This window comes from Macrotis lagotis, chromosome 1, assembly GCF_037893015.1.
Source record: "Macrotis lagotis isolate mMagLag1 chromosome 1, bilby.v1.9.chrom.fasta, whole genome shotgun sequence".
In the NCBI taxonomy this organism is placed as follows: domain Eukaryota; kingdom Metazoa; phylum Chordata; class Mammalia; order Peramelemorphia; family Peramelidae; genus Macrotis; species Macrotis lagotis.
In genome coordinates this window covers 473572063-473644151 of record NC_133658.1, presented here as the reverse complement: position 1 = coordinate 473644151, position 72089 = coordinate 473572063, and the positions used below count along the sequence as shown (strand labels likewise).

General features: G+C 33.5%; 1 long non-coding RNA gene across 2 annotated transcripts; it reads left to right on the top strand.

Annotated features, from left to right (window-relative positions):
- The first annotated feature begins 19662 nt into the window (after positions 1 to 19662).
- LOC141519910 (uncharacterized) lies at positions 19663 to 57482 on the top strand. 2 transcript variants are annotated; one of them, XR_012477474.1, is made up of 5 exons: positions 19663 to 19750; positions 30705 to 30837; positions 36485 to 36614; positions 37003 to 37072; positions 57397 to 57482. It is a non-coding gene; the product is annotated as an uncharacterized LOC141519910 (long non-coding RNA). The 2 variants fall into 2 exon arrangements; XR_012477475.1 differs by lacking the exon at positions 30705 to 30837 and having other exon boundaries at positions 19666 to 19750.
- The last annotated feature ends 14607 nt before the right edge of the window (positions 57483 to 72089 follow it).

Here is a 72089-nt window from a genome sequence, read left to right as displayed (position 1 = left end):
TACATCCATTAAGGTTGACCAATTCACAATGTTGTTATTAAGGTGTATAATGTTCTCTTGGTTCTGCTCCCTTTGTTCAGCATAGGATCCTGAAATTCATTTCATGCTTCTTTAGAGTTTGATCATTCATGGTTTCTTAGAGAACAATATTTCATAGTATTCATGTTTAGCCAGTCCCCAATTGATGAGCATCCCTTCAATTTCCAATTCTTTGCTACTACAAAAAAGATCTGCTATGAATATTTTGGAATACAAGGCACCTTTCCTATCCTATTTTTATAAATTTATCTAGGTGTAGACCTAGTATTGGAATTTTGAGATCAAGAGTATGATGGATTTTATTGTTCTTTGGGCATAGTTCCATATTGCTCTCCAGAATGGTTGGATTACTTTACAACTCCACCAGCAATGCAATAATGTCCTGATCCTCCCACAACCTCTCCAACATTGGTCTTTTCCTCTTTTTGTAAACTTAGCCAATCTGATAGGTGTGAGGTGGAACCTCATATTTATTTTAATTTTCATTTCTCTAAGCAATAATGATATGGGGCATTTTTTCATATGATTATGCATGACTTTCATTTATTGATTTGAAAACTGTTCATATCCTTTGGCAATTTATCAATTGGAGAATGACTTATAACCTTATAAATTTGATGCAATTGCCTATATATTTTAGAAATTAGAACCCCTATTAGAACCTAGCTGTGAACATTTTTCTCAAATTTCTGTTTCTCTTCTAATTTTTGCAACATTGGTTTATTAGTATAAAAGCTTTTTAGTTTAATATAATCAAAATCATTCATTTTAAAATTAATAATATGTTTCTTGTTTCTCCCCTTTCCATAGATCAGGCAGAGAGAGTTTTTCTTGATCTATTAACTGGCCTATGATGTTAAAATTTATGTCTAAATCTTGTACCCATTTTGACTTTATTTTGGTATAGTGTATGATATGTGAGTCTCTACATAATTTTTGCTATATTTTTTTAGTTTTCTCAACAATTTTTATTAAATAATGAGTTCTTTTCCCAGAGACTAAGTCAAGTTACTACTGCTTCTTTTGAACCTATACCAAGCCACTGATCCATTGCTCTATTTCTAAACCAATACCAGCCAGGTATGATAACTGTTGCTTTATAGTATAGTTTTAAAGTGGTAGAGATAGGTCACCTTCCTTATCATATTTTTCCATCAGTTTCCTTGATATTCCTGACCTTTATTTGCTCCAGATGAATTTAATTACTATTTTTTAGCTCTTTAAAATAATTATTTGGTGTTTTCATTGGTATGGCAATGAATATGTAATTTAATTTGGGTAAAATTGTCATTTTTATTATATTAGCTAGACCTAATCATGAACAATTGACATTTTCCCAATTATTTAAATATGATGTTATTTGTGTGAGATATACTTTGTAATCGTGTTCATACAGCCTCTGGACCTGCCTTAGGAGTTAGATTCCTAAGTATTTAATGTTGCCTGTTGATACTTTTAAATGGAATTCCTAGTTCTATCTCTTGCTCTTGGGCTTTGTTGTTCATATATAGAAACACCAGTGATTTATGTGAATGAATGTGCCAATTGCTTCAATAAGTTTTTTTAGATATTTTCTTGGGGGTCCCTATGTATGTCATCATATCATCTGCAAAGACTGAAAGTTTTGCTTCCTCATTGCCAATTCTGATTCCATCAATTTCTTTTTTTCCTTTATTGCAAAAGCTAGCATTTCTCATACTACATTGAATACTAATGTGATAATGGACATCTTTGTTTCAAAGTGATCTTATTGGAAATGCTCCTAGTTTATCTGCATTTAATATTTGTTGATGGTTTTAAATAGATACTGCTTATTATTTTACAGAAAATTCCATTTATTCCTGTATTTTCTAGTGTTTAAATAGGAATGGATTTTTTTTATCAAATGCTTTTTCAGTATCTATTGAGATAATCATATGATTTCTATTGGTTTTTGTTATTGATAAGTTCGTTTTCCTAATATTGCACCATTCTTGCCTATTTGGTATAAATTCTACCCCATCATGGTGTATTATTCTAGAAATAACTTGATGTAATCTCTTTGCTAAAATTTTATTCAAGATTTTTGGTTCGATGTTCATTAGCAGGATTGGTCTATAAATTTCCTTGTCTGTTTTGGTTCTTCCTAGTTTAGGTATCAGTATCATAGTGGTGTCATGAAAGAATTTGGCAGAACTCATTCTTTTCCAAATTTTTTAAATAGTTTATATGGAATAGGAATTTTTTTTTCCTTAAATGTTTGACAGAACTCACTTGTAAATCAATCAGGACCTGGAGACTTTTTCTTAGGGAGTTTAGTGATGTTTTCTTCAATTTCTTTTTCCTGAAATGGGGTTATTGAAATACGTTATTTCTTCTGTTAATCTGGGCAGTTTGTATTTTTGTAAATATTCATCCATTTCACTCAGGTTATCAAATTTATTGGCATATGGTTTGGCAAAATAGCTCTGAATTATCTTTTTTAATATCCTCCTCATTGGGAGATAAAAGCAATTCATAGCCATATGAAAAAATTCTCTAAATCATTAATTATTAGAGAAACACAAATTAAAGCTTCTCTGAGGTACCACCTTACACCTCTCAGATGGGCCAATATGACCAGTAAGGATAATGATCATTGTTGGAAGGGTTGTGGGAAATCTGGGACACTATTACACTGTTGGTGGAGCTGTGAACTCATCCAAACCTCCTGGAGAGCTATTTGGAACTGTGCCCAAAGGGCAACAAAAATGTGTATGCCCTTTGAGCCAGCAATACCACTACTGGGTATATATCCTGAAGAGATGATGAAAAAGGGCAAAAGCATTACTCGTACAAAAATATTTATAGCAGCCCTGTTTGTGGTGGCAAAGAATTGGAAATCAAATAAATGTCCTTCAATTGGGGAATGGCTTAGCAAACTGTGGTATGTGAATGTCATGGAACACTATTGTTCTATTATAAACCAGGAGGGATGGGATTTCAGGGAAGCCTGGAGGGATTTGCATGAACTGATGCTGAGTAAGATGAGCAGAACCAGAAAAACACTGTATACCCTAACAGCAACATGGGAGTCATGATCAACCTTGAAGGACTCACTCATTCCATCAGTGCTACAATCGGGAACAATTTTGGGCTGTCTACAAAGGAGAGTTCCATCTGTATCCAGATTAGGAGATGTGGAGTTTGAACAAAGCTCAAGGACTATTCCCTTTAATTTAGAAAAAAACAGATATCTTATTGTCTGACCTCTTCAACTTCTTGACTCTTCTCTAAGGATATGATTTCCCTCTCATCACACCCAATTTGGATCAAGGTACAACATGGAAACAAAGTAAAGACTGACAGATTGCTTTCCGTGGGGGGAGGGCGGGAAGTAAGATTGGGGGGAAAATTGTAAAACTCAAGTAATATATTTAATAAAAATTAATTTAAAAATATCCTCCTCATTGATAATTCACCTTTTTTTTTTTAGGTTTTTGTAAGGCAAATGGGGTTAAGTAGCTTGCCCAAGGCCACACAGCTAGGTAATTATTAAGTGTGTAAGACCAGATTTGAACTTAGGTACTCCTGACTCAAGGGCTGGTGCTTTATCCACTACGCCACCTAACCTCCCCTTAATTCACCCTTTTCATTTCTGATACTGGTAATTTGGTTATCCACTTTCTTTGTTTAATCAGATTAACCAAAGATTTATCTGTTTTATTTTTAAAAAACTGGAATTGTTAGTTTTATTTATTAGGCCAATAGTTTTCTTGCTTTCAATTTTATTAATCTCTCCTTTGATTTTCAAAATGTCTAATTTGGTAATTAATTGGGCATCTTTAGTTTGTTCTTTTTCCAGATTTTCAGTTGCATGCCCAATCCATTGATCTCCTCAAATATTTGGAGATATAAAATTTCCCCTAAAACCTACCTTGATTGCATTCCATTAATTTTTGTATCGTGTCTCATAGTTATCATTCTCAGATTTATATATTAATCATTTCTATGATTTGTTGTTTGATCCACTCAATCTTTAATATTAAGACATTTAGTATCCAATTAATTTTTGATCTATCCTTCCATGACCCCTTATTTCATGTAATTTTTATTGCATCATGATCTGAGAAGTATGCATTTATTATTTCTGCCTTTCTGCATGTCCTAGTACATGGTCAGTTTTGGAATAGTTGCCATGTACTGCGGAGAACAAGATATATTCTTTTCTAGTTTTCTCCAGAGGTTTATCATATCTAAGTTTTTCAGACTGTATTCACCTTCTTAACTTCCTTCTTATTTATTTTGTGGTAAGATTTACCTAGTTCTTGAGAGAGGGAGATGGTGTTCCCCCATTATTACAGTTTATTTTCATGTTTTCAGTTGTTTTTTATTATTCTTGCTTTTTTTTGTTTTTTGTTTTTTCTTTATTTTTTTGTTTTGCTTGATTTTATTTTTTTAATTCTCATTTTGTACAAATGTTTTGTTTTTCACATTAATAAAATATTCTTGTTTAAGAGTAAACAAAATACCCGCCCCCCCATGAATATAGACTTGCTTGGGCGATAAAGTAAAGGGGAGAGAAAAAATTAAAATTAAAAAAAATAATAGTAATAATTGTAGATATGGCCAGGTGGCACAATGGACAAAGCACCAGCCCTGGAGCCACGAGCACCTGAGCCCACATCCAGCCCCGTAGACCCAACAATCACCCAGCCATGTGACATGCAAGCCACCTGATCCCCACTGCCCTGCAAAAACCAAAAAGAAGGAAAAAAAAGTCCCAAAATAAAATAAAATAGTAATCATAGTAGTGGTGGCTGGGTGGCAGACAGAGCATTGGCCCTTGAGTCAGGAGCACCCGGGTCCAAATATGGCCTCAGACACCCAAAGATCACCCTGCTATATGGCCCCAGGCAGGCCACCCAGCCCCATTTGCCCTGCACCCTCCCCCAAATAATAATAATAAAAAATGTGCTCCAGTCTTTGTTCCAACACCAACAACTCTGTCATGGGTGGATTGCATTCTTTATGATAAGTCCATCGCAAAAGTTGCTTCCATATTTTTCCAACATTGCCATTGCTGATCGCAGCACCCTCCTTTCTTATTTCTCCACTACCATGTACTATATTTTCTCTCTCCTTTCACTCTGACTCTGCTGTAGGGTCGCTGAGTGGTGCAGCAGACAGATCCCTGGGCCTGGGGTCAAGAAGCACTGAGCCCCCTACCACCTCTTAGGCCCAGAATCCACCTGGCCCTATGGTCCTGGACAGGCCTTCCAATCCCAGCCCCTTGCAAGAAGTAAAAAAGAAAATGTGTTATATCTGACCACTCTCCCCCCCGCCATGGTCCATCCTCTCCTCCTTTATTCACATCCTCACCCCTTCCCCCTGCACCCCCTCCTTCTTACTCCAAATGACTATACCCCATTGAGTACATATGCTGTTTCCTCTCCTAGCCACCTCTGATGAGAGCAAAGGTTTCCTCATTCCCCCTTGCCTTCTCCCCTTCCATATCATTGCAATAGCTCATTGTAATAAAGAAAAAATTTATTATATGAAATATCTCGTCCTATTGCCCCTCTCCTTTTTCTTTCTCCCATTACATTCCCCTTTTTTTCTATTGACTCCATTTTTACACCATATTTTATCTTCAAATTCAGCTTTCTCCTATGCTTCAACTATAAATGCTCCCTCTACCTGTTCTATTAACTGAGAAGTTTCATATGAGTATTATCAGTGTCATTTTTCTATGCAGGAATACATGCAGTTCATCATCATTAAGTCCCTCATATTTCCCCCCTCTCCTCCAATCTCCATGCTTCACCTGAGTCCTGTATCTGAAGATCAAACTTTCTGTTCATTCCAAAAGGAACATTTGAAATTCCCCTGGTTCATTGAAAGTCCATCTTTTTCCCTGGAAGAGGACATTCAGCCTTGCTTGGTAGTTCATTCTTGGCTGCATTCTAACTAAGCTCTTTTGCCTTCCAGTATATTATATTCCAAGCCCTACGAGCTTCCAATGTAGTTGCTGCTAACTCCTGTGTGATCCTGACTGCAGCTCCATGATATTTGAACTGTGTCCTTCTGGCTGCTTGTAATATTTTCTCTTTGACTTGGGAGTTCTGGAACTTGGCTATAATATTCCTAGGGGTTGGTTTTTTGGGATCTCTTTCTCAGGGGGATCGGTGGATTCTCTCCATTTCTATTTTGCCCTCTGCTTCTGGAATATCAGGTCAATTTTCCTGTAGTAATTCTTTGAAAATGATGTCAAGGCTCTTTTCCTGATCATGACTTTCAGGTATTCCAATAATTTTTAAATTATCTTTCCTAAGTCTGTTTTCCATATCAGTTGTTTTTTCAATGAGATATTTCACATTTTCTTCTAATTTTTCATTTTTTTGGTTTTGAAGTATTTATTCCTGATTTCTGGTAAATTCATCAGTCTCCCTGAATTCTATTCTTTGTCTGAAGGATTTGTTCTCCTCAGAGAGTTTTCTTATCTCTTTTTCCATCTGGCCAATTTTGCTTTTTAAAGCATTCTTCTCCTCAATAACTTTTTGAACTGTTTTATCCATTTGACCTAAGCTGTTTTTTAGCATGCTATTTTCTTCAGCATTTGTTTGGATTTCCTTGACTAAGCTGCTGACTTCATTTTCATGTTTTTCCTGCATCTCTCTCCTTTCTTTTCCCAGTTTTTCTTCCACCTCCCTCATTTGATTTTCAAAGTCTTTTTTGAGCTCTGTCATAGCCTGAGCCCAATTTCTGTTTTTCTTGGAGTCTTTAGATGCAGGAGCTTGTGCTTCCTCATCTTCAGACTGAGTATTTTGATCCTTCTTGGGCTTATATGCAAAATATTTCTCAATAGTCTTCCTCTTGTTCCTCTGCTTGCTCATTTTCCCAGCCTGGGCCTGGTTTTGGGGTGCTTCCTGAGCTTTTGGGACACTCCCACAAGGGTCTCAGTGTGTGAGGCTCTGTCCTCCCTCCTGGTCTGTGAATGACCATAAGCGCCCTCCTCTGCCATGGGGCTGAGGTGGAGGGGGCCCCTGCTGTTCTATGGGGGGGCCTAGACTGCAATCAGGATCTGAATGTGGTCAGAACCCCAGAGTCCTGTTCCAGAGGCAGAGGACAGAGCTCTGCAGTCTCTCTTCACTCCCCTTCCTCAGCTCAATAGACTCATGCCCTGGGGGCTCCTGCTTACTGGCTCCTCCTGCTTCTGTTTCTGGATCAGGGCTGAAGAAAGACCAAGGTGCTCTCTGTTTGCCCTGAGGGCTGGGCTCCAAATGCTCCCTCTGGCAGAGGTCCCCCACTATTCCCCCACTTTGTGCCTGGTGCTCCCTGGGGTGCAGCTCAGGAGACTCCGCTGCTGCTGTGAGCCGGGTCTCCCAGCGCCCTGCGGCTGTCTCCAGGAGGCTGAAGTTCTTTCGCTCTGGTGGGCCACCCCTCTGGGGGCCTGCCCCTCCGACCCCGGGGAGCAGAGCCTTTCTGCTCTTTTCCAGGTTACCTTGAGTAGGAGAACTGCCTCACTGGGTCCCTTTGTGGGTTCTATCTCTCGAAAGTTTTAGTTAGAGTCCTTAATTTCAAGCTTTATCAGAGAACACCTAAGACTTGATCCCTTCTTGTCACCATCTTGGCCCCGTTATTACAGTTTTGCTGTCTATGTCTCCTTGTAATTCACATAGTTTTTCCTCTAGGAATTTGGATGCCATACCATTGGGTGCATACATTTTTAATAATGATATAGCTTCATTACCTATGGTGTCTTTTAAGAAAATATAATCTCCTTATCCATTTTAATGAGGTTGATTTTTTGTTTTTGCTTTATCTGAGATCAGGATTGTTTACAGTGATTTTTTTTTACTTCAGTTGAAGCATGATATATTTTGCTCTAGCCTTTTACCTTTACCCTGTTTTTAGCTCTCTGCTTCAAATGTGTTTCTTGTGAACAATATATTGTAGGATTCTTATTTTTAATCCATTCTGCTATCTGCTTCTGTTTTATAGGAGGGTTCATCTCATTCGCATTTACAGTTAAGATGACTAATTCTTACTAAAAATTACTAATTACTAATTCTGTATTTCTTTCCATGCTATCTTTTCCCATTTATGTTTTTCTCTTTCCTTTCCTCTTATTCCTCTTCATCAAAGTTTTATTCCCTTTCCCCTTTAATTTTTGTTTTAAATTTTAACTTTGAGTTTATTTTCACTTATACATCACATTCCCTTTTATCATTCCCTTCTTCCCTTTCCTTTCCCTTCCTCCTCCCCACTTTCCTGTAGAGAAGGATAGATTTTTTTAAACCCAAGTGGGAATGTATCTTGTTCCCTCTCTGGACCAAATTTATTACCTAGAATTTACTCAGTAGTCCCACTCTCCCTTCTTTCCCTCTACTATAATAGCTCTTTGTGCTTCTTCACCTGGTGTTATTTATCAGTAGAATTACTATCAATCAAGTACTATCAATCAAAGTGTTATCAGTCAAAGGCCAGTTAATTAATTACTGGATTACTTGATGTTGAAAATTTTGTCAATCAACATGCAATCACAAGTTGATTGATTATTTGCTTGTTTGATACATAGCGTTGCCTCATAATCACTGAGTATCCTCCCCCTCTTCTGTCTCATTATAAATACACTTCTCAAGAGGCTTGAATTACATAAAATTATAATCATTTTATACCTTAAGCCCTTTTCAGTTATCCTCCAAGGACACACAATCCTCATGAGTCAAAGCATCAGGCAAAGCCAAATCACTTCATGAACCATTTGCAGCCCCCTCAGGTATGCTCACTCCCACACTCACCCCTTTAATTCTCCAACAATAGTGTTTGAATCCTTGTTAACTGAATTATAGATTAAGTCCCACTCTTCTGAGTAGGTTCTCACCTTCTACCCCTAAATTCACTTCTGATTTAATTAACTAGAATCTCTAAGTGCTCTAAGTACTGGAACACTTTGAAGTCTCTCTTAACAACTTTACACTTGCTTGTAAGGTATGGGAGACACTGACCCTGGAACAGCTGGCATAGGATTTCTTTATGAGAGAAAGTGTTAAGCTTTATGAGTAAGAGAAGATTAAATTAAGTCAAAGGAAACAGAGAGGTAAATTTAGAGTAAACACCCAAATTTTTCATCAGGGCTTTTTTCCTCAAACATAGTGATGTCTGCTTGTTCAATGGAAAAACAAGAAGCAACTACACCCATTTCCTCTAAATCTCTTCAACTATATTTAACCCTTTAACTATCCTAAGAGAAATAAAATTCTCAAGAATTATAAATGTTGTATTTTCCCTTATCAGGTTGTATACAATTTGATGTTCTTCTCGAACATTTGTTTTGTTTGGTTTAGTTTATTTTTTCCCCCTTCTTGTTTACCTTTTTAATGCATCTCTTGAGTCTTGAATTCTTTGTTCATTTCTAATCTTTTTATCAGGATACTTTGGAAGTCCTCTCTTTCACTGAACATCCCCCTTTTCCCCTGAAAGAATATACTGAATTTTGCAGGGTATTAATTCTTGGTTGCAATTCAAGGTCCTTTGCCCTTCATTACAAGGTGTCCCAGGTCCTTTGGTCCTTTAGTGTTGAAGATGATAAGTGCTGTGTAAGTCTGATTGTGTTTCCACTCTATTTAAATTGCATCTTTTTGCTACTTGCGATATTTTCTATTGTATTTGAGAATTCTGGAATTTTACTATGACAACTCTTGGATTTTTCACCTTGGAGTCTCTTTCTGGAGGAGTTCTATGAATTCATCCAATCATATTTTGTTTTCTTCCTCTAGCAGATTTGGACAATTTTGCCAGACAATTTCCTGAAAGGTGTTTTCCGGGTTCTTATTTTGTTCTAGGCCTTCTAGGAGTCCAATAATTCGTAAATTTTTCTCTCCTGGATCATTAAGTTTTTTAGCCTTTTTACTGTATTTGATGGAATCGTGAAGTCTCATAGATTTATTAGTTCCTATTTATCCCATTCTAATTTTTAGCATTTTAATTTCTTCACTTAGCTTTTTGATTCTTCCCTTGTTGGTTAATTTTGCTCTTTGCTGAGTTACATTCCTTTTCCAGTTGGTTATTTTTACTTTTAAAGGGGTTAATTTCTTTTGTCAATTTTTCATAATTTTCCTGTATGCTTCTCATTTCTTTTTTTCCATTTCTCTTTTTCTTCCCTTTCTTGGTTTTAAAATTCTTTTTAAAGCTCTTCTACAAGCTTTTCAATTTGAGTCCAATTCATAGACACTTTTCAGCTTCTCCCATAGTTAATTTTTTACTGCATTCTTCTTCTGAAGTGTCATTGTTATCATATTTATATCTCCATAGTACCTTTCTACAAAAAGCACTGTTTAAGCATTTTTGCTTATCTTTATTGTTTGAGCTCTGATCCTGATTTATAGGTTTGATTCCTCCTTTAATTTTAGGTTCTGCCTATGAAGTGGTTTGTTCCCAACTCAGTTCTTTCTTTTGTCCCAGTGTTCAGACTTTGTTTGGGGTTGGAACCATCTCTGTTGGTTTGCTATATAGATGCCAGGACCTATATTTTTGTCAAGCTTTTGGAACTGGGACCTGGTCTGCACTATGACTAAAAACCTCCTGTTGGTGGCGACTTCCAGGATGGAGCCAAGAAGGTGGCTTGAAGCTAATATGCTCCCAGAGGTTTTCCCTACCAAAGATAAATGAAGTCTCTTTTATGACATTCAAGCTTCAGATTCCACCAAGAAAAAGAGAAGATTCAAAGAAATTTTTAAAGGAAGACATTGTGGAGGATCTTCAGTAAAGGTCCATTTCTTTGGGGGGGGGAAAGGAGTAGTAAAAGTAAAGCCTAGTGAGATGGGAGAGTAAGGAAAGCCAGCAGGAGGCTTTTAGCCATGGTGCAATCCAGGTCCCAACACCTTGACCACAGCAGAGGTCCTGGCAATTAAATACAAGTCAGCTGGGAGGATCCCGTCCTCAAACAAAGTCTGAACCCTGGGACAGAGTCATGCAGGAAATCTATGAAAAATTGAACAAAGAAATCAATGCCATTAAAAGTAAAAATAGCCAACTGAAAAGGAAACACAGAAGTTAATTGAAGAAAATAAAACTCTAAAAATTAGAATTGAACAAATAGAAACCAGTGAATCTAAAAGACTACAAGAATACATCAAAAAAAATAAAAGATTTGGGTGGCTAGGTAGCGCAGTGGATAGAGCACTGGCCTTGTAGTCAGGAGTACCTGAGTTCAAATCGGGCCTCAGACACTTACCTAGCCGTGTGGCCTTGGGCAAGCCACTTAACCCCAATGCCTTGAAAAATCTAAAAAAAAAAAAAAAAATAAATGTTGCTGACACTACTCAAGTGGTGTCAAAAAAAGATTAAAAATTGAAGAAAATGTAAAGTATCTATAAAATAGATACAGAAGAGTCAGTCTGTGAATCAGCAGACTACCTGGAAAACCTCATGCAGGAAATTAAAAGGGAATATTTTCCAAATCTACTAGAAGAAGATAACAATATAACTATTGCAAGAATCCACAGAACCCCTCAAGAAAGAGAACCCCAGGATAAAAACTCCAAGGGCTGTTATGGCTACATTCCAGAACTCTCAAATAAAGGAGAGAATATTACAAGCAGCAAAAAGAAAGCAATTCAAACACAAAGTAAGCACAATAATACTCACACAGGACCTATCAACTTCAACAATGAAGTATCAGAAGATCTGGAATAGAATATTTTGGAGGGCAAAGGACCTGGGATTACAACTCAGAATGTACTACCCTGCAAGATTCAACATATATTAAGATGAACAGATGAATGTTCAAGGAAATAGAGAACTTCCAGAGTTTCCCATACAAAGATCAGAACTGAAGAGAGAATTCAATTGCCAAATGCACAACTCATGAGTTGTATAAAAAGGTAAATGAAAAGGGGAAGGAAAAAACAAAACAAAACAAATGTTGGTCAAGACTATCAAATTGTATACAACCATAAAAGGGAAGATATAACTCTTCTAATTCTTTAGGACTTTACTTCTCAAGATACTTAAAGGGCCAATATAATTGAAGAGAATGGGGTTAAAGGATATGGGTATAGTGGAGTCTTATCTCTCCAATGAAGAGGTCCAAGATGACATCACTATATCTGAGATAAAAAAGTCCTGAACAAAAGCAGGAGTGTAAGCTTTAAACTAAGTGGTTTATCCTTTGAGCCACTTTAATTCTACTGTGTTTATCACCTTGTCTGATGAGGGTATCATAAACTGCAAGTACCTGAATCAGTGTCTCTGTAATTTAGAATCATTTTTTAAGTTCTCAGGTGATACCTCCAGAGCTTCCCAGTATTTAGAGACCTTTAAGATTCTTACAGCTAAATAGATCAGGGTTTGACTTAATCCATGCTTCACTCAATAAGGCACCCTGGGTGGGGAGGGGAGGTTAAAGAGTGAGAGAAAAGAGGCCTTCACTTAACAAGGGATTTGGTACCTTGGGTGGTGATCCTGAGGGTTTAAGCGTAAAGTGTGAGAGAAAATTGGCCTGGAGAAGGAGTACAAATAGTTTAAGAAATGATATGGCTTTGGACAATATTTTGGATCATGAGGAGGATTGATTATATGTACTTGAAAGAGATTTGAAAAGGGAGTATGGTAAATTAAATGATTAACATTATAATTTAATGTAATTTGAGACAATGTTATTTATCAAGCAAACAATCTGTGATAAATTGATAACAATATGAGCTTATTAAGCAAATAAAAAACTGTCATTTAAGACATCTGATTAATAGTACTAGAGTGATAACACCAAGGGAAGAGGCACAAAGATTTGTAATTTTATAGGGAATGAAGGGAGAATGTGAACACTGAATAAATTCTATTCAATAGTTTTATCCCAGAGAGGGAATGAGATACATTCCTACTTGGGTTTAAATATTTACCCTAATCTACAGAGAAGGGGGGATTAGGAAAAGGAAAAAGAAAGGAAGAAGGTTCTGATAAAAGGGATGGTGGAAGTATAAGTGAAAATAACTGAAAGTTAAAATTTTAAAAGAAAAGTGAAAGGGGGATGGTAGTAAAATTTTGGTGAGGAGGAATAAGAGAAGAAGAAAGGGAAAAATATAAACAGAGAAAGATAATATGGAGGGAAATACAGAATTAGTAATCTTAACTGCAAATATGAATGGGATGAACTGTCTCATAAAATGAAAGCACATAGCAGAATGAATTAAAAACCACAAACCTCCAAGAAACACATTTGGAGCAAAATATATTATACCTCACCTGAATTAAAAAATTATCAAGGGTAGTGATACTAATCTCAGATAAAGTAAATGCTAAAATCCATCTCATTGAAAAGAGATAAGGAAGGAAACTATATCTTCTTAAAAGGCACCATTGGTAATGAAGTAATATCATTAAAAAACATGAATGCAACTAGTAGAATGGCATACAAATTCCTTGAGGAAAACTGAATGAATTGCAAGGAGAAGGAGTTAGTTTTTTGAAAAAAAAATAAATATAGATTAAACCATACTTAAATTGATTTTTAAAAAAGATTGAAGAAAACATAATCACTAGTATTGAAAATGAAAAAGGTAAATATACTACTAAAAAGATAAAATCAAAGAAATTATATGAAGCTATTTTGCCTAATTATTTGACAATAAATTTAACCATTTGAGGGAAACGAATGAATATTTGTAAAAATATAAATTGTCTAGGTTAGCAGAAAGAGAAATAGACTATTTAAATATACTCATTTTAGAAAAACAATTGAACAGATTATTAATGTTCTTCCTAAGAAAAAAGCACCACCACAGATGGATTTTCAATTGAATTCTATCAATTATTTAATTCCAATATTTAATAAATTATTTGGAACAATAGGCAAGAATTCAATCTACCAAACTCGAATTTAGGAAACAAATACGATATTTTCTAAACCAAGAAGAGCAAAAAAAGAGAAAGAGAATTATAAAGCAATTATGTTAATAAATATGGATGCAAAAATTATAAATAAATTACTTATAAAAGGTTACAAAAATATATTACAGAGAGTATACATTATGTGTAAGTGGAATTTATACCAGAAATTTAGGTATAATTTAACCAAAAGGAAAACTATTAACAAAATTGATTTTATCAATAATAAAAGTTGAAAAATCATAAAATTATATCAATAAATACAGAAAAACTTTTGATAAAATATAATACTCATCTTTCCTAAAATACTTGAAAGTATAGTTATAAATGAACTTTTTCCTTAAATTGGTAAAAAATATTACCTAAAACTATCAATAAACATTATTTGCAATGCAGATATACTAGATGCCTTCTCAGTAAGATCTAGTATGAAATCAGAATAAGGCTTGAGGTGATACAACAATCTCTTTTTGCACACCAGGTGACGATATGTTGGAAAATCCCAGACTCATCTAAAAAGTTAGTTTAAACGCTTAATAAAATGAGCAAGATATTAAGTAAATCCACATATAAAGAAAAAGGTACTTGGAAGTACACCTGCCAAAGCATTCCCAGGAACTATACATATGTATGTATGTATGTGTGTATATATATATACATACATATATGTATATGCAATGTAATTATAAAGAAAAATTTATACAAATAAAATCATATTAAATAATTGGATGAATATCAATTTTAAAGGGGAGACAGGGACAATGTAAAAATCAGATTTTATCTTAAACTAATTAATAATAAATTAAATTACCAAAATATTTTAAAATAAATTTCTTTGGAAAAAAAGTCAATATGAAAGAAACTAATAAAAAAATTAAAAGAAAAAAGGTTTAGTAGTGCCAGACCTTAAATTATTTACAGGGCAGCAATTATCAAAACTATCTGGTATGACTAAGAAATAGAGAGGTAGAACAATGGAACAGAAAAGACAATTTACAGATGCAAATAATGATAGCAAACATATTTGACAAGTATAAAGACTTATGTTTTGAGAATATGAATTCATTGCTTGCTAAAAATAATTGTTGGGAGAACTGGAAATTACTATGGCAGAAATTGGATCCAGACCAACATCTTGCAAAATGGACACATGATCTAGATATAAAGTTAGATATTACAAGAAAATTATGACAATGTATTAGTTAGATTTTGAATAGGCAAAAAACTTGTGAAGAAGAACATGGAATACATTATTTAGACTTATGAAAAGACAACTTATGAATAAATGATAGGAGAGTGAGTTATAAAATGGACAATTTTTTTATTACCTAAAATTATTAGTTTTAATATAAATGAAACAAATTTAGCCAATACCAGAAGTAAAGCAGAAATTGAAGGAAAATTAATAGACAATTTCTAATATAAATGTCTCATCTCAAATATCTACGTAAATATAAATTCCCCAATTGATAAATGGGCAAAGGATTTGAAAGGAGTTTTCAGATGAAAAAAAATCAAAGCAATTAGTAATTATATGAAAAATGTTCTAAATAATTATTGTTTAGAAAACTGTAGATTAAAACTACTTTGAGATATCATTTTACACATTTTAGATTGGCTAAAACAATTGAAGTGGAAAGAGAAAAATATTGGAGGGGATGTGTAAAACTTGGTACACTGATTCATTGTTGTTGGAATTGTGAACTGATTCAACAGTTTTGTAGATTCATTAGGCATTATGTCCAAAGAGCTTTTAAGTTGCCTATATCCTTTGATCCAGCAATATGACTTCCACATTACTCACAAAGTTGAAATGATTTGGGGAAAAGGAGAAGAATCTCTCTCTCTCTCTCTCTCTCTCTCTCTCTCTCTCTCTCTCTGTATATATATATATATATATATATATATATACATATATTATATATATATAAATTTATAGATTTGATGCATGTCTAAAATAATATACATTAAAAAACCTACAGTAGCCCCAGTTTCCAGGCAGCCCAACTAATATGTGAGCTTAATTAAATGCCCATGAAACACAAAGTTCTTATACTCCTCTAGGAGTTCAACAACTGGCAGCCTTTTCCTAGAAAATATCTGTATTTCTGTTGTATGAGAAGCTTGTGTAAAAGGAATGGCGAGGGAACTTCTACATCTGGTTGATGTGGACATCGGGCACTCCCAGTGAGTCATATGCTAACTTCTGGAACGATGTTCACCATAACACTGCTATTAAATATTGAATGCATGGAAACAATGTCATGCATATTGGTTTTTGATTCTGGGGATATTGTACTTATCATGTTCATAACATTTTGGAAATATAACAGATTTAGGGAGTAGAGAACTGAAAACCTTTTGTTTTGTAAGCTTCACTAAATTTGAACGTAAAAAATGAGAGAGAAATCAAGACAATGAGGAGGGAATTTATATTAGGAAATTAATTTAGGAGATAACTTCAGACAGCAAAAAATGCAAATGAGATCTTCTTAGGATAGTGACATTTGACTAATTATGAGTAGTATTTTTGTATAATATTCATTAGGTAGGAGATATTTATTAATTATTAGAAGAGTATGATTTGGCCAAACAAAAACAAGGTTGTGGCCAATTCTCTACTGTTGATGGCTTTTGTACATTTTTGCTTTGACTTTCTTTTATTACATGACATTCAAACAAAATTGTGCTCACTGAATTTCTACCAGAATATGTGTAATATAGGGCAAAAGAGAAAATTTAACTTAAATTAATATTATGAATTTAAATCAGACTTGTAGATTTTATGAGGAAAGATTGCCTTATATGTTAATCTACTTACTATTTGTTGAATTTATTTGTTAAAATTATAAAATTGCACTTTATAATTATTTGTAGATTTCCAATACCTGAAATATTCTTGCTTAAATTTTACCCAGATAACTGACAATTAAATCTAAAATAAATTCCAAGTGTTTATGTGCGTGTATCTTTACTATTGATGCACAATCCATCCCTTTTTTATAAGTAAAACTACAGACTTGCTCAAGAATGTTTTCATTGTGATACTATTCTTTTCATGTCAGCATTTGATATTCCAAAGTGCTCCTTCATCTCTTGACAATTACATTCAGAAGATAAATTTAGAAGCTTGGTGTTATTCATATTCCAGTTAGCATGCAACAGACCATAAAGCAAAAAAAAAAATAAAATGTTTTGGTTTTTTTCTTGTCTTTCATTAAGAAAAAAAAGAGCTCCATTGAATTTACAAAAAAAGCTTTATTGAAAGAATGAATACTTGATGACTACAACTGAATGTGAATGTATTCTTTAGATTTGTGAAATCATTATTTAGTCTTTCAAATTTTGTTAACATAGGATAATATAAGAACAGCTAAGTGGAAACTATGTGATTTAGTGATTATAGAGAACTAGATTTTTAGCATTAGAAAGAACTTAATTTGAATCTTGCCTCAGAAATTTACTGGTTATTTGGCCCTAGTCAAGTCATTTAACTTCTGTCAGTCTTAGTATATTTATTTCTAAAATTCTAGTATTGTAACATATCAGGATGGGTTCATGGACCCTTAGAGAAACGATGGATAGTTTTCAGGACTTCCTCAAATTTGGGTGGGGGAAAACTTTATGTCTTTATTTCAATAAGATTAGTATCCTTTGTAATTCTATACATTTTATTTTATACATCTAATATATCACTCTAAGAAAAAGTGCCAAGGGGATCTATAACAAAGAAAAATGTTAAGAACATCTAGACAAGATAGCTCCAAATCAGTATGAAGACGAGAATAATATAAGTCAAAAATGCATTTGGTTCTTGATTATTCAGTTAGGCTATCTTGAGGATATGTTTAACTCAAATTATCAGATCTCAATTTCAATACTGGCATGTCTGAGGAGCTAATCTTTTTGGAACTCAATAATCTCATATGGAATGATATTTAAAGTCATATTCCATCATTCAATTCTAACACTTAGGGATTCCAAAGTCTATATTCACTGCAATGCGTGGATTTATCTAGAGAAAGTGGGTAGTCCTTGTAGTATTTGAACTATATTTTAACCTCTTAATAATTCACTTTCAAGAATCTGGAGCAAAAGCTTTTGCACTTTCTAGAGAGTTTGTCATTTGGCATACAAAAAGTGAACATATATATATATATAATTAGTTTGGAATTTTCAAAGAACTTTGCTCAGGCTACATAACCATCTAAAACTTTGGGATTTTAAATGAATTGCAGTAATGCCAAATTTTTGAACTGCTTTCTCAGCATACTTTAATATGTGACCCTCATTTTGATATTTCCTTGCTATTAGACTAAAGTGAAAGAGAAAAAAGAAAAGTGAAAGAAAACGCATCCTAAAAATCAAATATAAATTACATAATCCTTGCAGAAACAGTCACCTTTAATGATTTCAGCCTACAGTCTTTTTTTCCTACAGTCTTATGAAAATAAAGAACCAGAGTTGAAAATAGCGAAAAATTGTTACCTATGACTAGTTAAAGAATTATATATGTATGTATACATATATACATACACATATACACACATATATAATATGCATATTATATATATATATATATGAAGAAAAGTGCTTTTAAGGTGTTAATTTGCACAATTTTAGGTTTTTAAGTGCTCCTCAAACTGATGACTTATGGTTGTCTGACAATATTACTAATGTTGTGAAATTCTCATGTAATATTAATAAAACCCATTTGATCTAGCAAAATACAGTTCTAGGTTTCCTTGAGCTCTGTGCTAAGCCTGAGTCAGGCTAACTATTTAAACTTGCAGTTTAGGTTTTACATTTTAAAAAGGAAAAGACATACAGTCATTCAAAGATCATTGACAATTAACTTATGGAAATTTACTTAACCATAGCAACAGTGGGACATTTCAACCAGAAAAAGACAATGATGACACCTCAAGTTGATTTGCTTAAGTAAAACTTCCACTAAGTATCAGGTAAGAGTCCTGGAGCTCCTCAGGGTTGTTTTTAAAAGAAGTAAGCTTTAAAAAATATTGTCAGCAACCTGAGAATTTGTCATATGAACAAACTAAATCTCAAGAATGATTCTAATATCTTTTAAGGAAATTGTAATTTGAATAGGGGTATGAGATAGGTTATTACTCCTGTCACACTGGCAGTATATGTCCATTTTTCTTTATCTTACCTAACAGGAAGGTATACAGTCACTTCAATACATCTCTCCTTTTTCATGTGACTGCTCCCCCAATGTTATCTATGTTTTAGCCCCATTATTCATCTAACATTTCTGCTTTGAAAATATATCAGGCATAGAACTAATGGTGAAGGAGGATTTAATTCTAATTGACAAGTCTGAGCTATCATTTATTTTGTTTTTTTCATTCTAACAAGGAACTTCTTTTAATTCTTACAGCCTGTAGAAAATTCACATTGTGCATCTTATTTAAGCTTTTTTGTGCCACAGCTTTAAAACTTTATTTGGATAGAAAGTACTAACAATAATCTGTAGGTCTAACAAAAACAATTTCCAAATGATAGAATCAACTCTGGATTGAGAATCAGGAGACGTATGTTCAAATATCATCTCCAATATTTATAAACTATATGAACTCAACCAGGTAATGTTACTCTCTGGGTGTCAGTCTTCTTATCTGTTAAATGGCGATGTGCTGCATAGTCTCAATTTTTTAAAGTCCTACACAAAAGTCCTATTGTGACATAGAAAGGGCTGTATTTTAAAGGGCATGACAACAGAATACAAGCTCTGTAGGACACAAGTTATTGTAACACCTTGGAGAAGCATTGAGTATGAGTCCCAATTATCTACTGTTTGAAGACCAAACTGATATAGTTAAAAGACCCTCATCAAAATAAGGTTAATTACCATGTATGAATTTTATTTTTGCCAAAAAATGTATGATACCTGTCTATTAAATTATAGAGGATTTGCTATGTTATATATACTATTCACTCAATGTATTGAAAGAGTAAAGGGAAGAAGAGAGTGGGGGTTGGGGAAGGAAGAAGAGAAATAAAGAAAGGGAAATGGAGGGGGGAAGAGGAAGGAGAATAGGGGAGGAATAAGAGGGAAGAGGAATTAAGGGTAAGAAGAGAAGGGGAAGGAGGAGGGGAAAAGGGAAAGGAAAAGGAAAGGATAGAAGATCCCATGATTGCATGAATGTATGTAAAATGAAAGAAAATAGCTTTGAACTAGTAGTCATAAAACTAGATTCGAACCTGGGTTCAGAAACTCACAAATGATGTGAATTTGAACAAGTACTTTAAGTTCTTTGGGTTTCAGTATCCTAATTTATAAATGTTTATGTTGCTGATGGTTTCATTTTTGTTATTGCTGATGATGATATGTCTGCTTGACTTCAGTTCCACATTCTCTCCACTGCTTATATCTATAAAAGGACATTATTCAAATTAACTTATTCCCAAACTCTCTTATACCTTTCACATTACTAATTATTTGCCCATAAATTCTACTAAACTCATTATTGTTTATATATTGTTTTAAGATGAAGAAGATTTTTTTAAAGCCATGGGAGTTCTATTCACAACTTAGTAAATGTTTCTAATGAAAATTGGACATGGAGCAAGGATTTGGATGAGTATCTTACTAGTAGAAAGGTGTTTGGGAGTGGGGAGAGGGAGAACAACAGTTGTACTCCAATCTTTCTATGCTATGTGAAATGAAAAGGCCAAGTGTTTAAAGTATCTCTCTGTGTGAAATGCTTTTCCTATAACTGTAATGACATAGAGATAATGTAACACAGTAGACTATCACAATATAGAATGACATGAATGTAAAGTAAATTCCAGGAAATATCTACCATAACAGTGTGGGCTGTAGTTAGCTCTAGTAAAAAGGCAGACCTGTTCTCCATTGTAGAGAGGACAAAATTAAAGGAAAAGGCACACTGAGTTTAAATGATGCATTATTCTGATCTCATTTAATGGAAGAGAAATCGTGCTTTTTATGCTTTTCTTTACTTTTCTGGAAACATGAGATTTTCAGATTGTTTCCATTGTTTCCTAGAATTTGTTTTTCATTCTAAAGCTATACATTCTGGATTTATGAAAATGGAGTATGTTCTACCTGTTCATAGTAGGAAAATCTTTAGCAGTATCTATTACATTATACAGTACAGTCATGACAAATGTAAATACTTCCCCTCTCTTCTTAATTGTAATTTACATTTTAAAAGTTATATATATATATATATATATATATATATATATATATAATATTTGTCAGCAAGAATCTATTTTCTTTTCTTCCCACTGCAATACTTTCCCAACACACACACACACACACACACACACACACACACACACACACACGAAAAATAAAAATCTTGTTGCAAACATAACAAATTCCTGCATTGGTCACATCTGGAAGGTTTCTCTGAAATCAACATTTTCCTCTTTCCATTACATCCATATACCATAACTTGCTCAGATATTATGCAATTTGTGAGCACTCCCTAATATATGTATTATTTGCCACCTTATAGTAACTCTAATGTTCTAGTATATTATTAGAGTTAATTTTGTGGGGATCTAATCCTTTTCTCAATCTACTGTCCTAATTTCCCTTCACCCTTTTCGCTTCTATTTCTTTGTTGAATGAAATTATATATATATATATATATATATATATATATATATATATATATATATATTTTTTTTATATATAATTATTTATATAATATATATATATATATGGTGCCCAGCTATATGACTTTGTGTCCATTTTTCTCTCCTTTGACCATTTCAGATAAAAGAGTTTGTTTCAGTTGCCATTTCACTTTCTTTGTTTACATGTCTACTTGTAAATCCTGATTATATGAAAAAAAGTTTTCTATTCCTCTTTTCCCTCTTCCAATTTCCAGTATATTCCTCGTTGTCTCTATATTTTTTCTTAAAATTATCAATACACAAAAGAATACTTCAAGGTCTTGTATCTTGTATCCTTTTTGACCCACAATAAGATGGGCTTTAGAGGGGATACAAGAATCATCCTTCTTTAATTGAATATAATCCCTGTTTAGTCTTTGATTTTTGTTCATTCACATTTAATTTTTTGTGCTTCTCTAATGTTTAAATTTCAAGGTTTCTATGCATCTTTGATCTTTTCATCAGGAATACTTGGAGGACCTATATTTCATGGGGCCCATTTCTTTACCTGTATTATTATTATATTCAGTTTTTCTGGTTAAGTTGATCTTAATTTTGAACCCATATCTTTTGTTTTCTGAAATATATCCCAACCTGTCACCTTCTTTAGAGATGTAGATGCTACACCATGTGTGATCCTGAATGTGAATTCTTAATATTTGAGTTGTTTTTTGTTTTTTGTTTTTACTATATTTCTGGATGCTTGCAGTATTATTTTTTCAGTGATCTAGACAGTCCAGATTAGGGCTAAAATGTTACTAGAAGTTTTTTTTTTTTTTTAGGTTTTTGCAAGGTAAATGGGATTAAATGGCTTGCTCCAAGGCCACACAGCTAGGTGTTTGAGACTGGATTTGAAGCCAGGTATTCCTGACTCCAAGGCCAGGGCTTTATGCACTATGCCACCTAGCCACCCCTAGAAGTTTTTATTTGAGCATTTCTTTTAGTTGATAGATAACTTTCTGTAAGTTTTTGAGTATTTCTTTTATTTGATGTATTTCTTTTTGGCCTTTAGCTCTAAGATATCTGATGAGTTTTCTTAAATTTTTATTTTTTTAAATATGATTCTTTGTTTTTTGGGTGGGAAAGGAGCATAGTATTCAGGAGTACTATAAATCATTTTTTTTCCCTCTTTGATCTGTATTCAGTGTCAGCTTTTTCTGTCAAGATAACGTACATTTTCTTATAGATTTCTGTCTTTTGAATTATTTTAATATATCTTCTTGTCTCATGAAGTCATTGCCTTCTATTTGGTTCATTCTAGTTTTCAGGAAGTTGTTGCTTGGTCCAGGTTTTGTGACCCATCAAGTTTCTAATTCCCTTTTAAGGAAAACTAAGTGATATAGACATTCTACAGTCAGGAAGAACCAAGATCAATTCTGCCTTCAGATGTTTAATATGTGGGTGAGCTAGGCAAAGCAGAGATTATATGTTTGCTTCAGTTTTTTCAACTGCAAAAGAAAAAGAAAGAAGATAATAATAGTAGTATCCACCTTCCACGTTTGTTGTAAGGAATAAATGAAATAATGTTTGCAAAGTACTTAGGAAAGTGTTTAGTTTACAGGAAACATATAATAAATGCCTTTTATTTCCACATCTTTCTTCTAAAGATTGCATTTTCCCTCCAAAGTTTTCTTCTAGTGCTCTTATTGAATCTATGAAAAATAATTTTAAATCTTTTTTCATGCTTACTTCTTTTCTTTCAGGAATTCTAGATGATTTTGTTCCCAAGTCATGAATTTCTTTGAGACTTTGTAGCTACTATGGAATCATTTTTTTTTCTCCTGGGCTAATATCTTGAGCATATCTTTTACCATAGAAGATTTTTTTTTAATTTTTTTCTAGTGGAATTCTGTTTGTGTTTGTTCATTCTAGCAGCTTATCCTGTGACTTCAGAGTTGATGTTAGGACTGGACTCTTTACTTCTGGAGATAAATTCTGGGTTGTTCCTGTTATTGCTTTCTTAGAATGTAGAATGATGTATTATTATTCCAGGATCTCAAGGACAGTTCAGTTTACAGGTATACAAGTTGTCACAACTCTCAATGTGGTATGATTCAAGGTAAAGTCTGATTTCTTTTCCCCCAGTCTGAGTTCAGCCAGTTTCTGGGTTTGGGTCTGAACAATTCAGTAATTCTCAACCACTTGTAGGCCACAATATTCACAATGAAAGAACTATGATAGATCTTGGAATCCCCTACTTGGTCTTTCTCTTTTTAAAAAATATTTCTAAGTTACAAAATTTCCTTCCACCCTCCCTTCCCACCTCCCTCCCCTCAATGGCAAACAGTTAGGTGAGCATTATATATATATGTATATATATACATATATATATATATTGATAAATATGTTTACAGATTAGTTATTTTCAGTATGAGGAATTAGAATTAAGAGAAAGAGATACAAAGGAGATGATTTTTAAAAAGTGTTCATCAGCTTCTGCAGGGTTGTTTTTTGTGCATGTGTGTCTGTTTTGTTTTGTTTTGTTTATCTTCCTCTGGATGGGGATAATAGTCCATAGCCAGTCTAATATGATTGTGTTAGCTCTCTGAGATGCTGAGAGGAGCTGCTTCCATCAAGGTGTTCATCTCACAATGTTGTTGTTGATGAGTACATTTTTCTCTTGGTTCTACTCTCTTTGCTCAACATTGGATCCTGTAAGTCATGCTTCTCTAGAGTCCAACCATTTATGGTTTCTTATGGTATTCCATAATATTCATGTACATTCATTCCTCAATTGATGGGCATCCCCTCAATTTCCAATTCTTTGCCATTACAAAAAGGACTGCTTGATATTTTGGAGCATGCAGGGCTTTTCCCTTTCTTCCCTTTCTTCTGGCTATACACCTAGAATTGGAATTGCTGAATGAACAATATTTTTCCTCTTTTGGAAATAGTTCCATATTGCTACTCAGAAAGGTTGGATCCACTCACAACTCCACTAGTCTTTCTCTACAGGTCTCAACCTGAGCTAGAATCTGTTAGACATTTCTACTCTCAGTTCTGCCCCTCGAATTTTAAACTCACTATTGATGCTGGTTTCTGAATGTATTTTTTTTTTGAAGCAAAGCCCAAAATACTATCTCTGGGCACAAATTCCCTTTTTGGTCACTTTAGTCTGTATCTGTGACCCTTATCTGGTAGTGAGTAACAAAGCTGTCAATTGTCAACTTTTCCCATCTTGCTGCTCAGGATGTTACTCAAATTTCTTCTTTTCCAGGTGCATAGTCTCTTGTGTTGAAGTTCATTGGCATGCCCCCTGGCCAAACTCCATTCCTAGTGTCTTCATTTCTCTATCTCAGTAGGTTGACTTGGATCCAGGAGGGAAAAATCACTTACTGTGATTTTCTGTTTAGATTTTCCCATCAGATTTGATCTGATGTGTTTTTAAATCTGCTTGAAAGAGATTTTTTGATTTTGTTTGTTTGTCTTGGGGGTGGTGTGCAAAGCTCACTTTGTTGCTTCCTGCTATTCTGCCATTTTGTTTCCATCTCCCCTTTCCTTATACATTTTAACAAAAGGTAGAGGTCTATTCAAAGCAATAAGACATAATGGATAGAAGACTGCCTTTGGAGTTTGGAAAACCTATTTTCAGATCCTGTTCCTGATAGAAATTATTTGTATGACCATTCCTACGTTACTTTACTTTTCATGCTCTAAAACAATTCTATGATTTATAAATGAGAGAAAGAGAGAGAGAGAGAGAGAGAACTATTTATGAATCACATTCCATAACTGATTACACAAAGCAACCATTGGTAAAGTTGGACTCTGAGATATAAATGTTTCTTGTGTTGTTATATATAAGCAGTTCTTCCAGTAAAGACAAATTAATCCTATTAACACATGTTTATTGACTCTAAGATATTTTCCTATTTTGTCTATATGATAAGAAACTATCTCTAATTAAATATTAACTGAGGTGAGGAATAATTGATTAGGCTTCTAGTATACCACTTGGTAATTCATTTTCAGAGAGAGATAGAAAATGGCATTGATATGAACATAGGAGAAAAACTTCGAATTGTAGAATATGCAGTTTTCCCTTCCAAATCACAGTTGTTAGGGGCATGGTCCTGCTACAATCTGGAAAATTCATGTAAATTTTTTTAGCTCTCCTTTTTTATCAGAGGAAAAAGTCTAAATTATTATGATAAAATATGTTGATATTGTACAATATTATACATATATTTTATGCATTTCTGAACTTCTAGGTCTTTCCTCCCTGTGGTGTCTAGTTATCTTTTTATGTCACCTGTGACTTCCATATAAGTCTTCCAAAATACCCATTTATAGGGGCAGCTAAGATGGCACAGTGGATAGAGCACCAGCCCTGGAGTCAGGAGGACCTGAGTTCAAATATGACATCAAACACTTAATAACTACTTAGTTAAGTGACTTTGGGCAAACCACTTAACCCCATTACCTTAAATAAAAAATAAAAATAAAAATAAATACCCATTTACTTTCCTATGTCAACCAGTGATGGAGTGTGTGTGTGTATAAATATAAAAATAAAAATAAAAATAAAAATAAATATAAATATATATATATATATATATATATATATATATGAACACTGATGGGGAAAGTCTCAATGTGGAAGGAATAATTGGTCTGAGATTCAAAAGGCCTATATCCTAAATGTGCTTTTCACTATCTGTGTGTGGCCTTGATTAAGCCACTTTACCTTAATTTCCTTATTGGTAAAACAAGTCAGATTAGATCTTATTTAAGGTCCACACTATCTCGATCTCTAAAGATTCTATTATACCCTCATTTTCTAGGTCTTATAAATTCTAACTTTCCAATTATTATATGTGTCTTCATCTTCACTGATTAATTCTGACCCTTTTTGCATTTTCCTTATACCATTAGAATATCTCCTTAAATGATCTCTCCAGCTTTGGTCTCTATTTTCTATAATACATCATCCACACCAATGTCAAACTGATTTCTGAAAACACAGGCCCCTAAAACACTGACTAATCAATCAATATCCTGTTCAAGCATCTTCTGTGGTTCCTTATAACCTATAGAATAACACATAAAATTCTTTAAAATCTGCCTTCAAATTTCCATTCCTCCTTCTTCACTATATCTTCCAGTCAAGTTATCTTATTTTTGCTCCAATTTCAGTACCTGTTTTCTCTCTTATTTTTTGGAAGATCCAGTTCCCCTCAATGGTAAACTTTCCCTGATTCCCTAATTGTTAGTGTTCCCTCCATGTATCAATTTTTTATTTTAAATTCAAAATTATATTTTTCTTATATTTATCTATATCTATATACATGCTTTATCCACCCCAAGAATTGTTTCATGTTTGTCTTTTTATCTCAGGCATTCCTTGCAATACTTGGCATATTTGATTTTCTTGATCAATAAAGGCAATTGAATTCAGTGGTTTCTAAGGTATTATCTGACTCTAAAATTCTCTGATTTCTGAAGGTCAGTTATTTGTCAGTAATACTGTTCTCATGATTCATAGATGGAAATACACATAAATATATTACACACATAAATATATGTATATAAATATATGTAAACATGCAAATACATGTAAATTTATATATATGTATATATATATATTATATTTTCCAGTTTCCCAGTTTCTTCTATAAATTTGATAGTCACAGACAGATTATATAACTAAGAATTTGATCAGAGGGGCTATAGAGTAGTGAAGAGTTTATCTACTTCCATTTGACTTTGAAAGAAAGATTATTCTTGGAGGTGGCAAGAGAGATGTCAGTAAAATTACTTCACCCTGAACAGATAAAGGAAATTTTTAAGAGGAACATAGAGTTTTTGAAGAGTGATCATAGGAAACAAGAAAACTGTCAAATAAGCTACTCAACTACCCTTGACATAGGTACCACATGTAAGGTCAAGTCAATATTTTAAAGCATAATTTAATTTTACATCTGTAAAGCACCTTGTACCTATTATTTAATCAACTGTAGAAAAACCTAGCCAGTATGTGTTATTGACATAGTAAAGAATGAATAAGAAGGAATAAATGCCCATTCTGGGATCCATTTTCATCCTCCCTGGATCCATTTTAATTTAAACCAATTCAGTAATTCAAGCTGGTCTCTTCATTAGACAATGTTGTCTACATGATATCAGATTAAATAGAATGACAGTTTTAAGGGATAAGCCTACATTTTCAGGATTACTCCATATTATTTTGCTTCAAGGACTCTACAATCTAGCTAAATTGATTTACTAGCTATTTCCCAAACTAAATATGTCATCTCACATCTCAGCACTTTTCCTCAGGTGGCCTCCCATACCTAAAATGCACTTCCTCTTCATTTCTCCCTTTTAGAATTAATATCTTCCTTCAAGGAGGAGCTCACAGACCATTCCTACAGAAAGTCTTGATTCACTGAATTGTTAGTATTCTGTCTTGTTAATTTCTTACATGTGTATTTCCCACAACTCCAAAAGTTTTTTGATGCAGAGATGATCTTTCATATTTTTATATCCCAAACAAATCCTGGCTGACACCTTGAACATAGTGAACATTTAATAAAATCTTACTTTATTAGATAAGGTTACATTGGACTAAATTGGATTTACTTTGGAAAGGTCCATTCCACAACTCCCCAAACTCCTGGAACACAGTATTAGTTCCTTACATGTCATTTAAAGAAGTTCAAAGTTAAAATGAGCCTCTTGTCACTAGGAGAGACATCTTGATTTGTTTGTGATCAGCATCACAAACCTAGATAAATGATCAAAGCTGTTTTAGGAATAAGCAATTTAAACAAATCAACCAAATCGCTTTGCCTTGCTGCATAAACGTTCAATTTGTGTGACATCCCAGCCGATTTATTTTGACAAAGTTTCATCATATACAATGCATGTTGGAATTTATTAAATCATTTAACCACCTAGGACCTTGTGCTTTACCCGTTACTGATTTATAGTGATCTAATTTTAGAATTATGTTTCCTAATCCAGATGTTTCCTCTCTTTGAAAGGGTTTGGATATATATTCTGTTCATTCAGCTGAACATGGACACATAGATTGGAAAGTACCATATTTTCTTCATGATGGAGTCTTAAGATATAACTTATAGATTCAGATTTATAGTTACATTGAAGTCTCAAAATAATACTAGCTCCTGAAACTATGGGATTGGTGTGAGGTGATTCTCCATTGAAAACTATTGAATAAAAAGGAAGAGGAATGCCAATGTCACTTTATAATTTGTTATTCTGTTACTTTCCCCAAGGATAGGCTCAGGTTTGTTAGTAGACAAATAATTTAATGACTATTGATTCTGGAAGGAACCTTAGGAATTATTCAGTAAATGTAACTCATTTTATCAGTGATAAAACTGAAGCCTAGAGAAGTGATGTCATTTGCTCAAGATTTCAGAGTTAATTGGAGCCATGATTAGTACACAGATCTCTTGACTCTTATCCATTTCTTTTTTCAGTGCATTGCAAAGATTTCCTCTAAGCTTCCTTTTTGTTCCCAAACTTCAATTCATAAACCTTGGTATATGTATGATTCTGGCATCCCTCAGCAATTCTATGAGAATTGAACAAACATCTTCTCTTCTCATTATATTGACAGTCTTAGTCCTAGCTTTATAGGAGAAAAATGATTCAGAGGACTCTGGGCAGGTTGCTAGCTGCACATAAGAAAGCATTTTTCTATAATAGATGCTTTCAGCACTCACCAAAGAAATTCTATACTTCTGGAGTCAGCTATGATTATGATATATGAAAGAAAATAGATACAAAGAGATAGGTTTCCTTTATTATTTATTGAAAAGAAAGCATAAGTAATAAACTCCAAGAAAAGGAAGAAGAAAGAATAGTCCTAATTTATATGGCTTTCTACAAATAGACAATGCTATTATTATTTACCCTATTGAGAGAGGATTCTTTCTTTAGCCCATGTTGTAAATGATGATCAATACTGTGATAAGTAAAACTCAATGCAAAAAATAATAATGCATTAAGTTCACAAAATATTTTAAGTATTTATCATCAATCTCTATTCAAATCTATCAAGCAATCTTTTGAAATTTATGAAACATTTTTATGTTAGGCCTTGTGGATACTACGAAAAAGAATAAAACAATTGACTATTCTCACAGAATTTACATAGCTCTAAGATACCACTATGTCATTGAAGTGACCATGATCTGGCAAATGTTATGTCAGCAGAAAGCAAATGCTGATGGATATATCAAATAATAAAGACTTTGAGAAAGGAACTCTGATTATCATCTGAAGCCCAGACAAGCTAAGCTCAGCAGATTAGTTTCCAGGGTAGTATTTTTTTTTCAGTTTTTGCACCTCTAGAAGGCTGTTTAATAGTGTTTAGAAGGATTGTAATCTTTAATGAGGAAGTAGCATTTTTAATGAAATAATGGACAGGGAATCATGGAAGTCCTGAAGCTCTAGGTGGAAAGAACTATGCGAGGCATGGGGAACACAACAGTGAATAATGGCCCTGTGGCCCTTTTCTTTGAGGTATCTGCAGTCTTAGTAGAGAGGATAAGAGAGAGATAGAAATGACCATAATAAAAATAGTATGGCATAGTGGATTGAAAGTCCTCCTTACAGTCAACAATTAATAAGTTCAATCTTTCCTCTGATATACAATAACTTTATGTCTCACACTTTCTTAAGCAATTTCTAAAAGTATGTTTTAGTGGATAAGTAAAATATATTATATCCTATATACTAATGAAATCATAGCTCACTATTCTCTAAGGATTTTGTCATCTGGATCAGAATTAAGAGAGACATGAGGGAGCCAGGCCATGAGTAGGTTATTTCAATAGTTCAAATGATTAGTTATGGGAACCTGAACTAGGTTTCTAATAGGGGGAATGATAAAGTGCAGACAGAAATAAGATTTATTGAAAAGTCAGGAATGGAATATTTTGAGCGATCAAGTCTGAGGTCAAGGGAAATAATATTCTCAAAGATGTTGCAAGTTTCCAGTCTGAATGACTACTGGGAAGTTGAGGAGGAAGGCAGATTTTATTGGAAAGGAATGATGAAGTGAGTTTAGTTTGGGAAATGGCGATGATGTAGTCTTTTATAAATGTAGATCATAACAATGATTCCTCAAAAATTCAGAAAAGTCCTTTTATGTTTGTTTTCTCTTTTAGCTTAGAGACATTCAAGAGTTCTGAAGGTGGCCCTCTGAGAAATGTTCCAGAGTACACCACAAAGAAACATATGAAAAGATCTGGATTTTTTAAGTGAGACAAGATTATTCAGTTTGGGCTGTGACTTCTACTGGTAATGATTTCCACAGCTGGCAGTTGCTTTCATCAGCCTTTATTCCTCTGAGAGTGAAATACTTCTTGTGAATTCTTCTTGTAAAACCAGTTAACTATTTTATGGTATTGTATCTACATGATATAGATCACTGTGTATCTCACCAAGGTTTTTTAAAGGTCTGTCCTCTTCCTTTGCTTCATGTTCCAACAGCAAACATGTGTCACTGAGAATTCTACATGCAATTTGTTAAAACCCTCCCCTTCCTGCCATTTCAGACACTAGTTTTTTTTTTTGTGTGACATGTATTAGGAAGTCACTGTTTCTATTGGTGGTGAATCAAAGCAAGAAATAATTTTATTGGACAGCTAGGTGGCACAGTGGATAGAGCACCAGCCCTGGAGTCAGGAGTACCTGAATTCGAATCTGGCCTCAGACACTTAATTACCTTTGGCAAGTCATTTAACCCTACTGCCTTAAATTAAAAAAAAAATATTTTTATTATTATATAAGATACAAGAATGTTTTCCTTTGGTAACTAATTATCCAGTTCAGAACAATGAAGAATGAGGAGCTTAAAAATCACCCAAATGCATCAGACTATGGAATAAGTTTCTTGGATTTCTGCTCTTACACACACACACACACACACACACACACACACACACACACTATTGCATGCTAGATTCTAGATTAAAGAGTGATGAGAAAATTCCCAAACTGAAATTGTGAACAATAGAAGGAGGGAAGGAAGGAATATTACAAAAGAAAGGAAGGAAGATATCAAGGAGCTTCTCACTAGGTTTTGAATACTTAAGAGATGACAGTTTGGGTTTAGGATAACTTGAAACAAATGAATTTTTAAAAATGTAACAAAACATTTTTATTATTTGTGTAAGTTAAACTGAATATATAAAAAATGGCTCTAACATAACATGAGTAATGAATCAATGGCTAGAGATTCCACTTCCCACATCCTTCAAGTATTGTCCATAGATTACCTCTAGACAAGCTATGTTTTTTTTAATGAATGTGGATCATCTGGGTACATACTGTAATTTTTTTCTTGGCATTTCACCTTGTTATTTCTTCTTGGTTGCTTCTTGTCCTTGTTCTGTTGACTTTTGTAACCATACATTTTCCTATGTGTTTCCCATACCTTTTTCTATCTCTTGTTTTGAGAATTGTAATCAAATCAATATGGCCATTGCTGCTAGAAAGTACATGCTGTTCTATTGCCATTTGGCTTCACTAAACATTCCAGGTCAAAACTCTGTTTCCTAGAAATAATTATTCTATATGTCTTGTCTACCCCTATTAGAATGTGAACTCCTTGAATATTGTACACATTAAAAACAACATTGTGAGATGAACACTATGATGGACTCAGCTCCTCTCAGCAGTTCAGTGATCAAAGACTATAGAAAATGCTATTGACATGCAGGGGAAAAGATATGAAGTCTAAATGCAGACTATAGCATTCTGTGTTCACTTTTTAAAACTCATTTTTTCTTTCTTTCTCATTTTTCCCCTTGCAATATGATTAAAATGGAAATATATGTTAAACACAACTACATGTACAACCTAAATCAGACTACTCACTATCTTGGGCTGGGATAGAAAAGGGAGAGTGGTTAAAAATAATAGAAGAGTTCACAAAAAGCTTATAAAAATATGAATGATGAAAAGTGGTTTTGCATGTAATTAAAAAAGAATAAATAGAATGTATGTTTCTTGGGGTCAGGGACTCCATGCCTTTGAATTTGTACTCTATTATTTAGTATGCCAAATTACAAAGTGATTACTTAATAAATGTGTTTTCTTTCATTCATTTATATATTAAAAAGTTAAATGCAATATACATATCAATATATTCAAATTAATTTTTGTGTAAGAGGGTGGTAGAGATCAATACATGGTGGGAGAGAGAACAAGAAATGTCTCATCTAAGAGACAACACTTTCTGTTGAGTTTTTAAGAAAATCAGGAGTTCTAGAAGACAGAAGTGAGAAGGCGTTCCATTCTAGGCATGGGGGGAAACTTGTGTAAAGATAAGACAATAGGAGATAGAATGCTGTATATAGAAAATAATAAGCTGGCTAGTGTTAAAATGGAGTTTAATGTGCAGAATTTTAGATAGATAGGTTGAAGTCAGATGGTGAAGCACTATACAATTCAAGTAGAGGAATTTATATTTTATTCTAAATGGAAGAGGGAACCCTGAAATTTCTTAAGGAGAATAATGGGTTCAGACCTCTTGTTCATGCAAAAAAAAGCAATTAAAAACAGGGATAGAAATGTATAAATGTGTTTTCTAAATATGATAAAAAAACTATCTAAAACTAGTATCTACCATTATTTGTAAATGAAAGCTTTTCCATAAGGCAAGAATAATAACTATAATATCTTCTATTATTAACATAGAATTTTAATGCTACTTAGAATAATGACAAAAATAGGAAATTAATAAAACCAGGATTGACTGAGAGAAGAAAAAATTATCTCTATGTGTAGCTATTATGATATTTGAGATTAGCAATTTCTGCAAGCATATGTTTTATATTAAGATACAAAATGAATCCATGTAATAAAAATTACCATTTCTACATATTACTAAAGAAATCCATGAGGAAGAGAAGTTCCATTTAAGATAACAATAAAACAGGCTATGAATTTCAGAGTTAATTAAAGGATGTACATAAACACAATAACATAATTTGCATATAAATATGTCCCCTGTTTTTGACTAGACCACAACAAAATAGAAAAAAATTACTCAAAGTATTCTACAATAAGTGTCATGAAATCAATTTATCAAAATAAAAACTGGAATTAGGTAAATTAAGGGCGATATTTCTTTGGATGACTAGAAGGTCAACAATACTGAGATATATACTAGATCTTAAACTATATTACAAAGCAGTAACTATAGAAATATGTGTAGTAAGTGACATATAAAAGTCCATAAGTGAAATACACTAGATAACTTTTTAAGTTATATATCAATTTACTGTTTAAGAAATTCCAGGAAACAAAATAATAGAGTGGGAACTCTTTGGCAATAAACAAAGGAAAAATGGAAAAGCATTCTAAAAAAATTGATAAGGGTATGGAATTTTCTAATTTTTGGTATTTTAAACTTTTGAAAAATGAAATTTCTATTGAAATCAGTAAAGAAATTATTACAATCTCTATTTCAGTTCTAGCAAGTGTTTTCTCATCACATATTTGAGAATGAAGTTATGTTATAACAATTTATTAAATACAGATAATTTCCACAGAAAATATTATGTATGTACTTTTAAAAATAAACATGATTTAATCCACAAGAATAAATGTATCTAACATAGTCACAAATTCAGAGTACTTATCTCAGTGCATGCTAGAACCACTAGCTTGTCCTTGAAAGTTGGAATAGAGAAAGGAGGGAAAAGGCGGCAAAAACATATATTTATAGATTTCTCCTTTGCCACCCTCATATGTAAGTGTTGTGCTTTGGGAATAGCTTCCACACCTTTTGCCTTGATACCAAAACAGATTCCCTGACATTTCCAGAAAACAGTTAAGTAGAACTGTCTAATAGAATGATAAGAGTGACAGCGAGTCACTTTTCACTTTTTTATTTTGTTGATTATTAATAGAAAGTGTTTCTGTTTGGTTGCTTTTCAATCATATTTGATTTTTGGGGTCCCCATTTGGGGTTTTCTTGGCAAAGACATTGAAGTAGTTTGCTGTTTCCTTCTACAGCTCATTTTACATATAAGAAAACTGAGGCAAATAGGGTTAAGTGATTTGTCTAGGGCTTCCCAGTTAGGAGATATCTGAGGCCAAATTTGGACTCAGGAAGATGTCTTCTTAAGTACAGGCCACACACTATAACTACTGCACCACCTGGCTGTACCTATTAATAAAAAATACAGATAAACCAATTCCATTTGACAAATGTTTATCATATTGTGAATCTATTGTGGTATTACCCTTGTCAATCAGGAGGAAATGGTAGCTAGAATAGCAGCAATAGGGTTGTGAGAACAGTGATGAAATGGAAATTTCTGCAAGAAAATTTGAGGATTATTAGATATTTTCTGTCTAGCACTTTAGATTTTTAAAGACCAGTTTTACATATAGTTTTACAGACACAGCAATAAACTGGAAGACTTTTAACTAATACTTCTTTGATAATTTGGTATTTTATTTAATGTGCAATTTAGAAATATTTGAATATTTGATTATTCCATGGCATGAATTTTAAAGAAAGTTACTCTGGATGACCTTTTCCTGACTCTTTTAATTTCACCTGGAAGGTTAATGGAAATAATTGAGTCACTTTAAAGAAAGATTTCCATTATATCCCTTTAAATAACATATATACATTTGGACATGTAAATGAAATCCATATGATTTTTTTTGCTCCTTTAGACATGTGATATTAATGTGCTGTGATTAACGGTGCCTCTCTGCTAGTACACATGCATAAGATATTTTTTCATTGAACCAGAAAAAGTGACTGTAAAAGTATTTGGCAAACTGGATTGCAAGTGACTTTAAAGCACATTATATTAAGTAACATATGTCTACTGTTACCACTTTTGGAGAAAATAGATCTAGTTTCAAAAACCATGCTTTTAATTTAATTAGCACTTGAAACTCAAAATGTGTAAGAATATTTTGAATGGCTATTTTTTTTCAAAAGAAAACAGAACCATTTGAAACAGTGTATTACTTCTAATTATATAAGTATATGCACATAAAATCATCTTATTAGTAGCAGATCGATACATACAAATCAAGTAATACTCTTAAAGAAAGCTTCTACTATAAACAATTTGTTAAGTATAACAGGACATATAAAAATGAATAAGACACAGTACATATCATCCAGCTACTGTCTGTAGAAGCAAAGGTGGATAATTATTATACAAATATGAAATATATAAATATATATATATATATTCAACTCTTGCATTCTTTGTTCTATGGTTGCCAACTTTTACTTGTGTGTATAAGAATGAAGGATAAAGGTCATAGGCATAATGAATTCTTTTATATGGCTTCTGAGAATATTTATAATAATCAAATTTTTATTAGTACACTTATATGCTCCAGTTGATGACTCAGAATATCATCTTGAATTTATGATCCCATTTGTCCAGAAATATTGACAAACTCTTAGGCAAGAAAAAGTCTTAGATGTTTTCAAAAGGTTTCCATAATTGAAACGCTACATTTGATCCTTCTAGATAAGCTGATTTTGAGAAAGCATATAGGGAATTTCAGATGCCCTAAGGGATACCTATTAACAATAAAGATGGATAACTACTGAAACAGAACCAATTTTAACTGATATTCTGGGCAGTGCTGCCTCTTCTTCATCTCTTGACCTTACCTTGCTATCAGTAGCAGGTGGTCCACAATTGTAATTGTTGTTGGTCCCAGTGAAGAAAATGAGTTCTTTCCCCATTGTGATTTCTCCTTTTATTGATATCTATAGGCAGAACTAAGACTGAAAGACCCATGTTCTAGAGAGCTTTAGCTTTCTCCAAACTCTAGGGTTCAAGGTGCTGGACTATTTCAAAGGAGTCTGAGGGGAGGAAATAGATGAGGTGATTTAAACAGTGTTTTCACTCATTTGACAGACACATTTGTGGCTTTATTGTCTCTACTTCAGTGTATGTTGATGCCAAAAGGAACCAAGATGAGGAATCCCTACCAATTCTTCTGGGGTTCTTGGAGGAGACAACCAGTAACAGTCATTTTAATAGAAATCATGTGCCAGGATTTGCTTGGACAGTGCAGAGGTATGTTGAAATACAAAATAGTTAAGAAGCAGTCCTTTAAATGACTACATGTTTAAATAAACATAAGTATCAAAGAGGTAGAGAAGGAATTGGCAAACTATTACAGTATCTTTGCCAAGAAAACCCCAAATGGAGTCACAAAAGTTTAGATATAACTGAAATGACTGATTAACAAAAAACAATAAATTCCAGCATAAAAGTAATTGGCATTGTTGCCTGTTTAGTTTAATTTTCCATCAATGCTCAATAGTTTGTGGGTATGTGTGTTTGTGTATGTGTGTTTGGAAAATAACTACCTAAACCTGATTCATGTTATGTATAGCATATCTTTGGGGAAAATCCTATAACATTAGCCTAAATTTCAATTTCAATTAATGTCTTCCCTGAGGTTTTGGGATTGGAATTTATCAAACTAAAGTACATGAAGGAAGGAAGCCCAGATATCACCTCATGAAATGGTAAGTTTCTCTAGATTTTTTTCTCTAGATTTTTCTAGTCTAGTCAATCCCACTCAAACATATCAGCTTCTCTAGACAGAGAGCCTCAGAGCACATATAAGGTATTGCTAGGGACAACTTTAAAGGGAAATGAGTAGTGTAAATATGAGAGGAGGAGGAATTTACCTAGGGGTGCCCTTGGAGGTAAGGCAGTATACTGTTTGCTAATATTCTACTTCAAATGATTATTTTTGCCAACTACATGTGAGACTGTTATTTTTACTTGTTAAAAAAGTATAAGTACTATTAATGGCCTCCATATTTCATTAACCTGAGCAAAGCATGAGTTCCCCTTTATAAGTCACAATTTGTTCAATTGTTTCAGACTCTTTGTGGCAACATTTGGGTTTTCTTGGCAAAGATATTGGGATGGTTTTCCATTTCCTTCTCCAACTCATTAAGTTGGATGTTAGATGTTAAGATGGAACAACTGAGGCAAAATAAATTAAGTGATTTGCTAAGCCATACAGCTAGTGAGTAATTGAGGTCAGATTTAACTCAGAAAGATGAGTCATTACAACTCTAAGCCTAGCACTTTATACACTGCTTGAAAAGGAAAAAGTAAATATTGTCCTTTTCTGTGGCATCAGAATCTTAACTAGAATGAAGGCATATGTGAAAAAAAAACAAGTCAAAATGTATAGGAAGGAAATAGATATTTATTAAGTGCCAGGTGTTCCAGATTCTATGTTAAGTATTCTAGAAATATTACTTCATTTGAGCCTTAGACTAACCTTGAGAGGTAGGTGTTATTATTACTATTCCCATTTGATGTGAGAAAACAAAGGCAGAGATTAAGTCATTTAAATATCTAAGACTGAATGTCAGTGTTTTATCCCTGTAGTACCTAACTCCCACCAAGATAGTGTCTATTTAACGTCTATGATGCTAGAAAACAGCAAACTACTTTGATTATTTTTTAAAAACTATAAATTTGTAAGAGTGACACAAAGGGATTTATGGAAAAAAATTTAGAGCCAAGATACTCAGAGTGGCTTGGGGAAAAATTGTGTATACTTTTTTCAGTAAAGGGAATGGATAAAAGTGAAAGGAAGGAATGAGGATAAGTTATCCTGGCATCTTAGGTCTTTTCCTGGTTTACTTTGAGTATAGTAATATTCCAAACTTGATGATAGTCAGAGACCAGTTATATTTAGCACTCCTTTTAGAATTTGAGAAAATAAATTCAACACAATTTTTCAAACCCATTTTATAAAACCTAGGCAAAGATCCACATCTCATATCCTATATCAAATTAAGGTCAAAATGGATACAGGATTTAGATGCCATAGATAAATTAATAGAATAAGAAATATTCATCTATCAGATATATGGAAAGAGGATAAATATATGACCAAACCAGAATTAGAACACATTATAAACTGTAAAATGAATGATTTTGACTATATTAAATTAAAAAAGTTTTTTTCACTAATAAAATCAATGTTTGGCAACATTAGAAGGAAGGCAGAAAGCTGGGAAACAATCTTCACAACTTGGAGTTCTGATAAAGGTCTCATTTCTAAAATATATAGAGAATTGCATCAGATTTATAAGGCTACAAGTCATTCCCCAATTGATAAATGGTCAAAGGATATGAATAGACAGTGCTCAAATGAAAAAATTAAAGCTATATATAATCTCATGAAAAAATGCTCCAAACCATTGTTGATTAGATAAATGTAAATTAAAACAACAGTGAGCTATCACCTAACCTCTACCAGATTGGTCAAGATGAGAAAAAAAGGGAAAATGATCAAGCTGAAGAAGTTGTGGGAGGATTGGGACATTGATACATTGCTGGTGGAGTTATGAAAGGATCCAGACTTTCTGGAGAGCAATATGGAACTATGTCCAAAGAGCAATAAAAATGCTCATACCCTCTGATCCAACAATTCCACTTCTAGCTGTATATCCTGAAGAAATTATAAATAAAGGTGAAAGTCCTTCATGTTCCAAAATATTCATAGCAGCTCTTTTTGTAGTAGAGAAGTATTGGAAATCAAGGGAATGGCCATCAATTGGGGAATGACTAAACATGTTTCATGAAAACTGTGGAATACTATTGTTCTATAAGAAACCATAAATGGTCCAGACATTAGAGAAGCATGGAATGACTAATGAATCCGATGCTGGACAAAGGGAACAGAACCAAGAGAACAATGTACACATTACCAATAGCATTGTGAGATGAACAGCCTTGATGGAAGAAGCTTCTCTCAGCAGTTTAGAGAACTAGACAACTGGATTGGAAGAGCTATGGGCCATGCTATCCCTATCCAGAGGAATGAAACACACACACACACACACACACACACACACACATAGACACACACAGACACACACAAACACACACAAAACATTCCTTCAGAATGTGATGAACCTTTATAAAAAATTATCTCTTATGTATTCCTTTCCCTTAGTCCTAAATCCTCATACCAAAAATAGCTAATCGGTAAACATGTTTATCAAAATATGTATGTATAACAGTAAACTAACTGTTTGCTGCTGAGGGGAGGGAGGTGGGAAGGGAGGGTAGAAGGAAATTTTGTAACTTAAAGAAATATTTGTACATATGAATGAAAATAAATATATAAAAAATAAAATAAAGTCATATAAGAACCCATTTTAGTTTTAAATATAATTTAGCAACCAAAGAGTAATTAGGTAATACAGTAAATGAAATATATGAGCTGGAATAAAAAAGAACTGAATTCAAATCTGGACTCAGATGCTTTTTTGTCTGTGTGACTGTGGGCAAATCACATAACCCTGTTTGTCTCAGTTGTCTAACCTGCAAAATGAACTGGAGAAGGAAATGGCAAACCACTGTAGTATCACTGCCAAGAAAACCCTGAATGAGTTTAAAAAAACATAAGAAACAACTGAATGTATAAAAAACAACAAAGTACCCAAAATTCATTCATACATGCACTCATACATATATGTATCAATGTATGTATGTGTGTATCATATTTCTTTTCCAGACTTACAGAAGTATGATAACTTCCTATATCAATACATGGAGATATTACCAAGGAATATGATGTAAAAATGTGCAGTCATTTTGCTTTCTTCAATCTTTTTCTAAACTTTTCCCTTCTCTGTGGCAATTAAGAATTTGAGTTGTTATTCATTAATCATATTAGTTTGTCTTGAGTATTCAATAATGCCTTGGGATTAAAGGTATTTTAATTTCCCGAATTTCAGTAAAGCATTTCAAGAGAGAATTTTTTTAAAAAGGAAGAAGATGGAAGAAGAAGAAGAAGAAGAAGAAGAAGAAGAAGAACAAGGAGGAGGAGGAGGAGGAAGAGAAGGAGGAGGAGGAGGAGAAAAGGAAGATGATGATTATGATGAAATAGAAATCTAGACAGATAAGTAAAATCCAAGGAGCTACATTACAGAACAGTTGAAACTTTGGTACTTTTATTAGCAACATTGTCAATGGCAATATGTGAAACTTTGTTAAGTCATTTTTTTTGCTTCCATTTTCTGTGACCAATGAAGAAAACTGATGGCTAATGAAGTCCTATGGGAGTCAATTAAAGCCAAACAACTAGGTCCTAATATCAAAGGACCCAAATGCCAGACCCTTGGAGACAAACTACTGGTGAAAAAATGATAGAAACTAGAATTTTTTAATGAAATACCTTACTAGACTGTCACAGAAATCAGATATGTTATTCAGAGCTACTCTAGAAGAAGGAGCAAACCACTGCATAGGCAACACCATAGGCAAATAGAAAGAAATACTCTAAAGAAGTAATTCTTTAATACTCTAATTTTAATACTCTAAAATACTCTAAAGAAGAAGAACAAACAACTCTATAGACAAAGTTATATACAAGCCATAATCCAGGGACTAGAACCCAGCCCCAGCACAAAAAGCTCAGAACTATACTGCTTTTGCTCCAGGAGCAGAGTTAAGACTATCAAAATGAGCAAAATAAACAAACAAACAAAGCACTAACCATAAATAGCTACTATACTAATAGAGATGATAAAAATTTATGTCGGAAAAGGAAAGTAGTAACAAAATACATGTGAAGCCTCAAAGGAAATTATGAATGGGCCTCAAATCCAAAAGGTCTTTTGGAACAGCTCAGAAACAATTTTGAAAACCAAAGAAGAGAGGAAGAAGAAAATTAGAGAAAAAAAATGAGAACCATGCAGGAGAATTATGAAAAAATAACTGAAGAAAATTCCTTTAAATTAAAAATGACCCACTGGAAAAAATGAAATTCATCAAAAAATAAATTTACCAACTTAAAAAGTAAAATCAAGCAACTGGAAAAGGAAACACAAAAACTAACTGAAGAAAATTAAACCCTAAAAATTAGAATTGTATAAATGGAAACTACTGTCTCTATGATACACCAAGATTCCATCAAACAAAAACAAAGATTGTAAAAAATTGAAAAAAAAGTAAAGCACCCCTTAGGAATAATGACTGGCCTGGAAAATAGATCAAGGAGAAATAATTAGCAAATTATTGGTCCACCTGAAAGCCTCAATCAAAACAAAGTCTGAAAAATATTTTGCAAGGAATTAACATGGAAAACTCCCATAATATTCCAGAAGAAAAAGACAAAATAGTCCTTCAAAGAATTCACTGATCACCTCAAGAAAGAAATTACAGAATAAAAACTCCAAAGAATATTGTAGCAAAATTTCAGAATTCTTACCAATAGGAGAAAATACTGCAAATAACCAAAAAAAGAAGCCATTTAAATACTAAGAACCACAGTCACTATTATGCAGGTCATCTCAGTTCCAACATTAAAGTATCTGAGAGCCTGGAATATTATAGGGAAAAGGACCTTGAATTACAACCAAAAATCAACTGTCCTGCAACATTTAACATATTCTTTCAGAGGAAAAGATGAACTTTCAGATGTGGCTAGGTGGCGCAGTGGCCCTGGAATCAAGAGTATCTGAGTTCAAATCTGGCCTCAGACACTTAATTATTACCTAGCTGTGTGGCCTTGGGCAAGCCACTTAACCCCATTTGCCTTGCAAAATCCTTTAAAAAAAAGAAAGAAAAGAAAAAAAATCTGATTAAAAAAAGGCCAGACCTTCAAATACAAGACACAAGAAATGTATAAAAAAGGTAAATGGAAAGGGGAAAATATTCATCAATAACATTAAATTGAATGCATCCCTATAGGGGAAGACCATACTTGTCACCCCTAAGAATTGTATTTCTCTTAGTATAATGAAAAGAAGCATACTTGGAGAGATGTGGGAATAGACTGATCATGAAAATGAAGGTACTTTAGTTCATATTTTACCTCATGAGGGTTGAATTTAGTTGCAGGGAATACACTTAGAGGTACTCTTGGATCATGAAGTGATTTTGATTTGCATGCTATTTTAGTGCTTGAGGGTTAGAGATAGAGGGAGGAAGTGTACTTAGATGGTCTGGCTATAAATAACTGCCAACCTAATAAAACAACCTGGTACATAATAACCTGCCTCTCCATAGCCTAATCATCAGAGCTATCTTTCTACACTGTTTACCAGATCCTGCCAGGACCTTCATGCTTTCAAAGGCAAGGACCCTTCTCTTGGTGGGTGGGTGGGGGCAAAGTTATTCCAGGGTGACTCTGTCCTTAACAAAGAAAAGAGAACTTTCCCCACAGCTCCTGACAGCTTCTCCAGTACGATCACATTATCACATTAGATGCCTCATGGCCAGCATTTCTGCCACTCCAGATTGAGGGATCTGAACCCAACTTCTTTTGATCTTTCAGAATGACCTTCACCTATCTCGTACCAACTGACCCATGCTCAACTGCTGTTCACATGCCTTCTCTTTGTGAACTTTGACCTTCAAAGTTCACAATCAAAGTTGTTTGATCTGTGAGGAAAGATCACACTGATGATTAGCCCATCAAGTGACAGATTGGGATGTACTGGGTTGTTGCGTATTGCCACGCAGCACAGACTTGTGCTTGTCTGGCATTGTCAAGGTTGCCTCACTGATATGGAAGGTAAACCATTTAAGGTCCAGATAATCCCAAAGTAGTCAAACAATCTCCAATAATTTTGTTTCCTATAAATCAAAACTTAGTATGTTTTCTTCTGTTAAAAGCAAATGAGAAGGATGCCTTGCACAATATGTTTCTCACTATAATAAACATAATTGTTCAACTCACACCTCCAATTATTTGTTTGGTTAATGTGGGTATCTTCATTCTTCAAAGGATTAGTAGTAATAGTAGTAGGACATAAATAGATCATGAAGTGATTTTGCTTTACTTGGTTCATTATTATTGTAGGAAGTGTACTTAGTGGTTAAAATGGATCATGAAGTGATTTTGTTTTACATGATACTTTAACTGATGAGGATTGTAATTTTATAGATGGTACTTAGAAAGAGGGTGTGGCATAAATTTTTCAAAATATGATGAGTTTTATGACTCTTGAAAATTGTATTTTTTAAGAAAGATTTTATTTATTTTGAGTTTTACAATTTTTCCCCCATTCTTGCTTTTCTCCCTACCATCCCCCACAGAAGGCATTTTGTTAGTCTTTACATTGGTTCCATGTTATACATTGGTCTCAGTTGAATGTGATGACAGAGAACTCATATCATTAAGGAAGAAAAATAAAGTATGAGATGGTAAACCTAATAATATAACATTTCATTCCCCCCCCCAATTTGATGGTAATAGTCTTTGGTCTTTGTTCAAAGTCCATAATTCTTTCACTGGACACATATGGTATTCTCCATTGCAGATGGCCCAAAATTGTCCCTGCTTGTTGCCCTGCAGGGATGAGCAAGTCCATCAGGGTTGATCATCACACCCATGTTGCTGTTAGGATGTACAGTGTTTTTCTGGTTCTGCTCATCTCGCTCAGCATCAGTTCATGCAAATCCTTCCAGGCTTCACTGAATTCCCATCCCTCCTGGTTTCTAATAGAACAATAATGTTCCATGACATACATATACCACAGTTTGTTAAGCCATCTGCCAATTGAAGGACATTAACTTAGAGAACTGTATTTCTGTTGAGATAGTTGTAGGCAGTGTACTTGGACAGAGATTGTGAGTGTGAAGTGACTATGAGGCAATGAGATTTATTAACCAATCAATTCAACAATCATGAAAATTGTACTTCTATCAGGACAGATAAAAGGGATATAACCTAACAGATATTCTGTGTACAAGTCATGTTTAAAACAATCAAAACATGAAAAGAAGGATTATCCTAGGAGAAAGCAAGGTATTAGAGGATAAATTAAAAGTCACATTAAGAGTCACAAAGACCTATTATAATTGGGGAAGAAGGGAGGGTATAAACAATGAGTAAATCTTATTCTCCATAGATTTGGCCCAAAGAGGGGATAACATACATTCTCAGTTGTGTTTAAAATTTTATCCTACCCTACACAAATAGAGGGTTAAGGGAAAAGAAAGGGGAAAATGGGACTGATAAAAGGGGGTTTAAAGTAAAAGTAAAGGTAAAGTAAAAGTTAAAAAGAAAAGTAAAAGAGGAAAGGGAGAATGAAAGGGAAAGGGCTAATGGGAAAAAGGGCTACTCAAGAAGAAGTAGTCAGAATTATTATATTGATAAGGGGGTTAAAGGGAAAGAAAAAAGTACAAATGGGGGAATATATCCTGGAGGGAAATACAGAGTTAGTAATCATAATTATGTATATGAATGGGATGAATGTTCCCATCAAATGGAAACAGATTACAGAGTGGATAAAAAAAATAAAGAAACCTACACTATGTTGTTTACAAAAAAGACATTTGAAGCATAGAGATACAGATAGGGTAAAGCTAAAAGGCTAGGGCAGAATACATACATATATATATATATTGTATTTTTTAAGAAAGATTTTATTTATTTTGAGTTTTACAATTTTTCCCCCATTCTTGCTTTTCTCCCTACCATCCCCCACAGAAGGCATTTTGTTAGTCTTTACATTGGTTCCATGTTATACATTGGTCTCAGTTGAATGTGATGACAGAGAACTCATATCATTAAGGAAGAAAAATAAAGTATGAGATGGTAAACCTAATAATATAACATTTCATTCCCCCCCCCCCCAATTTGATGGTAATAGTCTTTGGTCTTTGTTCAAAGTCCATAATTCTTTCACTGGACACATATGGTATTCTCCATTGCAGATGGCCCAAAATTGTCCCTGCTTGTTGCCCTGCAGGGATGAGCAAGTCCATCAGGGTTGATCATGACATACATATATATATGTGTGTGTGTGTGTGTGTGTGTGTGTGTGTGTGTGTGTGTTTTTGCAAGGCAATGGGTTAAGTGGATTGCCCAAGGCCACACAGCTAGGTAATTATTAAGTGTCTGAGGCCGGATTTGAAATCAGGTACTCCTGACACCAGGGCCAGTGCTCTATCCACTGCACCACCTAGTTGACCCTAGAGCAGAATATATTATGCTTCAGTGGAAGTAAAATAGAAGGAGTAGCAATCTCAGACAAAGTAAAAGGAAAAATAGATCTCATTTAAAAGAGATAAGGAAGCTAAATCTTCTTAAAAGGAACCATAGGCAATAAAAGTAGTATTAATATTAAATGTATATGCTATTTCACAGGTAGCATCTAAATTCTTAGAAGAGAAGCTAAACAAGTTACAAGGAAATATAGTCAACAAAACTATAATATTGGGAGACCTCCTTCTCTCAAAATTAGATAGATCTAACTACAAAATAAGCAAGAAGGTGAATAGAATTTTAGAATACTTAGATATGATAGACCTCTAAGAAAATTGAATGGGGATAGAATGAAATATACCTTTTTTTCTCTCTGTTGTACATGGCACCCTCACAAAAACTGACTATATTTTAGGGGGGGAAAAACCCTCACAATCAAATAAAAAAAAGAAATATTAAATGCATCTTTTTTAGATCATGATACAATAAAAATTATATGTCATAAAGGGCCATGGAAAGATAAACTAAAAATCAATTGGAAATTAAGTAACCTAGCTTTAAAATGAGGGTAACAAACAACAAATAATAGAAATAATCAACAGTTTTGTACAAGACAATGACAATTATGAAACACCATACCGAAAGAGGAAATAATGAATTGGACATACAACTAAAAATCTAGGAAAAAAAATTAAAATCCTCAATTAATTGCCAAACTAGCAATTCAGAAAATCAAAGGATAAAGTAATGAAATTGAATGTAAGAATACCATTGAATTAATAAATAAAACTGAATTGGTTTAATGAAAAAACCAATAAAATAGATAAACCTTTGATTAAACTGATTAAGAAAAAAGAAAGAATAAAATCAAATTTCTAGTACCAAAAATGAAAAGGATGGGTTCACCATCAATAAGGAGGAAATTAAAGTAATAATCCAGTACTCTTTTTTTCCCACTAATTGCCAACAAATGTGAGATCTAAGTGAAATGGATGGATATTTGCAAAAATATGTGTCCCAGATTAACAGAAGAGAAAATAAAATACATAAAGTACTCAATTTCAGAAAAAGAAATTGAAGAAACCATTAACAAACTTCCTAAGAAAATATCTCTTGACCAAAATAGATTTACAAGTCAATTCTACCAAACATTTAACAAACAATTAATTCCAATTCTAATAAACAGATTCCTTCTATGACACTAATGTAATGCTTTTACCTAAGCCAGAAAAAGCCAAAAAAGTCAAAGAAAATTATACACCAATCTCACTAATGAATACTGACACAATTTTAAATAAATTTTTTTAACAAAGAAATTGCAGCAAGTTATTACAAGGATGATCAGGGAGAATTTACACCAAGTAGGTAGGGATGTTTTAATATTAGGAAAACTATCAACATAATTGACCATATGATTATCTTGATAGTTGGTGAAATCATATGATTATCTCAAAGGATGCTGAAAAAGTCTTTGACAAAATATGGCACACATTCTTATTAAAACACTAGAGTTTAAGAATAAATAGAATTTTCCTTAAAATAATCAGTGTCTATATAAAATCATCAACAAACATTACATTTAAAAGAGATAAATTAGTAACATTTCCAATAAGATCAAAGGTGAAACAAGTATGCCCATTGTCACCACTACTTTTCAATATTGCATTAGAAATGTTAGTGGCTAGGTGATGCAGCGGATAGAGCACCGGCCCTGGAGTCAGGAGTACCTGAGTTCAAATCCATCCTCAGACACTTAATAATTACCTAACTGTGTGGCCTTGGGCAAGCTACTTAACCCCATTTGCCCTGAAAAATCTTAAAAAAATAATAATACTAATAAGAGAAAAATAAATGATGAAATTAGAATAGGCAATGAGAAAACAAAACTTTTACTCTTTACAGATGGTAAGATGATATGCTTAGAGAACCCTCAAAATCAACACAAAACTACTTGAAACAGTTAAAATGCTTTGCATGATATAAAATAAACTAATATAAATCATCAGCATTTCTTTATAATAATAAAGCCTAAGAACAAGAGATAGAAAGAAAATTTCAATTTAATGTAATTGTGGACAAAATAAAATAATTGGTAATCTAGCTCCCAAGACAAACTCAGAAACTCTATGAGCACAAGCACAAAATGCTTTTCACACAAATAAAATCCACTCCAACAAGAGAAAAATTATTAATTGTTCATGGTTATGCCAAGTTAATATAATAAAAAGGACAATTCTATACAAACTAAATTATTAATTCTTTGTCAGTCAATTAAACTGCCAAAAATCCTTTTACAGAACTAGAAAAAAATAGTAACAAAATTCATTCAGAGCAACAAAAAGTCAAGAATATCAAGAGAATTGATGAAACAAATAGCAAAGAAAGGTGACCTAGGTGTACCAGATCTAAACTTTATTACTAAGTGGCAGTCAACAAAATTATCTAGTCTTGACTAAGAAATAGAGAAATGAATCAGTGGATTAGAGAAGGTAAAGAAGAAACAAAATGACTACAGAAATCTAATATTTGATAAACTCAAAGACAGTAACTTCTGGGATAAGAACTCACTATTTGACCAAAAACTGCTAGGGAAATAGGAAAATATTATGGCAAAAACTAGGCAGAGGGGGGCGGCTAGGTGGCGTAGTGGATAAAGCACTGGCCTTGGAGTCAGGAATACCTGGGTTCAAATCTGGTCTCAGACACTTAATAATTACCTAGCTGTGTGGCCTTGGGCAAGCCACTTAACCCCATTTGCCTTGCAAAAACCTAAAAAAAAAACTAGGCAGAGAACCACATAGTTCATACCCTATGCCAAAATAAATGAATACTGGAAATACACATAAAGGGTGATACCACAGACTAGAAGAATAAGAGATACTCTATCCTTTGAATTTCCAGAGAGGGGAGAAGTTTATGACTAAACCAGATCTAGAGAACATTATTAGTTGCAAACTGAATGATTTTGACTATAATTAAAAAGGTTTGTACAAATACAACCACTGCAATCAGGATTCAAAGGAAGGCAGAAAGCTAGGGAATAATATTTTCAGCTAGTGTTTTAGATAAGGAATTCATCTCTTTTTTTAATCTAAATACAAATGCCAGTATATGAATTTGTAGATGAAAATCTTTCATACTGGTAAATTTATATGATTATTATAAATCTTCAGGATGGAAGAATAGCTTTTCATTGGTTGAAGCACTTGACAAGCTGAGTATGGGAAGCCCCAAAATTCTTGATTGGATCACAAGGTTTAAAGCTGGAAAGCATCATAGAAATGAATTATTAAACATACTTCATTTTAGAAATAAAGATATCTAGATCCAGAGGGGATGGTCAGAATAGCAACAAACAACAGATTCTGTGACTCCAAATCTAGTGTTTTCTCTATACCATACAGTTATCATACTTTATACAGGAAAGCATCTCTCTTGAAATTCCTATATTCCTAGAACTGTAAAAGAGTTGGAAAAGAATTGAAATGGGATTCCATCAATCCCATTAATCACATACCCAAAAAAGTGTTTATCCAACTCTGCTCGAAGTAATTTGGATTCTGCCAAGGTCACTCAGATTCTACCAGAAATTAAAATCTGAAGAAAAAGAAATGCAACTGAATAGTTCACTGGGGCAAAAGGTGGATTTAATAAGTGCTTTAATTCAAATTTGTCTTTAGACACTTAGTCAAGTGTTTAAAATGACTTTTAGACACTTAATAGTTGTGTAATCCTGGGCATGTAACCTCTGTCAACCTCAATTTCCTCAATAGGACAATGGGGATAATAATACCAGCTATATGAATACTCTGGAGTACTATTGATCTGTAAGAAATTTTGAGGGTGAACTCTAGAGATGCATGAAAAGACTTGCAGGAACTAATGTTGAGTGGAGTGAATAGAACCAAGAGAGAAATGTTCACATTAACAACAACATTGTAAGATGATCAATTATGACAGTTGAAGCCCCTCTCAGTAAGTGATCAAGGACATTTCCAAGAGACCTGTTATGGAAATTGCCATCTGCATCCAAAGAAAAACTATGGAGTCTGAATGGAGAGCAAAGCATATTATGTACACTTTTCTAAACTTCTTTTGTGTTTTTTTTCCTTTCTTACTCATGGCTTCCCCCAGTTCTAATTCCTCTTTCACAACAGGACTAAGACGGAAAAACATTAAACATGGTTGCACATATGCAACTTCTATAACATTACAAATCATTCCCCAATTGATAAATTGTCAAAATATAAACAGGCAATTTTCAGATGAACATATTAAAGCTATGTATAATAATTTTTAAAAATGCTCCAAATCATTATTGATTAGAAAAAGTTAAATGAAAACATCTCTCAGGTATCACCATACACCTACTAAATTCACTAAAATGATTAAAAAAAGAAAAATGATCAGTCTGGAATTATGCCCAAAGAGCAATAAAACTGATCACCTTTTGACCCAACAATATCAGTACTAGGCTTATAAACCAAAGACATCATAAAAATGGGTAAAGTATCACAAGCTCAAAAATATTTTAGCAGCTCTTTTTTTTTAGTGACAAAGGTTGGAAATTGAGGTGAGATCCCACAGTTGGGGAATGGCTGAGCAAGTTATGATATATGAATATTATGGATTATTCTTGTTATATAAGAAATCATGAATGATCAGACATTACAGAAGCATGAAAAGAATTATATGAACTGAGGTTGACTGAAGTGAGAACATTGTATGTATGCACAACAACATTATGAGATGATCAACCATGGTAGATGCAACTCCTCTCAGTAGTTCAGAGTTCAAGGACAATGTTGAGAGACTTGCTATGATCAATGCCATCCAAAATCCAGAGAAAAAGAAACAGTCTGAATGCGTACTATATTCCTTTTTTAAAAGGGAATGTTTTCCCTTCCTTTTTCTTGTTTTGTTTCTTTCTTCTTAGCTCTAATTCCTCTTTCACAACATGACTAATATAGAAATATACTAAACAATATTGTATTTGTGTAACTTTTCCCAGATTGTATGCTGCCATGAAGAAGGCAGTAGAAAAAAAGAGGAATTCATAAACTTGCAAATGGATGAATGTTGAAAAACTACTTTTGTTTGTAATTGGAAAAATAAAATAAAATTAAAAAAAATTTATCATGTACCAGAAATTGTGCTAAATGCTAGGTAGAAAAATATAAAGAAACAAAAATCACTCCCTGCACTCAAAGAAATTTCATTTTTTAAAGACAATTTGTGAAAAATTTATACATTTCTTGTCACCTTCATTTCTAAATATATTCTTCATTGCTTCTCTACCCAAGACTCAATCAATCATTTGTAACAAAGAATAGAAAAGCATGAAGGGGAAGAAAACAATTCATCAAAACTAACCAACATATCACAACATATAATGTTACATATTAATAGTCTTTATTCCAAAAAAGAAGTGATAGATCTGCATTTTATCTCATTTTCTTTGTTTAGCTTGTTGCTTATAATTATATAGGTGTTACACAGTTTTAATTGAATCTGATTCTTTGTGACACCATTTATGGTTTTCTTGGAAGAGATCCTAGAGTGTTTTGCTCATTTTACAAATAAGGAAATTGAGACAATTAGAGTCAAGTGATTTGCCCAGGGTCATATCTCCATCAAGTGACTGGAGGCTTGTTTTGTAGTAGGACCTGCCTACTTCTAGGCTTGATGTTCTTTCCACTATGCTAACTATGTGCCTAATTGCACAGTATTTTTATTTTTTTTTTGTCTCTCAATTTATATTGTCACTATTGTTGTGTATGTTATTTTCCTGGATCTGCTTACTCTTCTTTGTATCAGTACAAATAAATATCCCTAAGCTATCAGCATTATTTCTATCTACTTCTTAAAGTACAACAATAGATCATTACATTCTCATACTACAATACTTCTAGTTCTTTGAGAATACTAAAGGGGGAAAAGTTTTGCAAGTGTTTTCCTCTTTTGAAGAACTCCCTATCTTTAATCTCCTTGAGATATGTAGCATTTCAACTACTGTGTAGATTCTTACCTAAATGTGGTGTTATTTTTAATTAAAATTTTAGAAATTAACATAAACTAAAATGAGAACTTTCACATACACAATAGAAAATAGACTACTATATATGAAATTGTAGTTCTCTATTAGATATATATGTATATGTATATGTACATGTACATGTACATGTATATGTATGTGTATATGTATATGTATATGTATATGCAATTAATTCAACATCTTTTTCAAACTGTCCTGCTTGAAGAAACTTAAACTCTGTCATTGAGATTTAACACATAAGGATTGGTAGAAAGTTGGAGTTTTATGAGCAGGGCACAACATGGAGGTGGTTAGGCAGTATATTAGAGGCTTGACTCCAGGCAACACAAGACAAAGACTAACCAATCAGAATCCAGGGTGGTTGTTCCTGGGAGATGGGTGCAGAATATAAGATTATCAGTGCAGAAGAACTCAAGTGGAGATGGTATGATGTGAAGATATATAGTAAAAGACTACATTCAAGGAAATCCAAGGATGCACTCCAAGAGATTCCAGAGATCTCTTTCTACAGAATGTGCAAGTTAAAAACAAAAGCTATACATTGATAGTAACACCATTTCACATGGCATGCTCAAGCCTACCAGAAGAGGAAACTGAAAGTTCTCATCATATAGTAGAAGTATTTATCAGTGTAGGGATTTCCCACAAGAATATGTCTTGATTAAGGAAGAAAATTTGAAACTAAACTTTTCTTTTTTCTATTTTCATCCATATGCACATATATATTTTTGCTACAAAATTTCCTTCTACCCTCCCTTCCCACCCCCCTCCCCTCAGCAGTGAACCTGTCAGGTTAGCATTTTACATACATATTTTCATAAGCATGCCTTAAAATTAGTAATTTTCAATATGAGGAATTAGGATTAAGGGAAAGAGATACATAAGAGATAATTTTTTAAAGTGTTCATCAGATTCGGAAGGATTGTTTGTGTGTGTGTGTGTGTGTGTGTGTGTGTGTGTGTGTGTGTGTGTGTGTGTGTTTTGTTTTGTTTTGTTTTGTTTTGTTTTATTTTTCTTCCTCTAGATGGAGATAATGTAGTCTACAGCTAGTCAAATACAATTGTCCTAGCTCTCTGGACTGCTGCAAGAGCTGCTTCTATCAAGGTTGTTCACCTCACAATGTTGTAGTTGATGTGTACATTGTTCTCTTGGTTTTACTCCCTTCATTCAGCATGAGACCCTGTAAGTGAAAACTGCTTTTCAAGGAGATGTTAGCTTTGTCAGCATTAGGAAGGCTAGAACAATACTTTAACTATTGTCCAGAAGGAAGTCAACTTTAATGCTTTTAATACTTACAATAATGAAAGAATAAAAAGCTCAGGGAAGTCAATACAAGAATCCATGCATACAACTACACCAGGAATGATGCTACAGACTTTACCCCTACTTGCTGCTGTTTGGGTATGTCATATCTATTTATTGAATGATGTTTTGGATTCGTTGAGGATGGAGAGACTAGAGAACCTTATGACTAGTATAACTCTCAGTTGAAACAGAACCTAAAGGATTGTTATTATCTAGTTATATAATACAAACAGAAATTAATTTGATGGATCACTCATATTTATTGTTAAGATCTTCAATGTAGTGACTGATTTTCTGAGAAATTTAATTGTTCTTTAGGTTCACAAAGTTAGAAGAACAATGAAAAACTAGACTATATCAAGGGTGAAAAGACTAGGTAATTTGCCTGTCTTAAAATAGGTTGAGAAGCACCACCACTACAACAAATTTTTCCCCCTGTGAGTAAGTTAGTGTACTCCATTAAGAGGAAAAAGTGACAAAAGTATTCAGCTCAAACATTACTGGTTATACAAAGACCATCTGTCTCAGAGAGTAGATCAAAAACATATTCCAAAAGAAGGAGATTCTATGTAATTCAACACAACAGCCCATTTTAATGTGGTTAAACCCCAAGTCAATATCTTTTCTGCCTAATATTTAACACTAGTCTACAGAATGTCGTAAAAGTTCTCCTCCTCACTCTCATCAAGGAAATCTATATATCTAAATCAAAGAAAAAGGGAAAGTAAAAAAGATATACATAGTAGAATATATGTCCAGCAATGCAGAATGAATGAGTATTCCCTTTGGGAGCTAAGTAAGTCATCTCAACCAAGATAGTGTCCTTTATCTTATTAGAGGTGAAGCTGCTAACCACCTTTGGACCTCTTCAAATTTAGGTTTGAGAGGGTAGTACTTAAGCTTTGATGAAAATTGGCTTAAGTCATCAACTGTCTCAGATATAATGTCAGATATTCAGAAGTCACAGTAGATCTGGAACTATTCAAGCAGTGACCAGACTAACTTAAATTGCAACGTGGGAAAATGGAGAAATGGTTATTTTGTTATTGAGTTTTCAGAAAAGTTCAACTCTCCAAAACTCCATTTAGGGTTTTCTTGACAGAGAGACTGGAGTTGCCATTTTTCCCCCAGCTCATTTTACTGATGAGGAAACTGAAGCAAATAGGCTGAAGTGACTTGTTCAGAGTCATGCAATTAGCAAGTGTTGTAAGTCAGTTTTAAATAACTCTGGAAGTAGTCCTGACTCTGGAGCCAGCACTCTATCTACTGTGTACCTAACTGATCAAGCATTTATAGAAGTAACCAAATGATGTTTATTTAATGTAATTTGCATTACAACTGCATATGTTCATTTTTCAAGAAAATAAATTCATCTTTTGAGCATGGATCATTTGATTATCTTCAAGATCATATTATTTGTTTTATATGAGTATCATGCATGAATTATGATATCTAAGTATACATATTTTCAATATTTGGGTATATGTTGCTGGGTTCGCATAGTCTCTTACTTTATTGGACTTGTTGCTAATATGGCTTCACTTTTACATGCTCACTTGGATCTTTTCTGGTGTTCTATAACAATTCAAATGCTTACTATAAGATGTGTATGTATTATGACCTGCATATAATTTAAACCTGTTTTAATGAATCAGCACAAGAGATGCATTATATGATTAATATGTAATAAATCATTAAATTGAGCTGCATGTATTTTTGATGTGGATTTGCTGTGAATTGTATCCTAAATTAATAATTTTGGATCCTGATTTAATTATAATTTTTATTAATTTTTAATATATATGTTGATGCTGTTTTGCACAATAACAGATGTTAAGTGTACACAGATGTTTTCAAGAGCAACTTCTACAAGGACTAGAGTTGGTCTTTGAGACTGAGTTTGGATTCATGGCCTTTTGGGAGATATAGTTTGAAAGAAGAGTCAAAGTTTTATTCTTTATTTTTTTTAAAACCCTGGAGACCCAGAACTTCTCATGGAACTAATGTTTGGAGTATGATACTGGGGCAAGGATGATTTTAGGGCAAAAAACAATAGTGATAATTAGCAACAGAAGAGCCATCTGGCAAAGATGGTAGAAGTTGTGATGATGGGGAGGGGCCCTTTAGAAGAGGTATCTGATACCTTCTTCTGGAAGGGCAGATGGCACAATTATAGCCAATTTTTTGAGGATGTCCAATTAGTTTCAAACTTTCCCTTGATCAAGACTGCAGGCAGTTTGTAAATTCACATCTTCCTTCTCCCCTTTCTTTCTTTCTGAGAGAATAGATTTATATTTCAAAATAATGTGTTCTGTAAAACTGTTTATTTGTGGTTTGAAAATGTATTTGCCAAATCCTGCTTATTATGGATAGTATCTCTTCTATTTTAATAACTTTCAGTGTGTGAGTGTCCCTAACTGGAAATGCAGGGACAGTGATCAATTGGAAGGAACAATGCTTGGAGGAACACAAATTTCAAGAACTGGTCCTGGTTTCAGGATTTCTCCTTAATGGAGATAAAGCATATTGTGAAACCTATGGTATGATTTATTAATTTTGGAAAACCTCCCCAAAGGCAAAATTAAACTGGATTTAGATTATACTTTTGCTCCTCATGATTAAATGAGTCAGAGTATCAAGTATGCTGTTGGGATGGGGCAGAGTTATTCATGTGACTTTAGTTACTCATCCTTTTTCCATCTTTCCACAGAACAGAGATAGGATATCTCTTGTCAGAAGGGGGAGTCAAGAATGGTGACTAGGGAGTAGGAACTTCTCTTAGAGAACAAAAAAGATATAACTGATACATTGGCTACAGTGCTTACCTTCCAAAAGTGGGGACCAGAGGAAGTATTTTTCCCCCATAGACTTCTCCTTCTACTTCACATCCAGATAGGGACAATCTCTCTCTCTCTCTCTCTCTCTCTCTCTCTCTCTCTCTCTCTCTCTCTCTCTCTCTCTCTCTCTCTCACACACACACACACACACACACACACACACACACACATACACATGACCACCACCATCACCACCAATAACAACCCAGAAGATATTTATTGAGTGTCTTCTACAGTATGAGCTAGATGATTCATAAAATTCATTCTATCTAGAAGCTCACATTCTAATAGAGGAATTCTCTTCACTAGAATATTCTTGTACAAAAATTCAAATAGGATTTGAATTCTGAAGGCCTGGATTTAAATCCTGACTTTAACTATATGACCAACCTGGGCAATTAGTCTACTCATTTGTAAAATTGGGATAATGACCTATATATTTCCTAATTAGATCTGGAATAGATATTAGGTATTTTCTGATACAATTCTTTTATTTTAGGGACTAAAAATAGACCCGGAGAGATGAAGTAACTTGCAAATGCCCAAATAACACAGACAGAATTTGCATTTTTTCCTCAGATATGATAGTTAGCAATCCTTCCACTATGTCAGACTGATCTTTAAGGGTCTTTGTGATGAAAGTAATTTGTAAATTTTATAGTCTTAACTATGAATAAATATGATCACCAATATGCTGGATAAATGAAGTTTTAACAGTAAGGCAGGACCAAAAAAAACCCAAATGAACCAAAACCCCAATTACTCTTCTTGCTCAATATAAATGGATAAGAAGTACAAAGGAAGCCTTATGTGTAAAAAATAAACACTTAAAAATTGCTGGCAGCTGAGCTGAGTCACTAAGGTTAAAATGTACAGGAAAGACCAAAGTATAAACTAAAACATGTTTTGAGTATTCTAGAGAGACACAGATTTAAAAGTAACCTCCTATCATTCTAACATCTCTCTGAGTGAATGGACATTAGTTATGGAAAAACCATGAATAATGGAATGGGTAATTAGTCTCTCAATGTAATATAGTAAAATAAATAAAGAGTAAAGAAGCTAGTACTGTAAGGATATTTTTCATTGCAGTTCTTGGGATTTCCCATTCTGTAGTGTTTTAATAATTCCTAGAAACCAAGTTAGTCCTGAGTTTCTCTTTGAGTCTTTGTTCTCCCACTGAGTCATTAAATATTTCTAGGAATTTTTGTAGGTAAAAAAAAAAAACAAAAACCAACGTTCACCTTGTAGTATTATTTCCATAACAAAGGATAAAATATCACTTAAATTGTTCACTTAGTTGTTTCCTAAATGTGAAAAAAAATAATCCCATCTCTTGTTTAATGATTTTCTGGATAAAAAAAAACAAAAACAAAAAAGATACTCAAGAAATTTGATAAGATGTGTTCTGAGAAGATTTTTTGGGGGGGAGGGGAACCATTTTGAGTGTTTCTTTTCTTTTCTTTTGAATTCCTTATACTTCACAAAGGTCTGAAGCTTAATAAGCACTTTTAAAAATTTAAATTGTGTTAATGTGAGGGCAGAATTAGTCATTATAATTCCCTAGTTTTCATTTTCATTTACATTGCTTCAGTCATTCAAATATTGCACTCCTGGTTCTGTTTACTTCGCTCTGAATGACTTTAAACAGCTCTTCCTATTCTTCTTCATTTTCAGATGAGGAAATTGAGACCCAGAGAATATAAGAAAAGGAGAAGTTCATGATTATAACTCTAAAAGTGGCATATCCAGGATGCTTAACCAGGTTCTACCTCTAAATCTTATACTTTATCCTCTGTTGTCTCATTTGTCATTTTTCCAAGAATCTTTTTTCCCCACCTTTGGGTGTCTTGAGAATTTATTCCTTGATGCCTTCAACATCTTATTGCTTTCAGCTCAGACTTCTTTTTTTGATTACACTACATTTTACAAGTGAATACTTTTTAAAGGTTTTGAGAATTTTAAAATTTTTATTAAATGATTATTTATAGGATGATTTAAAAATATTTTTTAAAGATTGAACCACAACTTTTATTTTATATCATTTTTATTTTCACATACAACAAAATCCAAAAGTCTTAGCATGATAATAACTTTTAGAATACTTTCTATCCTTCAACTCGTGCCCAAGCCTAACAAGAGAACTTTTATACAATATACAAAAAATTCAGTAAAGTTAATCAATCACCTTATAAGATGAGTAAAACAATATAATCTGTGTTCCATATATAAATACATATATATATATATATATATATATATATATATATATATAGAACCCCCACATGTTCAAAGAAGGAACAGACTTAAGTTTTCTCCATTCTTTAGGGAATAATTTTCATAAGTATAATTATATAGAGTTCAAATTTTCTTGTTGAAATTCTCATTGATATTGTTTGCATTGTTTAGACTCTAAATTAGTTCATACACCTTTCCATGCTATTCTATATTCCTCTTATTATTTCTCATCACATAGTAAGAACTATTGCATACAATCAAGTATCGGTATTTGCTTAGCTTTTCCTAATCAATGATCATTTAATTTACTTTTAGTTCTTTGTACTGCAAAAATTGTTACTCTAAATATTTTAGTGTATAAAGATCTTTTCATTCTTTGACTTTATTGGGGTATATACCTTGAGCACTGGGCATCATTTAGTCAAAGAGAATGGATTTTTTATATTCTTAGGATAATTCTAAATTGCTTTTCAGAATGATTTTGTCAATTTAATGGTCTAACAACTGTACACTGATGTGTTTGTCATTCCACTTTTCCTCCAACATTAGACATCTTTGTTCTTCCTTGTTCTCTATGGAAATAGTTTTTGAAGAGATCTCACTTAATTATCTTAACCAATTTGATAAAAGATTAAGATCTTATGTAACCTATAGAAATGCTTAATTTTAATGCTAGAAGTAACTTAACCCAATGAACACAGTGTATAGCAGAGCTAAACTTGACTATAGGGTCTTTGGATTGTTTTCCAAAGTGTATTTTCCCACACACCACATGTTGCCTTTCTAGTTCAGATATAAAATTACCTGGATATAGTTTCAGATTTTTAAGTTCTTCGTGTTTGTTTAATTAGTTATTAGCATTGGTTTTAATGTATCAAGATTATTAGATATTTATCTTGATTTTGCTGATTTTTTTTTAATCAGACTGTATGAGAGGGGCAATATGGTGTAGTGGATGGAATTCTAGGCTTATATTCAAGGTCTTAAAACAACTATGGCCTCTGACACTAGATGAGTTGCCTTGGGAAAGTCTTTTAATCTTTATATACATCAAGCTATTTTCCAGGATTTAATAAACCAGAGACAGTTTACAAAGCAAAAGGGTTAAAGGCATTTCCCATTGGAGTCAATTAAATAGCTGATGACATTTAGAAACTAGGAATAAAAAAAAGTGTAAAACAAGGAATATGAATAAATCATAGTCAGGTAAATAAATGGTCCCAGGGCCAGGTCTGAATTAGTTAGAAATAGATAGTTCTTTTTTTTTTTTTGATTTGATTTGAAAGGTAATTCAAAATCCTGCTTGATCCCATTATCAAGGGTGGAATTAGAGTAGAACTATTCTTTCTGGAGGGACAAATCTTAAGATTTAGACTGGATATTAATTTTCCCCAGATACAAGAGGTGTTTTATATGCTTTGACAGTGTTTTTTGAATAATATCTTTATTTTTTTATCCATATGCACATGTATATTTTTAAGTTGCAAAATTTCCTTCCATCATTCCTTCCCACCCCCTCCCCTCAGTGAAGAACTGTCAGGTTAGCACTGTACTTACATGCTTTTGATAAACATGTTTATAGGTTAATTAGTTTTGGTATGAGGCATTAGGAATAAGGGGGAAAAGATACATAAGAGATTATTTTTATAGTGTTCATCAGATTCTGAAGGGTTGTTTTTTTGTTTGTTTTATTTTGGTTTCTTCTGGATGGGGATAACATTGTTCATATGCAGTCTAATATGGTTATCCTGGCTTTCTGAACTGCTGAAAGTTGTTTCTTCCATCAAGGTTGATCATCTCACAATGTTATTGTTAATGTGCATATTGTTCTCTTGGTTTTGCTCCCTTTACTCAGCATCAGATCCTGTAACACATTCCATGATTCTCTAGAGTCCAACCATTTATGTTTTCTTATAGAACCATAATATTTAATAGTTTTCATGTACTATGACTTGTTTACCCCTTCCCCAATTGATGGGTATCCCCTCAATTTCCACTTCTTTGCCAATACAAAAAAAAAAAGCTGCTTTGAATGTTTTATAACATGTGAGACTTTTCCCATTTTTTATGATTTCTTCTGGACATAGACTTAGAATTGGAATTGCTGGGTCAAAGGGAATGAACATTTTTATTGCTCTTTGGGCATTGTTCCATATTGCTCTCCAGAGTGGTTAGATCAGTTCACAACTCCATCGGCAATGAATCAATGTCCCAATCCTCCCACAATATCTCCAACACTGCTCATTTTTCACTTTTTATCATCTTGGCCAATCTGATAAGTATTAGTTGAGACTTCAGAGTTGTTTTAATTTTCATTTCTATAATAAATAATAATTTGGAGCATTTTTTCATATAATTATATAGTTTTAATTTCTTCATTTGAAAACTGTTTATTCATATCCTTTGACTACTTATCAATCGGGGAGTGACTTGAGAGGTATTCTATCCTTCATAGGATTTTGAATACTCCTTTAATGAATTAATTCTAAAAGATGCTTTGAATGTAGCTTCAGTGTCTATTTTATTTTGGTTATTTTAATGAACACATTATTTCCTCTAAGTAAAATGAAAGTTTCTTGAAGATAGAGAATGTTTCATTTTTACCTGTTTATTGCTAGTATTTAGAAGAGTGCCTGACACATGATATTGCTGTTATTCAGTTTCTTTTTCAATTATGCCCATATGTGTTCATGACTCCATTTGTATTTTCTTGGTAAAGATGCTGGAGTGATTTGTCATTTCCTTCTCCAGTTTATTTTACAGATGGAGAACTGAAGCAAACGGGGTCACATGGCTATTTAGTGTCTGAGGTTAGATTTGAACTTAGGAAGATGAGTCTTCCTGACTCCAAGTCCAGCACTCTATTCACTACATCACCTAACTGCTCCCATAATAGACGTTTAATAAATATTTGTATTAAAAATAACATCTGTAATAGTTTAGACTTAGTAAAGCTGGTATTTGCTTATTATTACTAAACTATATGGCATATGGTATGAGCAATAGAATTCTGAGTTTGGATTAAAAAAACTCTAAGACTAAATAAGACTAAGACTAAACTGAGTGAATTACTCAGGAACTTTGAAATTGCAATTACCTGATATGTTTGTTTAATTAAATGATGCATTGCTTTACTTCAGGGCCTGATTTCAAATTCTTATCCTAAATAGTTTTACTTTTCTGATCTTCAGAGAACATTGGACTACAGGGACTCTGTTAACCCTTTTAATTCTAGAGCTTATGATCCTCACATCCTAATTCATGCTCACATTTCTTGTGTAAATCTAAAGACTTTCTGATGGAGTCATTTTGCATGAATTGATAAGATTCTATTTAGGAGTCAGGCATGGTGGTACACATTTATAATCGCTGTTACTGGGGAGGATGAAGCAAGTAGATTGATTAAACACTGGCATTCTCTTTAAACACTAGAATTCTGATCTTCTAAATATAGGCTAAGTCAATAAGGTGTCCACATTAAGTCTGGCATTCATATAGTAAGGGGGACTAGAAAGCAGGGTGTCACATACTTGAGAAAAAACAAACAAACTTAGGTAGAAAACGAAACAGGTCCAAGATCCTGTGTTGATCAGTGATGGGATCCGCTTGACCACTGGAACTTGCAGCTTATTGCTATCTAGGAAACAGAGTCTAGGATGTAAGAATGTTAACACGGTGCCTGAGAGGCCTTGGACAAAGTCCTAAGGAGCCCTACGCAGGCACCACAATCAGGCATTCCCTTGGTCAAAAATATGACCTTCATGACTAGAGGTGGTGACGATAGAATGACTGGGATAGAGAGTATGCATGAGGTGGGAAGTTAATAGAAATCATAGGAAAGTTGTATAAGCAACCCTTGGCTACTTTCCAGCTTTTCTCAGGGCCTCAAAGCTTCCCTTGTAGAACGCATTTTTTAAATATTCTGAATTTATATCAAACCCTTCCATTTGTCAGATTGTTTAATAAGATACTTTAGCAGTTCCTGCTTTAATTTCTATTCCTGGAAGGTGGAATATAACACTCCTGACAAGTGAATGCAGACAGGGTATAAGCAGACAAAGACTCTATGTCTACAGTGGGATGTATCAGATTATGGTGTGGCCTCCTGGCATGACTTTGAAAGACTGTCTTCTATTTTCCTTCCCTCCACAAATTCATACAGAAGCAGGTCAAGGGTAAATAAATCAACTTCTTTTCAGGAAAGGGTGAGTTTGCAGTCCCAGGTATGAGAGGAAACCTCTAGATACCTCTAGATTTAAATAAAATAACAATAGTAACACTAACTCTAATAGCTAACATTTATATAGCATTTTAAGACTGATAAAGTGTTTTATATATGTTACCTCATTTGCTTCCCTCAACTTAGAGATAAGGTGTTATTAGAAAAGTGAGGCTAATAGATTGATTTCCTCAGAATCACATATCTAGTAACTGTATAAGGCAAGGCTTGAACACAGGACTATACATTTAGGACTCTATTAACTATGATACTTAACTACTTTAAAACAGAAAAAAATAAACTTCTATTCCTGTCCAGAAGAGAAAAGGAAAAAAAGTTGTCACCTAACACGTTAGTATTTTTTTTTTGTCTTGATGCTATGATGTTCTTCCTTTGCATTTTTTCCTAGTGAACTGTTGTAAAAGAACAAGGGAACAAATTAAATTATGACAAAAGGTGTCTCATTTCCTGGCAAATAAATGAAGGGACAGAAAATAAGTTCATAGAACTTTGTGGTCAAAAGTAGAGTTGTAAAACAACTTTAATGGTAAGTCAATAGAGCAGTGCCTCACTTTTAGACTTCCCTAAGGGAACAGGTAAAGAAAGCACCTTAGAAAGAATTTACATATATATACATATATATATATATATATATATATATATATATATATGTATATGTGTGTGTGTGTGTGTGTGTGTGTATATGATGAAGTAGTCCCTCAACTCTACCTAGTCTTTAATAACCCAGACTCTTTAGGGGGAGGAAGGGAAAATACTAAGTATAATTTCATCTCACACCAAGCAACATCATTGCATCATTGCAAAGTAAGAATGCTTGAAGTACTTTGTTTGCAAATGCCCTGTAATAGGGGATGGAAATGAATCTGCCTTAAATTTAAGTAAGTATTGAAGATCTTATTGATATTTCAGCTAATCTGTGTAGGTAAGATGTAGAGATGAAGCCTATTTTATCTGACCTGATAAGGAAAGAGTTGTATCATATTCAGAAAACAGCAAGTTTATAACCAGGTCATGAGACCCCCTTCATATCATATCTGGACACTCATTCTTATCCTTTTCTATATTTTAATACTTAAAAAAATAATTTATTATCTTTTATTGGAGTACCAGAGACTAGCAGGCTAGGTAGCATGATTTTTAAAGGAATGCCAGGCTTGATGCTTCAAATGTTTTAAGTAACCACTAAGTAAAAACCAGGAAGAGAATTTTGGCTCAAAGCAGCAGTAATAAAAAGCAGTAATGTTTTTCATATTTTGTATCTGCTAGTTCACAAGAATCCTGACTAAATTGTCCACCGAGTCACCTAGCTTTATTCTAGCAGGCTTTTCCATTGCTAGGTGTGGCTACTCATCTGTCAGCTGTATTCTTCATCTACTGCATCAGCAACAGTTTCTCTCAGACAGATGTGTCCTTCCTCACATGTCTTCTGGGTTTCCTGCTTGCTTCAACGTGTAAAGTTTCTCCTTTTTTCCCCATGTAGCTCCAAAATTTATATTTAGAATAGAAGAGGTTAAGTCAGATGCTAAATATAATTGCTAAGCATCAACTGCACATGTAGATACTTGAAGAGAGACAGTGAATCACAGGTTTTTTTTTTCCTTTTGAAATCTGGGTGGGGAGAATCATTGGATTTTTAAAAGAGAGTATGCTACTTGAATTTAGAGAATTGATTTAGTTAACTAAACATTTAAGAAATAATAATGAAACTATTATTTTACGTAAGCTTTCCTTTATAAGGAGGATTGTCTAGAATTCTCATTTTCATGAAATTTGTCTATTTGACAAGGACACAATAAAACCAAGCCTACTCTCCAAGTGACATGATACAATTATGTCAGAAGACTGACATTGGCTGTTCCAACCAAATTATGAGGGCTCCCCCCTCCAGTCCTGTCCTGTTCTCTCCTCATTTTGCCACTCCCTCTCCTTTTTATTTACACCTTCTTTGTATGTCATGGATCATTTTGATTGTCTGATAGAGTCAATGGGCCCTTTGTCAGAATAACTTTTGATTAAAGGACTCACCACCAAAAGGATGTACAGATAGAGAAGAGATTTCTGTGAATAAGGCAAGCACTTGGCAAATATTTGCTAAGGTTGCTGGTTGACATCTGACTTTTTACTCAAAGTACGCAAACTATGTTACAAATATGACTGGAGAAATCTGAGTGTAAAGACAAAGCAATTCCCAAGAAAGCAGCCCCATTTAAAAGATGCAAAACTGTCTCTTCTGGGTCCCAAGTCAAATTTTTGACTTTCCCCTTCCAGAAAAGAAGTTGAAAGAACAAAGAGATTTGCATTCTCTCAGTGTTATTAAGTGTCAAATCCCCAAGTAAGATGAACTGCTACTGAATTGTCTAGACAGGCGTTTCAAGAATATCATGTTGTAGGGAAAGTTCAGAACCTGAATAGTCTTTCTGAAGCAAAGAAAGAGTGTTTGTTCTAACAGAGAACTATGGTTCTTCTAGGTCTCAGACTTGAATATACTGGGTCATTTGGTCATCTGGTCTACTTGTTTTTTTTTTTAAACCAGGGCTTTAGGAAAAGTCTGTTTTCATTTGGTTTAGTGAAGATTTAATCTCATTTATCTGGTTTTCATTAAATGCACATCAAGCCTCCTGTGTACATTGAAGCCAAATTGTCAGAGTTCCCTTGACCTCTCTTCTAAGTTTCCCCCTGTGATTTTTCATCCAGGGGTAAGCTCATGTCAAACCTTGGCTGGCATAGGATTACACTAATTCTCATTTCTGTAAGTGCTTTAATAGTTACCAAGTGCTTTTCTCATAAAAGCTTCATTAAAGAAAAACATAAGTCCATCTTACAGATGGCAAAACAAAAACTCAAAAAGATTAACTTGCTTAAGAGAGGTCATACAGTTAGATATCAAATCTAAGATTGGAAGTCAGATCTAAGGAATACAAAATCAGTATGCTTTCTACTATATTATGTCACCTCATATGAACAATTCTTTAGGTGGGTGTCCATCTATAAAAATAAAAAGATAATAAGATCCTGGTCAAGTAAGCCATTTAACCTCTCTTTGACTTTGTTTTGTCAACCATAAGATGAGAATAGAAAGTACTATTGTTATCCCAGAGTAGATGTGAATATGAAATGAGTTAACACTTGTGAGACAATACAATTGAGATAGCAATGTGTAAGTATAATAATTAGAAGTGTATAAACAAACAAATGAATGAATAAAACTCCAAAATGAATGAATAAATGTTTATTCTCTTTCATTATCTTTTTTCCCCCTAATGTAAATATCTAGACCTAGTGTGCGAAAGTCTGTGAAGAAAAGTTGATGGTAAAATTAACTCTGCTTTCAGGGCACCTAGGTGGCACAGTGAATAGAGCACTGGCCCTGGAGTCAGGAGGACCTGAGTTCAAAACCAGTCTCAAAAACTTAATAATTGCCTAGCTGTGTGACCTTGGATAAATCACTTAACCCCATTGCCTTAAATAAATGAAAATTAAAAAAAGAAAAATGAACTCTGTTTTCAAAAATGGACCAGAATATAATATGTACAATATATTAATCACAACAATAACCTCACAGTCATCTTAGAACATTATGATTAAAAAGTACTTTATGTTGATTATCTCATTCAACTCTGAATACAATCGTGGTACACAGGATAAAATACTTTTATGGAGTTGGAGGATCTAAGTTTAAATACCTCATTCCCACCTAAGTGACACTGGACAAGTCACTTAAACTTCCTGGAATTTAGTTTCTTCAAATATAATAGTTGGATCATTTAGTTTCTTTTGATTCTCCAACCTTGGTCCTAAGATCTGAACCTGTGAGATATAAATTGCATGAATGACTATTTTCTTTTTAATAGATGATGAATCTCAGAGCAATAAAGTGATTTACCCAAGGTCATACAGATCTGTGTGATGGAAGAGGGACTTCATGTAAGAAGTCAATAGTTATTTCTTTAACCTTTTCCATACACACCCCCTGAAGATTGATGACAAGGAGAATGGTTTTTCCTGCTGTTGGTAGCCATATCTAATTGGGGGATTCTGGCTTCTTCAGTGGGTACAGAACATGAAAAAAAGAAATTAGGCATTTTTCTGACTATAATCAGGAATATGTGTTGCATCTCCTTATTGTAGATCTGAGGAGGCATATGCTTGCATTTCTTAGAGTAATACATATTTTCTTTTTATCATTTGAAAACTTATGTTCCTTCTTGGTCACTGCAGAACCTTAACTTGACCTTCTTTCATACTAAAACAGGAAGTGTTGAGAAGGTAAGGGACAACAGGTTAAAAGGCAACCTAAATGGGAAGATTAACAGAGGAAGGAAGGATATGGTATCAAATATATTGGGGATTCATACTTATACTGCCTGCCATCCCATTTAGGGTGAAAGCAGATCATAGTAATTTATAGAAGTTTATTCCTTTTATTCTTACCCTTCCCCATTCCCTAGGCAAAACACACATTCTGCTATTTAAGAAAACAAAAACTGAAGAGGGAGACAAAAATATGGCTAAGGATCATAGAAACAAAAAGAATCTTATGAATTCATTGTATTCCCATTCCTCTGTGTAGGACTTCAGTCAATGAGCTGCGTTCAGAGCTCTGTGGCATTCTTGACAATATGTTTGCATGTCAATAATTTTTAAAGGTATGAATCCAATGTGTTCAATGTTTAGAAAGATTTGATTTGGCAAATAGACAGATATTTTGGGTAGATCTAGGCATTTGGCTGTAAATAGTAACTTTAAAAATTTTAAATTAATTAATTAGTTAAGTGCCTTAATTTAATACTATATTAAACATCATAGTTTATTTTAAAGACATAGAAATGTACTTTAACTTTTAAAAACTTCACTGTCATTTAAACTAGTGATCATTAATTATATAAAGAAGGCTAGACAGTATAAATTTGGTGATCCTAGTCTGTTTTGAATTGTAATGTCTTTTCTATATGCTATATGCAAATTGAACTTTAAAGGCAAAAGAAAATTATTATTTTGAAACTACTTTATAAACCCTAAATCCACCTAAACTTAGAGGGTTTAATTTCCAAAAAATATTTCATTCCTCAAACTTTAATAATATTATCACTGGGATTCATACCTCCATAATATTGGGGTTGGCACTGGTCTGAGAAAGAATTCATGAGATGTGGAGTTCTCTCCTAGACAAGAGGGCAGTATGCTGGCACAGTGGACTGAGAATTGGGAGATTCAAGTACACTAGCAAAGAGCCATCTAGCCTACCATCATTTATACAGAGGAAAAAGGGGGAGAGAAGAGAGAGGAAATGATCTCAGACAAGTAGCTGTGGGTCTGGAGGTCAGAACTTGGCACAACCAGAAGGGTAGACCTTCTAAAAGAAGTTATAATACATTCTCATACAAAGGGCTTTTGTATTTCCAAGAATACTCCAGGTACTGGAAATAAGCAATTAAGTCTCTTGACCTACCATTTCATAAAGTTAAAAGATAGTCCTATTCACTGAATAGTGATAACAAACACACAAGAGACCAAAAGCCCTGAGCAAGAGATAGGCTGTAGAGAAATAGACTATCAAAGCTATCAATAAGCCTGATAAACATGTGTAGGCTATTCATAGTAATGAAAGAGTCCCAATTAATGAACCCCTTTCTTAACATTCAGATCTACTCTGAGTGTCCTTCTTGGGTCCTTGCTAAAATCAAAAATTCTAGTTCTCTAGAGGGGGCAGTAAGTTAAGGTGTAAGAAAAAAAATACTAGGCTAGAATTTAGGAAAGATCTGGAATTCAAGCAAAGTTTTGTGACCTTAGATAAGTCCCAATCCCCTGAGCCCCACTTATTTCATCTTAAAATTGATGACAATAAAACTTCAAAAACCCACCTCATAGGATTGTTGTGAGAAAAATGCTTTCTAAATTCTAAAACACTACTAAACTGCAAGTTTCCAATAGGAAAATCCTACATTATATTCTAATGCAATAGGTGAGGCAAAAATAGTGGGTGTGCACTTGTTTTATACCTGCGACTTCTTTAAGCAAAACCACCAAAGTCATCTGCAAACATATCTGTTTATATATGTGTACATATACATATGTTTACATAAATTATATACATATGTTTACATAAATTTGTTTTAACATATGTCAATTGTGTATAAAAATAGTCTGGTTCCTTTAAGAAAAAGTGTTAAAATGTTCTGAAAGGATTGGAATTCTTAATTGGAATCAGGTGAGTCAAAGTAATATTGCCTTAAGGCATCTAGGAACATAAAAAAAGTCAGTTTAGCTCTAACCCTAACCCTTTTTGCAGAAAGTACTGTAGCTCAGAAACTGAGCAGGAAACCTGTTATAGGAGAAAGGGCAAGAGAAGAATTATTAAGAAAAATAAACTGTATTAAAGGGAAAAATCCAAGAGAGGAGGTGGTTACCCCTCCCCAATTTCAGAAGAGAACTTTTGTTCAGAGAAGAGAGTTGTGGTAAGGCCTTCTATATGAAAAGACTGTCTTCTATAAAATATAAGGAAAAATACAAAGAGAGAATTCAAAAGGACTGAGGTGACACAATGCAAGCAATTTAGTGCAACTAATACCAAGAAAAGAATCCCTAGAGTGACAGTTAGTTGGTACAATGGATAGAGCAATACATCTAGATCCAAGAAGAACACTACCAATTAGAGACTACTGATGGTGGTTTTTGGCAAGTCTCTTAAGCTCTGTGTGCCTCAGTTTCTACATTTATAAAATGATGATGAAAATAGTATCATACTTACCAGAGATTTTAGGATGAAATGAGATATTTATAAAATACTTTGCAAACTTTAAAGCACTACATAAATGTTACCATTATTTTTATCATACTCAGAAAGAAAGAGAAGAGAAACCCAGCATATTTTTCCAATGATCAGGAAAGGAAAAGGGAAGGGCATATGTATTTATTCTTTCCAACTACACAAAAAGAAAGTTTTCAAAATTTGTTTTCTGTAAGGCCCTCCAATTCCACAGTTTTTCTCCCCTCCTCCCTTCCTTCTTTACCCTTCCCTTTAACAGTGAATATTCTGAAACCAGTTTTATATGTAAAACTAGGGCATAAGCATTTGAAAAGAGCTTTGCCTAGCTGAATTTCAAGAATTTAACACTGGGTTTGTTACAAGAGATTTTTTTTTTTGTCCATAGCCACTATTTTATTTTCTTTTTAAAAATTACTTTATGGCAAAGACTTGGAAATCAAGTAAATGTCCTTCTAAAGGGGAATGGCTTAGCAAAATGTGGTATACATGAATTTCATGGAAAGCTATTGTTCTATTAGAAACCAGGAGGGATGGGAATTCAGCAAAGCCTGGAGGGATTTGCATGAACTGACACTGAGTGAGATGAGAAGAACCAGAAAAACATGCACATCCTAACAGCAACATGGAGGCAATGATCAGCTTTGATGGACTTGCTCATTCCATCAGGGCAACAATCAGGAACAATTTGGGGCTGTCCGCGAAGGAGAATACCATCTGTATCCAGAGAAAGAACTGCGGAGTTTGAACAAAGACCTAGGACTATTACCTTTAATTTAGAAAAAAAAACCCCTGATATCCTATTATCTGATTTTGCTATCTCTTATACTTTATGTTTCTTCCTTAAGGATATGATTTTTCTCTTATCACATTCAATTTGGATCAATGTATAGCATGGAAACAATGTAAAGACTGGCAAATTGCCTTCTGTGGGGGGTGGGGGGAGGGAAGTAAGATTAGGGGGAAAAACTGTAAAACTCAAAATAAATAAAATCTTTAAAAAAATGACTTTAAAAAAGTTAAACATCAGAAAAGAGCATTTATATCTACATACATACATACAACTCCCTCACCCAAAGAGGTATTATTTTAAATCATACAATTTTACAACAGTATATAATCAATTTCACATATTTCAAAACTGTCCTGCTTCTTTGTTTTTTGTTCATCCTTCTCCCCTTCCATCTGTTCTTTTTTTGAATATCCATTTCTCTCTCTCTCTCTCTCTCTATCTATCTCTCTCACTCTCTCTATATACATATATGTACATGTATATGTATATAAATGTATATGAATATATATTTTAATCATCTATTTTGAGGGAGGATGGGACATTAGCATTCCTAATTTTTCCTCAACTCTCAATGGTTCCCCTTTCCCAATTAAAAATCCAGAAAAAGAAAAAGAATAAAAAAATAACTTTGTAAAAAATATAGTCAAGCAAAACAAATTGACAGAGATTGACCACAGCTGCTTTCAAAAACAAACTACTAAATTATAGAAACGTTGGAATCTGTATCCATGTAGGGAATATAACTAGCAATGAAATAATAGCTCCTCGATAGCTATAATTATCTTTTATTTACCTCTCAGAACTGCTTCTAAAAATGGTGCTATAGAAAGTCACTTTCCCATGTAAAATGCTAGTAAGGAGTTGAGTTTAGATTAATGAAGGAATATTCAGACAGTTTCCAACATTCTGGGAAGATTTTGAGAATAATGGATTCCTAGGACCAAATTAGCTAAGCATAGTTATCTTCACCATTACTAGACTAGACATTAGACACTAGTTGACAATTTGGCCATAGTCCATGAAGTCCATGAAACAAAGAAAAACACAAAATGACCTTCAGTCCTATATGGGTTTCTTTTGTTTCTAGTAGAGAGGTTGGGAAGGAGACTGAAGATGTTATCTTAAAATGCAATATTACCTCTAGCTATTAGCACCTGACTTTCTGCCAGAGGTTTTGTGTGTTACAGTAAATTCAACCATAGCTTGGATTATGTTTGGCTAAATCCCTGTGGAATATTATGAGACAATAGTTAACTCTCATTTTAGAGTTTCTAAAGATAAAAACTTGATACTATTTGAACTGTTTAGCACAGAACATAGCTCTACACCAAAAAGGTCACTTTACTCTCTGTTCATTGCTGAGGGAATAGATAAAAGGATATTTGGACCAGGCTGCAGCAAAGCCCTGTTCTTGACAGGGAATTTGATTGGACTTTGGCATGCAGAATGAGCTTCTAAAAGGGTGAGACAGCTCCCAGAATTCCTTTATTATTTTAATTTATTTTCATAAACTAATTGCATGGCAATAATATTGGTTAATTTGTTTTAGACCCTAAGATTTGTGAGGTCCCTTTCTGCTTCCACAATTATTGAAGTGAAGTGGTAGAACGAGGGGTCAAAATTCTCCAAATTTAATTTAGTGTTTGTACCTTAAAATGAGAATTGTCTAAAACCTTATTTAATATGCAACTAGAAGAACTAAGTAATGCTTGTGTTGAAACTTTTGCTACAAATGAAATCATACAATAATTGTTAATAATTGTAAAGATAACTCATAAGAAACAAAGATTTGGTTTTTTCATGTGATAAAAGACATTAAAAAAGTCAGTCCTTTCATGGGGCATTTTTTCATTTTGAAGTACTCATGAAGCACATGAGGAAAAGACCACCATGAAAATAATTGTAGCATATGTACTTACAGTTTGTATCATCCTCTCTCTGTCTCTGTCTCAGTCTGTGTGTGTGTGTATATGTGTGTCTTCTGTCTTTCTCCTCTTTCCTCTCATTCTGATGAATATACATTCTCTTTCACTGATATCTAAAAATGAATTAGTCTATCTACTCTTTAAAAGGTCTTCCCCTGCTCTTGCTCTCATTCAGCTACTTTTTCATCTCTTTCTTGCCAACAACCTTGAAAAAATTATCTACATTAGAGGATTTTCAGTCTTCATATTCTTTTACAAATAATTTCTTTTAAAACTATGAACAGGAAAGCATCACCAAATATGATCCTTTCCATATGAGATGAGAAAAAAAAGAATTTATAAGAAATTCAATCTGTTTTATGTGTGTGTGTGTATGCATGTGTCTGTGTATAATTTTGAAAATGCATATAC